Raw genomic sequence first — 60,948 nt, 5'->3', positions numbered from 1 at the left:
CAAGCTAACAGCACCAATAGGGAGAAATAGATCCCATTAATAAAAAAAAAATTGTGGTCAGTTTCATTAATCTCAGGTATTCCTTGTCATGGAGGTGATGAAATGTGTTTGGTGCAGTAACTTGATGTCACTCTAACTACACCTCCAAAGTTATATTGAGTGTCACTAGGGAGAACAAAGGCCCAGTCTGGAAGTGATATCGAACGACTGATGGCTTTGACAGTGTGGCTGGAAGGGGACATGGCTTATTGCCGCGGCCTAATGGGGGCTTTGAACAAGGACAAATGTGCAGGCGAATACAATGGAGAGAAAGGGCCCTTGGCTGAGGCTAAACAGGCAATGAATGGCTCAGGTGGACAGTAAGGTTGGTATGTTTAATAACACTCTGGACCCTGTACTGTGCAGCATCCCGCATGTAACAACACACAGAGATGGCTGTAGTGCCTTGCGCACATTTAAATTCAGCTTGCTGGTTGACTTCCCTCTCATCTGCAAATACCTCCATTTTCCCTGTTATACAAAGCTGGCTTCCTTCCTCTGCGTCCTTTGATCAGTTCTCAGGAAAGGATTTCAGCAACACCAACACCCCTTACCGCAGCGCCCTTTGGGATAATCAGACCAAAGCCTGACTCTGATCTCCCAATGTATATTGGGAGCGGCTCCGTTTCCACCAGTGTGTACAATCAGAGTGAGTTGACAGGCCCCAAGGCCTGGTACTTATGGCATGCTATGGTACTTATACAGTCTCAGTTACCAGAATTTCTGCGCACCTCACAATTGTTAATGGATTTATCCTCAACACCCAGCAGGTAGGACATCCCCATTTCATAGATGGGGAACTGAGGGCCAAAGAAACAACGTGATTTGCCCAAGGTCCAGCAGGGAATTGAACCTAGGCCTCCCAAACCCCTGGCTAGTTCCCCAACCACTAGGCTTTCCTTCCTCCCCTTATCAGCCTGTTGATTTTGAATTCAGATGACCTGGTTCCCCTGGGGTTTTTTGTGCATTACTTTTTCCCCATGAGTCCCTGATTCATGGATATCATCTTGTCTTCCTCAGCTGGCCAAAGCATAGATAGCGATGCATGTGGACGGTCTCCTGGGGCAACTTGAGAGGACGCTGGGTTGTTAAAAATCCAAGACTCTGCAGGAGGCCAGATCTAAAGCCCACGAGATCCAATGGACAGGCTCTGGCTGAGACCCTTGGACACGGCAGCTGATCCAGCCGCGTGCATCCTTAATCATAGTTCTGGCCTGAAGCGCACTGAATTAAGGAAGGCGTCTCAGCTCTGAATGGTGCAAAGAGAACTGTTTTAAGGCAACAGAATGGGAACGCCACCCCAGAGGTAGCGAGGCTGACTTACACAGCGTCGCTGGAGACGGTGATTTATAAAGCACAGGACAGAGGGTAATGTGCAAACATATGGGAATCATTTATGGATTATATTGATGGGTCTGGGATTAATGTATGAAAATATGTCACCCTGCTATATTTTGTTGGAAGGCTTGCAGGACTGTGAACATTTCTTGCTAAAGTATGCATTCTGCTGCCAAGTTATGGATGTATGTTTCTGTCATCTTGTTGCAGGGGCTGTGGGACTGACTGGTGTGGTTGTGATGTGTTGTGTAATTAGGGCTTAGTCAAGAACTGGGCTGTGAACGTGTTTGCAGAGACATGAAGAGTGTGTGTGTGAGTGTGTGTGCATACACACCACTGCCCTCTCCTGGAGGAATCAGAATTGCCCAGCTGTGTGTCAGAGGTACTCATACCCCCAGAGGGTACGCAGAGGTCTTCCAAGGGGTACATCAACTCATCTAGATATTTCCCTATTTTACAACAGGCTACACAAAAAGCACTAATGAAGTCAGTACAAATGAAAATTTCATACAGACGACTTGCTGATGCTGCTCTGTATACTGTACATGGAAACACAAGGACAATATTTATATTCCAATTGATTTTTTTGTTTATAATTATATGGTAAAAATAAAGAAGTCGGCAATTTTTCAGTAATGGTGTGCGGTGACACGTCTGTATTTCTATATCTGATTTTGTAAGCAAGTAGTTTTTAAGTGAAGTGAAACTTGGGGGGTACACAAGAGAAATCAGACTCCCAAAAGGGGTACAATAGTCTGGAAAGGTTGAGAGCCACTGTCCTATACTATTGAGAGAGATCCCTGGCTTCCCTTTAGCTCAAATGCACTGCTTCCTTGAAGCAGGAAGATCTGGGTCCTATCCCTACTGAGGCTATGAAGTTTTGAGTGGGGATGGTATGCAGCGTAGCAGTCCTGTGTTTAGTGTTAAACCTTTAATATAGGCTGGTGGTCACAATCTCATGCTGCTGCAGAATTAAATGTAAGAATTTAATGTAAGAAAAGAAATCCCAGATTGAAACCTGGCAATAAAACCCCGTGGGGGGGTGGGGGTGGGGGGAAGAGGAGAAACATTCATGGGCAGCTGGTCTGTCATATGCTTTCTGTCCTAGGACCTTGTTTGCACTTGCACTTGGACCTTAAAACACTTTAGAAATATCAGAGGATTAAACCTCTAACTACTGGACCAGTACGTCTCAACATTTTCCATACCTGCACCCTCTCCCCTCTTCCATACTGGGACTCCCCCCCGAATCACCCTCCAAATCTACCTGGGATATAACTCGGACCAATCTGAGAAGGGCAGGGTGGTTGTGACCCTCCCAGGTTCAGAACCCCTCCACTAAACATCTCAGCCTCCTTCCTTAAACAGACAGAAACCAAACCCAGGAGTTATTTGACCATGCCGGTCACTGGGAGGCCCGGGCTGGTTTTCGTATGGCGGAAGGGACTATGTGACCACTGCCCTCTAGTGGATTGAATCAGATCTGTGCAGAAGCTTGTGCTGCCCTCTATGGGAGGAGGCCTATGAAGAGGACCGAATCCAAAATCCAAATACAACTAAGAGCCAAGGCAGCTTCTCCTACCTCCTCAAAGGCTGGGATTTTGGAGGCAAAAGGTGCTAAACTCTGTTCCCCACACTGTGACTGTGGTGTAGACAGGGCCTTTGCTGCACGCCTTTTCAGAGAGGGCTCAACAAAGCCATCTGAAGGAGGAACGGGATAGGCCGAATACATCCACAGGACCAAGATTTCCAAGGCAAGGAGCCGTTGCCTCTTTCAGCACCTGCGAGGCTCTGGGGGAACCAGGATGTGAAATACCTGCAGCACGCTCAGTGAAACTGCAGATAGGGGATTTGTGAGCCAAAGGACTGGGACCGTTATCATGGGTCTTTTCCATGCAGCAGCACAGAAGATGGACAAAACCAAAGCTTGGTCACTGTTCGGCGTCCACGGAGAAAGAGGCACTGAGCAGAATGAGACCCTCCTGACATGCCTTCTGGGTGCTCGCAATGAGCTACTGTTATTACTGCAAAGGTACATAGAGCTTTTCTCATACGGAGGCGAGGTCTGCCTGCTGACAAATAGAGTAGAGGTGGCTGGATGGGTAATGGGGCGGGGATCCTTTCACCTCTCAGACAGGGATTTACAGCCAGTGCAGGGGTAACCCTAAGTCTTTCCCACCTGAAGCTGTTCAGTGTGAAATGGGTTTGGTGGATCTCAGATCAGCTCTTAGTGGACAGATGTGATGTTATTGACATGAACTGTAACCATATAGATCATTGTGGCAACCAAGTTCCTGTAGTGGCACCAAATCTTGTATAAAGGGGGTCAAATAAGGTGTCTAAGACAAGGTCATGGTTTGTTGGTTACGATTATGCTGTCTGTATGCATGGGTCATTTTTGTATTTAAAGTTATAAGTATTGGTTCTATACGGTCTGTATTTCAAACTTGTGCTATGCTCCTGGATTACACCCCAGACAAGTTGGTGTCAGCTCTGCCGAGCCTGCTTGATGGCCCATTAAGGACCATCAGCTATACGGTTGACCCTTTGAGAGGTGGCAGATACACCTTGTGACTCAGCAAGACACGCAGGGACATGCCTATAGACAAGACTCTGAGGTTTTTCCATGCCATGTGATGGACAGCTCGTCCTTGGGACAAAGAAAGCAGAGACCTCATGGCAAGAGATTATAACAAGCTGCTGCATCTCCTCCATCCTGTATTCAATCCTGCTTCTTACCTCTGGAGTGACTTTGTTACAAACGGAAGCTCTACACAAAGGACTGAGGAGCCATCCCAGCTGGGGATGTTCCAGAGACTTGAGTTGAACCTGCAGTTTATTCCATCACTGCTACAAGCCTGAACCAAGAACTTTGCCATTGCTGTATGTAATTGATTCCATTTAACCAATTCTAGCTCTCACCTCTATTTTTTTCCTTTTATGAATAAACCTTTAGATTTTAGATCCTAAAGGATTGGCAACAGCGTGATTTGTGGGTAAGATCTGATTTGTATATTGACCTAGGTCTGGGGCTTGATCCTTTGGGATCAAGAGAACCTTTTTTCTTTTACTGGGGCACTGGTTTTCATAACCATTCATCCCCATAATGAGTGACTCTGGTGGTGATATTAGCAAACTGGAGTGCCTAAGGGAATTGCTTGTGTGACTTGTGGTTAGCCAGTGGGGTGAGACCAAAGTCCTCTCCGTCTGGCTGGTTTGGTTTGCCTTAGAGGTGGAAAAACCCCAGCCTTGGGCTGTAACTGCCCTGTTTTAAGCAATTTGTCCTGAATTGGCACTCTCAGTTGGGTCCAACCAGAACCAGCATCGTTACAACAGGTGTCATATCCCAAAAAGCCATTAGCGGGGCAATACAAATGGCCCTTTCTTGGCGGTCTCAGTGGAGTGGCCAGGCGCAGATTCCCTGCGCTCTAGCCCCCAGTGATTTCCATGTGAAGGGTTGTGGCATGTTAGTGAGGTGCATTTGTGCCAAAGGGCTCATTTCCCGGATGGTGTCTCCTCCGTGGATGAACTTTGCTCTCCAGGCAGGGCACATCAGTTTCTTCATTTGATTTTGTTTTTCTCCATACCAGGCAGTTATGCAACCATATCGGGCTGGTTCTCAGAACTCTGTGCCCCTTCAGAGCTGCAGAGTTTCTTCTCTTCTTTCCTTTCCTGTCTTTGCGACAAGGAAATAGGTCACATTTCAAAGAAACCTAGAGGCGGGGGTTTGTGAATGTCAGTCAGCACAGGGGATGGGACGTGGCTCTCTCGCTCTCTTCTGAAGCCATCACGTTGCTTTTACGCCCAGGAACATTGTTCGCTTTCTTTCTGCGTATTTGATGTAAAGAAATCCAGCCGAGACCCTCGCCCCATCTGCAAAGCCAGGTAAGCTACGGTACGTGGTCCCTTCTCTTATATCTTTCTACATGTCCTCAGAGCACCGAGGGCCTGTTAAGTATCACTGCAAATGCACTGAGCCTCATTCACCGCTGCATGGCTCCAGTTTCACCCTGTTGATTTCAGGAGCGGTGCAGCAGAACAAAACTGGAGGAAGGTTAGAGTGTTTCAGGCCCCCTGGAGTTTTCTTTTAAAACAGAGGGAAGTTAGACAGCTTGGGGTAGTGATTAAAATGGCCTGACATCCTTTTACCCAGTGGCTCTCAAACTTTTCCATACCAGGACTCACCCCCAGAGCCTTTCCTCCGATCTAACTGGGATCTAGCCAGAACCCCTGGTCCCAGTTAGCAACACGGGAAGGAGAGCATGGCTGAGATTCCCAGACCCCTGTTCACAAACACCTTTAAATAAAGAGGGGGCCTTCGTAGGCTCTCCACCTACAAATATCGACATCAACTATACTCCACAAGACAGGCTGTTGGCAAATTTTCATCTATTTCCCTAAATTTCTTTGTCATCTTGTCTCTTCTTGCTCTGCACTTGTCTAGTGAAGACAGGCAACATTGCAAAATCCCATCAATTTGAGCTTGGTTATGGGAAAAAATGGAACAAAGGAAATTTGAGGTTAAGTTTCCAGAAATCTTTCTTAACAGTCAGATTTGTTAGACCATGGAATAAGCTCCCAAGGGAAGCAGTGGGAACCCCATCAACGTGGGTCAGTTATAAGTAGATCAGGACAAAGAGCTGGAGAAAAGATCACAGGGAATGTTCCTATGTTGGCAGGGGGATGGGATTAGGTGATCTAAGCGGATTTTTGTCAACCGTGTCTGATTTCTGTATTTTTTCCATTCATTATCCTTTCTCCACTGGTGTTGAGGAGTGGCAAAGCTTCCTGTATGCCATGCTGATATTCCTGTAAAATGCTTTGGCACCACAATTGAGGAATACACAATTTCATAAACAAATAGGCATGAAGCCACAATTGCATTAAGTGATAACTTGTAACGTGGATGGGCGGTTTTATAACTTTTTATAAAGGTTCTTTTCCACCATAATGAGGAGACAAAACATGACAAGGTCACTCCTGTCCTTGGGCACCTGTCTTTCAACCAACCAATGCCCTGGGCACATTTGTCCTTCAATTGGCCAATGCCTGGGAAATGAAGGAGTGGGCAGAGGGTTTTCTGGGGAGAACGTTAACCCTTGGTTACCTATCTCTGCTGCAGCCTCTGTGAAGCAGTAAAACAGGGCTGGGATCTGTTACGAGCAGATGTCCCACTGGGAAGTCAGCCTGTAAACATGACGTGGGTGGGACATGGGTTAAGGGCCATGTCACGTTTTGCACTGGGTCCCGGGTACGTCAGGCAGCACCGAAGTGGCAAAGGCTTGGGAAGATTGACTTGGCTCAAGAATGGCAATAAATATCTTAGCAAGGATGGGTCTTGACTAACACAAACCTTGGCCCCATGGGGCCAACAGCACAGGAAGCAAAGAGGTCAGGGACTGGCCAGGCCATTGGGACTGAACCATTTTTCACCCCTACTGATGGCCTTGTAGGTCAGAGTTGAACCATTTTAACGGGGGGGGGAGGAGGGAGGAGAAAGAGAGAGAAGCTTGTATTTGCTGATGTCCATCTAGGTGAAGACCTATATATGCGTTACAAGACACTGGTCTCAGGGCCACTGAGATGTGGCTTTCTAGACAGAATGTGGGGAATCAATATGAAATAACTTGAAATTCTACATATGTTGTAGAGCACCTGCTTTTCTATGAACCGTTGTTAATCCCAGTTACCATAACGAAGTATTAGACAGACTGCAACATACGGACTGTCAGCATTATGACTTCTGCTGCAGACTATATCATTTGTCTGGGATCGTTCCCTCTGCCTCCCCGTGGTTAATCTGTATTTTTAAATTTAGTTCATCCTGACTAATTATTATCAATGATTTCATTTCTATTGCAATACCACTCCCAGGCCCTGATCGAGGCCCCATTTGCGAGGCACCTTACATCCCTGGAAGGAAACGTTGGTCCCTGACCCAAAGAGATTGGTCCCTGACCCAAAGAGATTCCTAGTATTAGACTAGAAACAAGTACAGTTGAACCTCAGAGTTATGAACACAACGGGAATGGAGGCCTTTCAGAACTCTGAATTGTTCGTAACTGAACAAAAACGTATGGTTGTTCTTCAAAAAGTTTACGGTTGAACGCTGACTTAATTCAGCTTTGAAACATTACTACGTGGACGAAAAATGCCGCTTTCCCTTTATTTTGTTAGTAGTTTACATTCACACAGTACTGTACTGTATTTGCTTTTTTTGATCTCTGCTGCTGTCTAACTGTGCACTTCCGGTTCCAAATGAGGTGTGTGGTTGACCGGTCAGTTCGTAACTCTGGTGTTCATAACTCTGAGGTTCTACTGTAGCAGCCGGTATGGGGGCAGGGGAGGGGAGAACGAGGTTCATGTCACTTATTCATTAACTGCAGCGGGAGAAAAGAAGGAATGCTAGATGCTCTCCTGGAAAGGACAGGTCCTAAAGAAGAAGGATGGGATGGTGGTTAGAACATCAGCCTAGGTTTTGGGAGACCAGGGTCCAATTCCCTGCTCTACTCCAAACTTCCTGTGTGACCTTATATCAGACACTTGGTGCCTCGGCTCTCCTCTGAAAAAGGTGGAGAACAGCCCTGCTTTACCTCAGGGGGTGCTGTGAAAATAAACATATTAAAGATCGTGGGGGGCTTGGATACTGCAGTGATGGGGGCCAGCTAAGTCCCTAAGATAAATCTGCATTGTCTAATAAGACTGATCTTTCAATGCCTTTCATCTCACACACTGTACTGGGATTGCTACATCTACCAATGAAATGCAGCCCGCTCTGGGGTGAAACAGCAACCGTTCTTAACAGAGAACAAAAGTCAGCAAGTGAATGATGCCACGTGAAACTGCAGGGAGAGGCCGAAAAAATGTTCTTATCCAAGTGGATATTTTGCCACATAAACAGGGGTGTTTAACCACCGTGTATGTAAGAATCATCATGGAGCTTTGATGACCACACAGGATGGCCCAGGCTATGCGCCTTTTCTGAAAGTCCGCACCCCTAGAATCCCATGGCTTCACTGCTGATCCAAAGGGAACAGGGCCCTCACGTCCCTTAAAAATCTCCCAGTCCAGGGGGACGTAGCTTTGAGGTCTGACCACCATCACAGCCCACGCCCTCACTCTGTGCATGGGCCAACGAGATGCAACAGAAGCCCCCTCAATGTTAGGTCCTCGAAGCTCCCCGCCGTTTTTAATGTGTTGCCTCCAGTTAGCTGCTGGTGTGGAACTGGGTCGTAATCGGCTGTCATCTCTGGGCAGTACGACAACTCAGACAGGCTGGTTATTTGTCTGTCAGACCATCGACTATCACAAAGCATTTTACTATTTCAAAGTAGCCCCGAGATCAAGTAGGTAAGGTTGCTGCGATGACAGTTCTGCTGTGGCATTGTCGGCTGCTTGGGCATGGAGGGCTCCTCCTTGCTAGGGTATGGTTTGCAGCACAGGAGGTAGGATCTATGGGGGGGGATCTGAGATTCCTCTGGGATACCCCATCCCAGACCATAGTTAGCCCCTCCCGCTGCTTGCGAAGCTGTGGCTACACGCTGGTGCGATGAGAGCTAGGACCAGTAGGTCTCCTTGAGCTGCGAATCACTCCCCCAGCTCGGTGTGTAGACATACCCTGGGTATGTGCAGAACATGCAGCAAGAGGACTGCAGGACGGACTGGCAATGGGAATTTAGTCCGTGAGCAGCTGTGTCTATGAATGCCCAACGCGGACAGGAAAGCATCCCAATTCAAGGCAGCACGTAAGATTGGCTTCCTGGGGCATAAGCACCATGAAACTTAAGCACATGCTTAATGGTTTCCCTGAATCAGGGCTAAAAATGTTTCTCAGCCTTTGCCATGCAGCAGATGTTAAGGGCTGGATATTTCAAAATTCAGCATCCAAGCCACTTCCACAAACAATGCAAAAAATTACAAGTGCATTTGCACACTCAGAATGGACCCTTTCACACAAGAAACAGCAACTAGCGGACACCGACATCCGTTTTCACTGAGTCACCTGCTTTGCACAAATGCATGCTGGTCTCGTGCAAACATCCGCTTGCACTTCAGTGCCCATAACGTTTTACAAGTGCAGCAGAGCTGATGAAGTTTGAACCTTTTCCCCCTGGGGTCTTAATGCCACCCTTTAAAAAAGGGGAGAGCCCACGAACGTGTCTTTTAAGCACGTGCGTTAATGTGAGTTTTACCCACATCTTTGGAGATTAACAAGACAGGAAAAAAATCTTCTGCTGAGAAAACGGTGTTAGTGGCATGCTCTCCTCCAGGCTAATGATCTGGATGTGGGGAGTCAGCCCCGAGGAGCTACTGACCGGGCTCCCAGCCTGCATTTAAAGATCACTCGCTACGGGTGTGAATATTAGTCAGTTCTTGCACTGGCTGCCGATTAAGCTGTGCATCAACTATAAATTAAGCGTATGACTTAAGGGTCTTCAAGGAGCAGCACCGGTCGGCTCAACTGATCTGTTTTTGCTGGTCATCCCAGATGATGATTAGTTCTGCGCTGGCTTGCGATTTCATTTGCCCCGATTAGAACCTTAACCAAAATCAAAGCTTTTAGGTCTTTCCTCTGTGCACTACCCTGCCCCCACTGCTCTGTAACCAGCCTCAGTATTTCAAAGCAGACTAAGCACAGGAAGTTTGATTCTTATTTATATGAAGGCCCCTTGGTGTAAATGAAAGTCAGGCCCTACATTCGCTGCTGTCTTGAATTGTTCTTCATCTGGCATCACTGTTTGCAAACCCAGCCCACTAATGTTAGGCAACTAGCGTAGGATTTTTCAAGGGATCCGAAGGAACCAGCTCCCTCCCATTTAATTTCAGTAGGATTGAGTGCCTAACTCCCATAGGCTTTTTGAACATCCCATCCTTCCACATTTCGGCACCTAAATCCATGGCCTGATTTTCAAGGGTGCTGAGCATTCCCAGATAGACCCGGTTGGGCTTTTTTCAAACACAGTGAGTTTGGGGTCGACAAACGCCAATGAGTTGAATTGGAAACTTTGCGGAAAAGGGCCAGTTTTGACTAATTTTACGGCTAGAAAAAAAAAAGTAGAAAAAACTTTCCAAATGGTCAAAACAGAACATTTCAACATTTATAAACAAACATGTCCAGAGTTCCGTTTTAAAATGACTTTGCCTTTCAAAATTAAAAATTAGACTAACAATTTAAAAAATAAAAACTGTCAAAATTGAAATGACTTCTGTTTGCCAGAAGCTGGGAATGGGCGACGGGAGATGAATCACTTGATGATTCCCTGTTCTGTTCATTCCCTCTGGGGCACCTGGCATTGGCCACTGTCAGAAGACAGGACACTGGGCTAGATGGACATTTGGTTGACCCAGTATGGCCGCTCTTATGTTCTTAGGGGTAGCTGTAGCCATGTCAGTCCCAGGATATTAGACAGACAAGGTGCTTGAAGCAATATCTTTTATTAAACCAGCTTCTGTTGGTGAGACATTACCTTACCCACCTGTGTCTCTCAATCTGAAATGAAACATTTCAATTGACCTGAACATTCCCCCCCCTGATATTTTTGAGATTTGGCCTTTTTGTCCCAATTCAGGCTGGGAAAGTTTTTTGATATATTGAACATTTTCACAGGACAGGAAAACCATTTTTCATCCAGTTCTACTCACAACTCCCACATAGGCCGGGATGTCAAATGAGCTGAAGGGAATTAGGGGCCTATTGACTTTCAGTGGGATTCAGATGCCTAATTTCCTTACAGTACCTCAACAATGTGGGGAGGAGGGATAGCTCAGTGGTTTGAGCATTGGCCTACTAAACCCAGAGTTGTGAATTCAATCCTTGAGGGGGCCACTTGGGGATGTGGGGCAAAATCAGCACTTGGTCCTGCTAGTGAAGGCAGGGGGCTGGAGTCAATGACCTTTCAAGGTCCCTTCCAGTTCTAGGAGAGGGGATCTCTCCATACATTTAAAACTATCACAGTAGAGAGTCTTAGAGCCTGGGTTTCATAGTCCAGTCGCCAGCCCAAAATCAGGAATGTCTACACCATTATTTTTAACCCTGGAGTGCAAGCCCGAGTCAGTTGACCCGGGCTGTGAGACTCCCCACGGCAAGGTTTTCTTTGTAGCATAGACATACCCTTAGGTCCTTGGAAAATCTTCCTGTACATGCCTAAATGTGTACTTCTCCGGGGGGAGGCCTATCGTTCAAGTATCAGAGCAGGTGCAGGAGAGTTCTTTGGGTTTATAACTGATCAGGGTCACGTTCACCAGTACGCCTGGCTGCTTTACCGTGCTCTGCTGACACAAAGGAGCCATGGGCCCGGAGAATTGACCAGCTGAAGTGGATTTATAACTGCCGGGGCAGTGCAAAGCAGCTGGAGTGCAGGGGGGCTGGGACAATTTGCAGTGGGGGTGCTGAGAGCCATCGAACCAAACTGTAAACCCTGCATATGATGGAAACCACTTCAAGCCAGGAGGTACGGCAGCACCCCCAGTTCCAGCACCTCTGCGGGACTGCACTGGTGAATCTGGTCCTGCATCTTTATTCAACTTTTCTCGAGTTCCACAAGTGCATGAATAATACATGAATGAACAGGCACAAAATCAGTTTGGACGTTCAGTTACTGTCCTCCAGGAAAATGCATGGTTGGCTGGCGCTGGCTAAAAATCTTCCCTTGGATTTTTTTTAAAGATTTAATGCTCCTAGGCCAAATTCCACATGGGAATCTGATGGTCAAACATTACTTCGGTGATAGCTCATTTCAGGTTTGATATTGCTCCCATCAAAGGGCACGGCAAAATCCCCAGTGGCGTCAATGGAAAGCGGAGCCTGGTTAAACTGCCTTTGGTCGCAGGACCATACGACTTATTTTTCAAGAGCCGGCAGGAAGTGGCACATCTGCACTCTGGAGCAGAAACATTCAAACAAGCGCCGCCCACTTCACTGCAGTTGTGAACCCAGAATTTGTACGTTTGACCCTGGCCTTACAAGATTCTGGGCATTTCTTGCAAGGGGCTGAGCCCCCACCGACTTCCCCTGATCCTGCGGGAGTGCCACAGCTGGGCCTGCACATGCTACTCTGCCCACAGCCCAAGACGATCCAGAATCTCACTCCTGGGCCATGCAGCAGCAGGAGGCGGAGCAGGGGCCGTGCTTGCAGAGATGAGAAAGATAGCGGCAGGGGCACTGGAACAATTTCTATAGGGGGGGGGAGGGAGCGGGCTGAAAGCCATTGAACAAAACTGGAAACCACTTCAAGCCAGGAGGTGCGGCAGCACCCCCGGTTCCAGCACCTATGGAGCAGGTAACAGATTGTTGCTGGCAGCAACACACAGAGCTTTGAAAATGAGAGGCTTGTGTAACCCAGGCCTGCCGGATGTGGTGCTTTGTCCCCCTCTAGTGGCACCTAGAGCAGTAGCGCTGCACCTTTCCAGACTCCCGTACCCTTTTCAGGAGTCTGATGGGTCTTGCATGCCTCCACGTCTCACCTCACTTTAAAAACGACTTGCTTACAAAATCAGACGCAAAAATACACAAATGTCTCAGCACGCTCGTACTGAGAAATTGCTGACTCTCATCTCCCCTATCATTATAAAATAAATCAGCTGGAATAGAAATATTGTACTTACGTTTTAGTGTATTGTATACAGAGCGGTATAAACAAGTCACTGTCTGGATGAAATTTTTGTTTGCACGGACTTCGCTAGTGCTTTTTGTGTAGCCTGTTGTAAAACTAAGCAAATACCTAGATGAGTTGACGTACTGCCTGGAAGCCCTCTGCCTACCCCCGGGCGTACGTGTACCTCAGCTGAGAACCACTGAGCTAGAGATTAATGAGTCTGCTACGGCTTTGGCTAAGAGTTACCTGGCGTTTAGCTCATGCAGTAGAGACTAATGCACTAAGCTTCATAGGCCCCAGGTTCAAGCCCACCTGCCGCTGACTGGGGTCTGTCAGTGTTAGACATGGGCACTGACACCCGTGGGCAGCAGGGTTCAAATCCTTTACCAGGCAGTGCAATGCTGAAGGGACAGTTGCACTGTGGGATTGTTGTTGGAGGACTGCTTATCCTGGTACTTCTACGTCCACATTGGCACTCTGCTGGTAGAGGGTTGTACGTCGCTCGGGAGTAGGGGAATAGCTGTGTGAGCAGGACACAGAATTAAGTGCGGATGCATGCAAGGCTATGCCAACTGTAACACTACTTAGCGTAGACCAGACCTACACCCCTGGTCCTGCAATTGCTAGGATGTGGGTGGACCGCAGCTACGATGTTAACCTGGAGCTCAAGGGAAGCGGGGAGGGTTTACAGGCTTAGTAGAATTAGTTACAGGGTTAGTTTAGCAGGGGTAATTATGTATAAACAGTCCAGACCGGATGCAAGTAGGAGCAGCACCTTAGGGCAACGCCTGTCTTTTCTACCCCAGTACATTATTAATTATTATGATTATTAGTCTCTCTTGCTATATAAATAAAAGCACCTTTTATCCTGAAGGACCCCAAAGTGCTTTGGAGATTGAGAAATCACTTCACCTGCCTCTAAGGTAGTACACAGCCACATGACAGACATGTCAGGCAGCAAGTAAAGAAAAATACTGAGTGAATGTTTCTGAAATACAAATTTCCCGTTGTATCGGGTAAAATCGACCGTGAATTTGTCTGTCAATGGGAAAGGACCCCTGGCTCTCAAAGGCCCCTCTTCTCTAGCTCCTTCCAGGGCTCTCCAGCCGGGAGTGCTGAAATATAGTGAGATTTCACAAAGAGGCGGAGAGGAATTTTAACACTTCCCTTGACACACACTGAAAAATCCTTCAAATCGCAAGGGTTAAAACCAAAGCAGGACATTGCCCCTGCAGCGAGACTTGGCAGGGCTGCTTGCAGAATTCCACAAGGCCCAGTCGGGAGATGGATTCTACGGGATGTGCTGGATTCTTCCAGGGGCTCCTGGAATGATCCCAATTCAGACAGCATTCGGGGTAAGCAAACCTCTGCAGGACGCATAGTAAAACCACTGAGCCTGCAGATTCCTGGGGCTATATTATCCATTAGCCGCAAGTATCTGGACAGTTGCTGGGCATTAGTGAAAATGTTAACGAATGTCGACTTTTCAGGAGGATTAGCACCAAGGATTATTCAGCCAAAAATGTACCATCCCAAAGTGCTTAGAAATCTTTTGCGTGTGGCCAAATCATTGTGGAGGAAGAATGAGATGACAAAGAGCAGGAGAGGGGAGATGAACAGCTCACCAGGTGGGATACGGGGATGGTGCCCATCACCTATAGGGCATGGGTTCAAATCCCGCACTGGTCCAGAATGAATGTCTGGTGGCATGTGTGAAATGAATGTGGTGGGTCTTGATCTGATTCTACCCTCCCTGAAAGGTTTTGGCCTCTGTTAGACAGCAGGTGAGAGACTAGATGATCGTTGGGGTCCCATGAGACCGTAAAATTGATGAATGAATACGTTTATTTGGACTTTCCAAATGTTTTTGACAAAGTCCTTCAAGAGGCCATTAAGGCAACGTCTTGTAAGAGACTATCCAGACTGGTTCATCCACCCCTGCTTCGCATGACGCCAGTTGTGTCAATTTTAAAAAGACAAAGACAGATTCATCACATTCTCCCTGCCTTTCTGTTACTCCGTCAACCGCCTCCTCTCCCTCCCGTCGTTCTGCTTAAAGCGCCTCCGACGGCACGTTTCACCAACAGACCAGACTGGAGCCTCTTAGAGGTCACTAGGGCAAATGGAAAACCGAGAAGAATTTCTCATTTCAACATTGTGACACTTCACAGTGAAAGTCATTACACCCCCCTCCCCCCCAGATGTTTGTGTGGAAAAAGCTGACATGCTGAACATTTCATGTGTATAAATGCACATATATGGCCTGTTCCTTATCTGGAGAGATTGTGATCACACACAGAAAGCACGAAAGCAAAGGTGAGATGAGGGTGACCAGATCACAAGTGTAAAAAATCAGGACAGGGGGTGGAGGTGCCAATATAAAAAAAGCCCCCCAAAATCAGGACATCTGGTCACCCTAGGTGAGATGCCAGCATGGCCATATGATCATTATTAATTATTTAAAGCATGCTTTGGCATTGGACAAAGGTGCCAGCCTACTTGAACCCTGAGTTGGTGGGTGGAGCCTACCAAAATGACAACTGGCCCACCGCCCCTCAAATCAGGGAGGGGGCACAGAGTCCAAAAAGCAACAGATTATGGAGGACAAAGAACGTCAAAATAGGCATGGGGGTGCAGGTCACGGGATCAAGACAAGCAATGCAGAGGGGGGACACCGGGCAGAGAACAGGTCCAATGGACACGGCCCAGAGGAACTCTAGCCAGTCTTTCGTCCATTCATGTGCCCGGGCAAAGGCCCCATGGTCAGAGAGAACCGCATCTTCCCCACCCTCCCCCATCCAGCTTCCTCCTTCTGGACTGAGGGGTGCCAGAGACGGCTGGGGATTTTCAGACGTGCGCAATGCTGTATGCAGCTCTTGCTGAAGTCAGTGGGAGTTTTAACCTTGACTTCACTGGGCGCCGAGTGAAGCCAATGCTGAGTGCTTTTGAGAATCCTACCCTGAAGTCCTCAGTCTATGCACAAAACAGCCACCAACCGGGTTGCAGCAGGGCAAACTTCCACATGCCCTCCAACCAACACACTTCACTGTGACCTGGAAGGATTCCCTCAAAGAGCAAGTTCATCCCCTTAGTCAATTCAGTTCTTGGACTCTCTTCTGGGTGTGTGTTGGGGGGTGCCAACTAGATTGTTGTGTCAACCTAATCGTTGTGATGAGGATGCTAGTTCGCTATGAATCAGACCGAGGCAACAAACGCATTTCCCCTACGGGCTACCAAACAGCTGTCAGCCTGGAACAGCCAATCACGTCTCATCAGGACTGGTTTCAATCCAGTGATCTGGAGGTGAAAGGCTCTGTGGCAAAAACCCAGTTCCTTGAGCAATAATGTTCCCCCAGGAGAGTTTGTTTTCACGGGTTATTACCAGATGATCCAAGGAGCAGCCTGCACATTGATGAGATAACTGGACGTTGCTGGGCACTGCAGAAGGGTGTGGCTGGAGATGACAGAGGTCTGAGGGTTTTCTGGGGAGAACATTAACCCTTGGCTGCTGATTTTAGCTGCAGCCTCTGTGCGGCCATAGAAGGGGCTGGGACCGGTTATGAGCAGATGTCCCACTGGGAAGTTAGCCTCTAAACATGCGGTGCTAACGGCCCCGGTGAGTTTGCCTAGGGTGCCAAGTATGCGAGACAGCAAGGCCATGGGGAAGGCTTAGGAAGATTGACTCGGCTTCAGAACGGCAATAAATATGAGGGATAGCTCACTGGTTTGAGCATTGGCCTGCTAAACCCAGGGTTGGGAGTTCAATCCTTGAGGGGGCCACTTGGGGATCTGGGGCAAAATCAGTACTTGGTCCTGCTAGTGAAGGCAGGGGGCTGGACTTGATGACCTTTCAAGGTCCCTTCCAGTTCTAGGAGATGGGATATCTCCATTAATTAAATTATTAAAAATATCTTAGCAAAGAAGGGCTTGGAGTAACTCAAACCAGACACCCGGGACCAGCAGCACAGAGAACGCAAAGGCTAAGGACTGACCAGGCCATTGAGACTGAACTCAGTTTTTTCCGCTAGTGATGGGCTTGTAGGTCAGGGCTGAGCCACCTTCCAGGAAAGGGAGGAGCTCGTTCTTCAGGGCAGTCAGTTCAAGCCCTTTAACAGCCAGCAGAAAAGACGACAGCATTCCAACCCATGGAAGCAGAACATTTCTCCATGGAACCTTTTCCAGAGTTTTCTACAGAGCATTCGCTGAGCCTGACATTACACTCAGGCCAAGATTAGAAATCCGGAGAATCATTTTCCCCAAGTGGAACTCACAGAATTGCAGAAATTAGATATGGGAAAGTCCTATTAGCTCATCCCATCCATTACCTGCCAATGTGGGATTATTCCCTACAGTATGTTTTCTAGTCCAGTTTCAAATGACTCAAGTAATAGGACTTCCACCACTTCCCTCAGGGAGATGGTTCCATGCTCAAATGGAAATGTTTCCTGATAACCAGCCTACATTTTCCTTTCCTTAATACCAGGCCATTCCTACTAATAATATCCCCTTGGAACAGGTTAACAAACTGCCTCCTCTCTCTCCTTAGTGATCAAGCTCTTCAGACACTTGGAGTTGGCTATCACATTTTCCCCCCAGTCATGCTTGGCCAACACACCATGTGCATAGTCAGTTCATGAGAATTATACTCATAAATCAGTCCCGCCAGCCTTTCGGCAGTTTTAATGCTCCTCTCTGAATTTTTGCAAGTTTGTTGACATTTTTCTGATACTGAGATGCCAACTGAAATAAATCACAGCAAGATCAGGATGCCTGGCTCCCTCGTTTGCCAGGGGCAGCTGCATCGGGGGCCAGGTGTCCACTTCTTTTTAAAACAGCAACTTTTTAAAGCTTTATTCCATACAAAGCAGACTTCTCTTTGTTTGAGAACGGATGAATGCACCCCAGGCTCTACTGGCTTTTGCCCCGGCTGGCAATGGCTTCCATTCCAGGCACTCAACCATCTGTATTCATAAAAGTGAACAGCACCACTGCTTAGTGACAAACAAGCTATCTAAAAAGGGTATTGTCACGCCTGGATCTGCTGGCCCCACTAGACTGCCCTTTCAAATGAGATACAAAAGCCTTGTGACTCGTGATCTCTTGGCAGATGTTGCAAGAGTAGAGATGTTAACTGTGATGTCCTGGCCAAATTCCAACTTGGGTAATTATGTTTGCCTTCTCTAAATCCCCTCCTGCAGTTTTAACTGGAGAATGTATTCTTCTCTTCCCCAGACGCTTGTGTAAGGTCACAGCAGCGGAACGGCTGGGACGTCCCATCTCCGAGGGACATCCCAGCCGTTCTGCTCCACTAACTTTACGTTGCAGAGGTGGGTGAATGAGCCATATAAACAACTTGGGAAGTGCTCTGGGACCTTTCCTGACGAAAGATGCTATCTGCATGTCACATAATTATGATCACCAAAAAATGGACTTCTCCATCCAGCGGCTACACGCATTCGGATCGCCCTACGAGCAGAAAGGACCTGGGCCAGAAGTAGGTGTCCTAAAATGAGCTGCTCCTGGAAGTCAAACTGGTGAAATTGAGAGGACTAGCACACAAGCCTATTGTCTCACTAGTAAGGCATAGACCTCATGCTACCCTTTGCACAATGGTGGATTTCAGCCCGACCGAGCTGTGCTAGGGGCTGCACAAACAGATAGTCCTCGTCTCTGTGCACGTCTGAGTCAGTCTACTGCACTCTGTTTGGCAGCAGAATCTTGACAAACGCTGTGAATGGATTTAGAGGTGGAATATGAAACTGAACATCAGTGGAAAGTGATGCATTTGGAGAAGAAATCCAAGCTAAGTAGCTCTTAAATGGCAGTGACGCATAGGTGCTGGAACGAGGGGTGCTGCCGCACCCCCTGGCTTGAACTGGTTTCCATCAGATACAGGGTTTACAGTTTGGTTCAATGGCTCTCAGCACCCCCACTATACAAATTGTTCCAGCGCCCCTGCAGGGAAGTAGAGCAGTTAATGCAGTGAAGGACAGAGGAGGAACTCCAGTGTACTGACAAACCCAACTTTACATGTCCCAGGGGGACAGAAGGCTAGTAGATCGGTGGCTTCTATCGCACAGGGACACAAGACAGAAATACAAGGATATTGTGCGATCACCGAGTAAAGCTCTGCTCAGACTGCATTTGGGATGAAGTCTCCAACCCTGCCTATCTGAATTGAGGACAGATACAGGTAACCAAAGGGAATTCACCATAAGGTGATTAGCAAGATAACTAGAACGGAGGAGTTTGCTGACTTGGTGGTACGGTGGCATGGACTGACAAACAGATTGAGGTGATGATTAAGAAGTGACGTGATGAAAATACTGAAGCCAGCTCAGGGTTCTCATTCACGCTGGTCAAAAGTTTTCCGACAACAGTTTTCAGATGGAAAATGCTGACTCAGTGGAACTGAAACATTCTGCGCGACCGTGTCGATTCCGGTGAAACTTTCAATGGAAACTGTCAATGGACTTTCAATGGAAGTGGCAGGTAGACTGGCCAGCAGCCTGATTTCCTGCTAGCCCACCTGCCCACTGGCCAACCAGCCAGCAGGTGGGCAGGGTCCCAGACTCCGTGGGCGGCCAGCTTCCCAGCCCACTTACCAGCCTGGAGTTTTTCAAGATATTTCCATTCTGTGAAAAAAAAATTCATTTCCAGCTTTTCAGTCCAACTTGGAACAATTTTTTTTTCTGGAACTGCATAATTTTCCACTGTTCTCGCACAGCTCTAGTTATCATACGTTTTAAGCTTGATGATCTATTGGCCTTTGCTGAACTGACTAGAATTAGAAAACTTAGGGTTAAGGAGGCATCATTTTGCCGAGTGATTGGTGAAGACGTGGGTGATGCGAGCCAAGGTAGAGCCGAGTATCGCTCACGTATTTAAGCACAACGCGGGATGATATATAATGCAATTAACAAAAGGGGCATTAGTATTATTTTTTCTTATTTGCACTGCAGGACAACTTGAGATCAGAGTCCCACGGTGAGAGGCAGAGTGTGCTAGTAGCTGGGCCGGCAGACTAGGCATCAGGGACCCATGAGTCAATTGGCAGCTCTGCCACTGACCACCTGTGACCTCCTTGGCGAGTCCCTCGGCCTTCTCTGTTTTGACTGTAAGCTCTTCAGGGCAGGGACCGCTCCCTGCTGTGTGTTTGTACAGCACCTAGCACCTGGATCTTGGTTGGAGCCTCTAGGTCAGGGGTGGGCAAACTTTTTGGCCTGAGGGCCACATTGGGTTTCGTAAATTGTATGGAGGGCTGGTTAGGGAAGGGGGTCGTGGCCCGGCCCCCACCTCCTGACCCATCCAATCCCCTCTGTTCCCTGACGGCCCCTCTGGGACCCCTGACCATCCACACACCCCCACTCCCTGTCCCCTGACCGCCCCCGGACTCCCGCCACCCCATCCAACCCCTCCTCTCATTCCTGATGCTCCCCCCCCCAGGACCCCTGCCCCATCCAACCACCCTTCTTCCTGTCCCCTGACTGCCCCCGGAACCCCTGCCCCAACTGCCCCCCATCTAACCCCCCTCCTTCCTGACTGCCTCCCCAGAACCCCTGCCCCCATTCAACCTCCTGTTCCCCCCCCCAACCCCTATCCACACCCTCACCCCCTGACCACTACCCTGAACTCCCCTGCCCTCTATCCAACCCCCCCTGCTCCCTGCCCCCTTACCGCGCTGCCTGGAGCACCGGTGGCTGGCGGGGAGCCGGGCCACGCCACTGCCACCACCATGCAGCACAGACCGGGTCAGGCCGGGCTCTGCAGCTGCGCTGCCCCAGGAGCTCACAGCCCCGCCGCCCAGAGCATTGCGCCGGCAGCAGGGTGAGCTGAGGCTGAGGGGGGAGGGAAGACAGCAGGGGAGGGGCTGGGGGCTAGCCTCCTGGGCCAGGAGCTCAGGGGCCGGGCAGGATGGTCCCGCCGGCTGGATATGGTTCGTGGGCCATAGTTTGCCCACCTCTGATCTAGGAGCTACAATACAAACAGTAAAAAGATGAGCTAAACTATAAGATTAAACATCAAAGCCAAGCTATCCGGGGGGAGGGATAGCTCAGTGGTTTGAGCACTGGCCTACTAAACCCAGGGTTGTGAGTTCAATCCTTGAGGGGGCCACTTGGGGATCTGGGGCAAAATCAGTACTTGCTAATTAAAATTAAAACAAGAAAAACATAATCCAAACGTGCAGAGGATTAGGTCTCTGGTGGGGTCATTTTGTGGTTGGAAACAAGTATTTCTGACAGTTGCTTAAGCACGAGGCATATAGTGTGGGTGAGAGGCCGAGGTGCAAAGTGTCTCCCTGTAAGACGGCTGCCTCTGCAGCACGCAGTGATGCTTTCAGTCATGCATGAGAAGGTGCTTGTTAAATGCACGGTCACAACAACTGCGGCCAGTGCCGGAGATGAAAGATAGTTCTCATTTCTCTCATTCTCCTACATGGCCCCCATTACCAGGGTACCCGAGTGCCTTGTGGTGCTGCTGTGAGTAAGAAGCACAGTTCATAGAATCATAGAAGATTAGGGTTGGAAGAGACCTCAGGGGGTCATCTAGTCCAACCCCTGCTCAAAGCAGGACCCATCCCCAACTAAATCATCCCAGCCAGGGCTTTGTCAAGCCTGACCTTAAAAACCTCTAAGGAAGGAGATTCCACCACCTCCCTAGGGAACCCATTCCAGTGCTTCACCACCCTCCTAGTGAAATAGTGTTTCCTAATATCCAACCTAGACCTCCCCCACTGCAACTTGAGACCATTGCTCCTTGTTCTGTCATCTGCCACCACTGAGAACAGCCGAGCTCCATCCTCTTTGGAACCCCCCTTCAGGTAGTTGAAAGCTGCTCTCAAATCCCCCCTCACTGTTCTCTTCTGGAGACTAAACAAGCCAAGTTCCCTCAGTCTCTCCTCGTAAGTCATATGCCCCAGCCCCCTAATCATTTTCAATGCCCTCCGCTGGACTCTCTCCAATTTGTCCACATCCCTTCTGTAGTGGGGGGGACCAAAACTGGACACTACTCCAGATGTGGCCTCCCCAGTGCTGAATAGAGGGGAATAATCACTTCCCTCTATCTGCTGGCAATGCTCCTACTAATGCAGCCCAATGTGCCGTTAGCCTTCTTGGCAACAAGGGCACACTGCTGACTCGTATCCAGCGTCTTGTCCACTGTAATCCCCAGGTCCTTTTCTGCAAAACTGCTGCTTAGCCAGTCGGTCCCCAGCCTGTAGCGGTGCATGGGATTCTTCCTTCCTAAGTGCAGGACTCTGCATTTGTCCTTGTTGAACCTCAGATTTCTTTTGGCCCAATCCTCCCATTTGTTATCCTCCTTTATCCAAAGAGGCTCAGTGACTTGCCAAAGGTCACACAGGAAGTCTGTGGCAGAGCCGGGAATTGCACCCCAGCCTCCCCTCTCCCAGACTAGCACCTTAACCATTGACACATCCTTCCACCTCATTTCTGCTCTGTCAGGCCTCTCTCCTTTGCACAGTATGTGCCATCGCCTGGGAGCCCATTGCTCTGTACCGCAGACGGCCATGGAGATGGAGGGCTGGAGCCCTTATGCTGAGACAATCTGGGGGCCCGACGAAGGCACCAACTCCTCTCTCTGGTTCATTACTCGGTCCCAGGAAAATGGTCAAGCCTTGACACTACATTGTGGCTGCTGTCCTCAAGGGCTCGGCCTGAGTGGTAGGCATGGGGCACCGAGGTAGATTGAAACCAAGTTTGAAAGACTTGGCGTTCCCTATCCAGAGACAGTGCCCCCCTGGCAGAGCGAGCAGAACCACGCACACTGCTGGGAGCGCCAGGCTGGGATCTGTCCGATGCACCTTCAGAGTTACTGACTGCTAGTCAAACGCGGCACTGGACCTGTGGGATCAGAGCCATCGGTTCTCTGTAGTGCGTGTGCGTGTGCGTGCCTGTCCTCCAGCCTCTGAATCAAATCCACATGCTGCAGACACAAGCAGTTGTGTGTTCTTCACAGACAGGCAGCAGAGACTAGACCCCCTCCTCGTCTTTCAGCTCCAACCACACACCACTCCGCTGCATGAGCGAATGGAGAAACTTGGCTTCAGAGAGTGGCAGCTAGTCCCCTATCCTTTGTCGGCTTAACCACGGGGGAGGGGGAGGGATAGCTTAGTGGTTTGAGCATTGAGCCTGCTAAACCCAGGGTTGGGAGTTCAATCCTTGAGGGGGCCATTTAGGGATCTGGGGCAAAAATCTGTCTGGAGATTGGCCCTGCTTTGAGCGGGGGGCGGGACTAGATGACCTCCTGAGATTCTATGATTCCATCACTCACAGAGCCAGGATGTTATGGTTGCATTGCATGCATAAAGTGCCAGCTTTATCCAGAGCATCCCGTCACAAGGCAGATGTCATCCTGCCACTTCAGGGAAAAAGCTGCTCTAGAAATGCAATGGCCTCCTGCTATCATATGCCAAAGGCCAGGCCCTGTGACATGATGCCAAGGAATCCCAACCCTCCATCCAACGACTTTGCCCCAGAAGGAAAACCCTGGGGAATGACTATCTTGGTCATACGGGAGATGATACTAAGAACTGATTTCATGGGCAGGTCTGGGCCTGGCTGTGACAGCCTCCCTGAAACTCAGCAGGCTTCTTGCTGACAACCTGATCCAGCATCCTGTGAGGTCAATGGCAGAGCTCCCGTTAACTTCAGGGGTGCAAGTTTTGATTGTGGCTTAAGTCGGTCAAGCTCAGACATTTCTGAAATATTTTGAAGATCAAACACGATATGAAATGTAGACCAAGTGCCACAACCAGTAAAATCCTATGCCCTGCATTGCTCTCGTGCATTGCTTTCAGGAGACAGATGGATCATGCTTCTTAATGTTGCAAAGAGATCCCCTAGGTTACCGTTGCTACATGAGATAAAGGGTCCATCGCCTGGAGATCCTGCTGTAGGACAGGGACCTTATATGGCTACTCCAGGGCAGTATTTTGCAATGGCAACTTTAGCGGAGCCAAGACACTTTCGGTAATTGCCAGAATTAGATTGAAAAAGTTTGCGTCCGCTCTGTGGTCAGTCACTGACTACTGCAAAGAGCGACTGCCCGAAAGCAGCCAGGTTATGTAAGTTATCCTGTTTCACGCAATGCTGCTTAGCCCCTTAGAGTGTGATGTCTGGACTCTGCTGTCCTTTCCCCCCCGCCCCAACAGGGAATAATTAGCTAGTGACCATTTGCGAAAAGGAGGGTGCGACTGAGTGGGGTCTCCCATACGACATGGATGGGGGCATGAGTACCTGAATAGGCAGAGAGATAAGGAAAAGCATAAGTAGATATATATTGAAATCTGCTTAGCCAGCAGCCCTCACCAATCAGGGGTGTTCATGATGGGTCAGCACAAGTCAGTAGATGCCCACTGTCCCGCTGCTTCTCAGACAGTCCTGACCACTGCTGGGTCTTTCAAGACCCCACTGCACTGTTTGCAGTAGAACACTGACCAGACTCCAGCTCGGGTGACTTCACACCGCCCTCCCGATTTACCTGGCTGTACAACTGTTCTTAGGCTCCCACAGATCGGAGCGTTGCTCCGCACTGCCAATCAGCGGCCACATTCCACCCCAGAGGTGGCTGCATTCCACTCATTCCTGTGGTGTACAATTTGCCCATCCATTTGTGGAATGAAAGGCACTCTATAAATGGAAGACAACTTTCGTGTAACAAAGAGATCCTCACCGTTAAAGCCTCAACCCCTGCACACACACAAAAAAATCAACTCAGATACGAAGCCTTCTTGGCTGAGAATTGTGCTTTCAAACTGCCGACTGAGCCATGCCCACCAGGCCCACTCCTCCCCCCCATGCAGGTGGCCTGCCTCCCTCCCCACACAGCCATGGGATCTAATTGCTTCTGCTCATTAGCATTTGACAAATAACCACAGAGAGAGAAAAAGGCCCCAGCAGGATATGAACAAGCTTAGGCTTTCACTGCCATCTGACTGCACCGATCGAATGTGTCATTATTTTTCCATTCTTTATCACCCCATCTCGCCTTCCCCTTCGAGCGGAATCAGCGTGCTGCTCTTTCGGGGGGCTCTTGCCAGCTCAGCATGGCTGTGCCGAAGCACGGGCAGAGACTGAAAGGGCCGGACGGGACTGAAGTGTGTAGGTGGCAATTCCTGAGCCGGGGGGAGCAGATGTAGAGGGGAGTGTGCGTGGGTGGGGGGCACTCTGCATCAAGGTTCATGAGTTTCCTCCCCGCCCAAATGTGATGAGCTTCCCCTCAGTCACCAACTACCCCATCCCGCTGCAAGTAAACTCAACAGCTGCTGGGGTGGGGGAAGGGGGTCAGCCCAGGACCAAGACAGAGCCTTGCTAGCCAGTGCTACCAGATCACAAGCGGTCAGCGAGTTGGGCACAAGTTCCATTTATTTAAGCAATAAAATCTTGGTAATTTAGGGTTCCGGGCACCATGATCAAGGATTGAGTTGGGGGCTTGTGGTTTGGCTTAGCTGCTCATAGCCCGATTGATATAGGCCCCTCAGGGCTCTTCAGTGAGATCTTGCCGCTGCTTTGGAGCCTGTCTACACTGCAGCTGGAAGGGAACCTCCCAGCCCGGGCAGACAGGGCCGGCTCCAGGCACCAGGTGCCTGGGGCGGCCAATGAAAAGGGGGGCGGCACATCCGGCACTTCAGCGGCGGGTCCCTCACTCCCTCTCGGAGCGAGGGGCCTGCCGCCATAGAACGAAGCAGCGGTAGAGCTGCTGCCGCTTGTGATTGCGGGTTTTTTTTTTTGGCTGCTTGGGGCGGCAAAAACGCTAGAGCCGGCCCTGAGTGTTGACATCCGCTAAGTGGAACGTGGGCGATACAGACAGGGACACAGAAGCAGCTGCCTGCCATAGACCCTTACCCGTATCCAGAAGCGTGATCCTCTTTCAGTGACAGCTGAGAAGCAGAGAGGATATTTATTGAACTCTGATTTCTCCTCATTTTCCTGCCTGGGGCAGTATTTTCCTAACCTCCCTCCCATGGTATCAGAGAAATTATTCTACACTTTGCTTCCTAAAAATGGTGCGTTTTTACTAGGGCAAAATGGTCCCCATGTTCCACACCAGAAGTGGCTGCATTTCAGTGGTGGATGAAAGATCTCAACATGCACAGTCTGGGATCCATAGGGATGAAAGAGACCTCAGACGTCTAGTTATTATTGACCCTTTTAAACACACAGCCAAGTACTTGCCTTCAAGTTAATAGCCTTACCTGCTCACTTCCTTAGACGAGAGAAGACCAGGTCCCAGGTGAAGCCCCAGTGGTGCAGGTTTCCAAAAGAAAAGCTTCAGAACAGATTATGAGGGGGTTTGTTCTCCAGGGTTTCTGTAAACATGAACACAGTCATTTCACTTAATAAAACCCTCTTCCAGGGAGAAATGACTCTTCTTAGCAATATCTATTCGCCTGTATTTGACTTGTGAGCACAAAAAGCAGAAGCAAAATGTGAATGGGCCTAAGTTATCCAAGTGATTCCGTTCCAAGGCCTGACAATAGCTGACAACAGCAACGCCCCTATTGGCGCAAAACCCTGCAAGGCCAGGGCTCCGGCAGAGCCGTGCACGAGGCCGCGGGGGCCAGGCAGGTCCCCGCGGGAAGGTTCCATGGCAGTTGGAAGCCGCCAAGCGGGAGGAAGCAGCGGCCGTCGGTTGGGAGTCTGGTGAGCAGGGGAGAGTTTCTACCCCGGAACTAGCCAGCCCTACCCCCCCGTCACAGCAAGTCCGGTATGCGGCCATTTAGGGCTCCCAAGGGCACAGCCTCCTGGTAAGCAGACGCAGGCGTAGAGAGAAGGGGTGGAGGGAAGTGGTCTGGACGTGGATAAAAATCTCCCCTCAGAGCACCTCAGACTAGCGCCTCGTGCCTTATTACTGGGCCCCATGTAACCCGCATCCCTGCTCTCGCTCCCCCTTCTCCATCCACCTCCCTCCCCTGCTCTCAGCTCCGGCCGGGGTCGGTCTCACTGCTCTGCCACCTTGTCTCTCCGCCTTAAGCACCTGCCCCTTCAAACAGCCCCCCTCCCCGGTTCTCAATTGTGATCACACCTCATTCGCACCATTGCCTCAAGCCCACAGCCAGGCTGGGGCTTGTTTGCCTTCCCCAGGGCCAGGTGCCATTGTAGCCACTGAAGTCTTACCACTGCCACTCCCTTCATGGTATCATCCCCACTAGGGCTCTGTAGAAATTAGGGTGACCAGATATCCCAATTTTATAGGGACAGTCCTGATATTTGGGGATTTTTCTTATCTAGGTGCCTATTACCCCCCACATTCTGTCTCAATTTTTCATACTTGCTATCTGGTCACCCTAGTAGTAATGTTCCAGTAGGGAGGGTAGGAAAATCAAAAGCAACGGGGCAAGAAAATGGCTCACCCACCTCAAGCATTACTGGCTTTCCAGAGAGACGCAGCCGAGCTCGGGGGAAGGCAGGCGTCATCTTCACCAATACCACCCTTGTCCCTGCTGTGTTTCCTGGGATGGGAATAGACCCTTGCAGCGGTTCTGAAGGGCCAGGCCCAGCTAGAAGTGCTAACAAGAGAACAGCCAAAGGGATTATTTCTCTCCCCCCGTCGTGGTCACTGCCTTTCATTAAGGCAACCCAAGCCCTGGAGCCACTGCAGCAGGGCTTTCCCACGTGGCTTCAGGTACTGCCGCTGCCTCCGTTCTCCACCACCCTTTTGCTGGTGTTTTCTGAACATGCCTCCTCTTTTCAGGAGTCTGGTTTATTAAGGTAATATTCAAACACCCACAAATCTCCCCCTCCAAACCCACCTTCCATCCAAGCTAGCTCAGACCCTTGGTGGAGGGTTCTTCATGCTGGCTTCACTGATCTTCCTCCTAGCAGACTCCTATCCCTGCAGCTTCTGCTCAAGCACACCAGAGGCCTTATATTTCTCAGCAGGCCTAGTGCTCAGTCACACGCTCCCATCACATTGCCCCCGCCCCTCTTCATTCCCTTCACCTGGGGAGGCAGGCTACACCTGGCACAGGTGATGCTGAACCTCATCCATCTTAAAGGGCCAGCTCACACTGTGAGAGCTGCATGGCTGGCGTTTGTTGTGACCAGGTTAATAATAAATAATAATAATAATAATATCGCCAGCAATAATCATAGGAAGACATAAACAGCCGTCATAACAGGCTCCATGTTTCTCCCTGCTTCACTGATCCAACCCCACTGACTTTGATTGATTTGCACCAGTGTCACAGAGAGCAGAATTTGGCCCAGCCTGTTGTGTTTAGATGACATGAAGCGATACACTGTTGCTGTCAGTTTTCTCCCATGCCGAGGTCTGTGGCAGGCTATAGATAGCTGTAAATGACAGATATCTTAGAGATCTTTCTGTTTGTCTTACCCAACTAAATGTGGTTGCAGTGTTGATCAGACCTAATTAAGTTGGGGAGAGGCCTTTCTCACTGCGACTTTGCACACGAAGACCAACGTGTTCTAAAGTGGCCACTGATTTTGGGTGCTTCTGTTTTTTGGATGCTCAACTTGAGACACTTCCGGCATGTGGGGATTCTCAGCACCTCCAGAAAATCAGGCCCAAACTGCAACCCAACATTTAGAGGCTGCTTGAAAAACCAGGGTCTGATTTTAGCAGTCAGGGGGAGTTGAAGGTACCTAGCACCATACAGGTGCTTGCCTGGCATGAAGGGTTATAAATAAAGCCTCACAACACTGCTGCAAGATGGGGACAAAAATGCTGTACCTATTTCACAAAGAGGGAAACTGAGGTACGGGACAGCTAAGAGAGTTGCTCAGGGTCACATGGTGAGGCAAGTGGCAGTGTTAGGAATAGAACTCAGTACCACAAAATATCTTTGAGGCCAAGTGCTTAGCAGGGTTGAGAAAAGGACCAGACATGTATATAGATAACAAACATTTCCCATATTCTGGGGCCAACACGGCTACCACACCACTACATACAACAATTTCCATAGTTATATTATAATAGTAAAGATTAAACACAAACTTTGGAAGGGATATGAACCCACATGCATCAGGGCCTAAACCACTCCCTAACTATCAGTGGTCAGGAGGTAAATTTAACTAGGGACTAGTTACTCCATAATTGTTTCCTGCAGAGTTTCTTGCACTTTCCTCTGATGCAACTAGTATTATCCACTGTTGGTAACAGTATACTGGACTAGTTGGACCCTGGTCAGAACCAGTCCGGCAATTCCTATGTTCCGAACTCAAGTCTCCTGCCCCCCCGATCCTGCTCGCTGGCCCATTTGGTCCCTGTATCCTCCCATTTCATGCATTTGATTAAAGGGGCTTCACGACGCAGGCTGAATTTTGCTGAGCCTGACAGAGTTTAATTTACGGCTTGTACCCAAGTTGCAAACCTCCCTGACTGTTTCCTGCTGCGGTTTCCTGCAATAGTAAAACGCCTCCGCTGTTCAGCCTGCTTTCCCCTTCGGTTGTCTGATGGCCCTTTCTGGGCTTCAGGCAGATCAAAAACAAATAGGTCAAAAAAAGCTGGTGGCCATAAATCCAGCTCCTGGTGCAGGCATCTCCTTGCCTTGCTCCTGAGCAAAGCAGGAGAGCTCTGGCAAGATGGCATCTCTCCAGCAATCCCCGTCCATCCCCATTCCACATACACTAGGCCAGTGGCTTTCAAACTTTTTTTCTGGTGACCCAGTTGAAGAAAATTGTTAATGCCTGCGACCCACGGGAGCTGGGGATGAGGGGTTTGGGTTGTGGGAGGGGCTCAGGGCTGGGGCAGCGGGTTGGGGCATGGGGGTGAGGGCTGCGGGGTAGGGCCGGGAATGAAGGGTTCAGGGTGCGGGAGGGGGCTCTGGTCTGGGGCAGGGGGTTGGGATGCAGGAGGGGGCTCCAGGTTTGGGGGTAGCTCAGTGCTGGGGCAGAGAATTGGGGCTCTGGCTTACCTCAGGCGGCTCCCAGTCAGTGGCACAGCGGGGGTGCTAAGCCAGGCTCCCTGCCTGTCCTGTCACTGTGGACCGCGCTGCGCTCCGGAAGCGGCCAGCAGCAGGTCCGGCTCCTAGGCGGAGGCTCACAAGCGGCTCTGCATGGCTCTGACCCGCAGGCACCGCCCCCCTCAGCTCCCATTGGCCAGAAACCGGACAATGGGAGTGCAGCCAGTGCTCAGGGTGGGGGCAGCATGTGGAGCCCGGTGGCCCCCCCGCCTAGGAGCCGGACCTGCTGCCCGGGGCGCAGCGTGGTGTCAGAACAGGTAGGGACTAGCCTGCCTTAGCCAGGTAGCATCGCCGATGGGTCTTTTAACAGTAATGACCAGAGCCGCCGCGACCCAGTGCCTTCCATTCCACGACCCAGCACTGGGTCTCAAACCGCACTTTGAAAACCACTGCACTAATGTATATCATTTATAAAGTCAACACTTATTATTATGATTGATTATTTGTATTACGGTAGCACGTAAGAGCCCCAGTTTGTACTGTGCTAGGCACTGTACAAACACAGAACAAAAAGACAGTCCCTGCCTAGCCCACACACTACCAGGGTGTGGCCAGCCCAACTCAGAATGCCATATGACTGTCTAAGGCCTGGTCCTTTCTGTGCTAGCCTTTAGTGTGCAATAGGTCCGTCCCTCAATCGACCAAGAGGCCTGGCCATTGGGACAATCTTGTTGGTCTGTTTTTATCTATCGTTTGTCTGATAGACTGTGAGCTCTGTCAGGCAGGGACTGTCTTTTTGTTCTGGGTTTGTACAGCCCCTAGCACCATTGGGGCCTGGTTTCTGACTGGGGCTCCTGGGCACTATGCTACTAGGACTCCTACTAATAATTAATAAAGAATGTGTGCAGAAGCGCAGAAACCAGACACAACAACCCAAGGAGTCGGGTTGACAGTATTCTGAACGTGACCGGCACATCTGTGGAAAGGAGATGCCAACTCAGCTCTTCGCACGTCACGCTACATCCCCATCAAAGGTCAGCTCCCAGGGAGCCAATGCGCCCCCTGGAGTTCACTGGTGTTTCCATTAATTAATGGAAACTGGCCTTGGTCTGTGGGTGGGATTTAGATAACTTGATACCAAAACCAATAGCGCAGATAACAGCTCATTGGTGGAGGAGACTTGTCAAAGGCTCAGCCAGCAGTGTGACATGATGCATTGGGTTCCTATTGAGAGCTGGCTCTACCGGGATAGGTGGTAAGTCCCTTTCTGGTATTACTTTGCCATGAGTCTAGGGGCCTCTGGTGACATCTGCCGATTCCAGTATGAAAAGGGTGGGAGAATTGTACTGAATCCAATCTGCAATGATGGATTGTCACACTGGAATCACAGCTTTCTCTGGGTTGATAAGCACAGAGGACCAGCCAAACTGGCCCAGACCATTGGTCCGTCTAATGGACAATCTTTGACAGGGGCCACTGCCAGATACTCCGGTGGAAGATGCAAAAAATTCAGCAACAGATAGGGAAAGGTTCTTCTTTACCCTTGTCACTTGGCGGTTGGATTATACCTAGAAGTATCAGGGTTTTATATCCTTTATAAACTTGTATCCTGTCTAGTGGAACTGTCAATGTTCTGATTACCCATAGAACTGTCTAGTCCTTTTTTAGAGGCCTGCTAATCTCTTGGCAGTATCAGTAGGTTGAGGTAGTGAGTTCCAAAGGTTAATTATGCATTGCAAAAAACCAGTATTTCTTTTTATCATGATCTACACGAACCTCTCCGCAGAGAAGATTTGGGGTAGTAGGGGGCTTTTTAATGTAGACGATAATGGCATAACTAGATCCAATGACAATTTCGGGCTGCAATTTTTTAACAGTGAGGATAATTAACCATTGGAACAGCTCACTAGAGGATGCAGTGGATTCTCCATCACCTGAAATCTCTAACTCCAGACCAGATGTCTTTCTAAAAACCACACTCTGGCTCAGTCAGCAGTTAGGAGGGTGGTAAATGAATCACAGGGTGGAATTATCTAGCCTGTTACGCAGGAAAGGAGATTAGATGATCAGAATAGTCCCTTCTGGCCTTAGATTCTCTTCATTGACCCTGCGGTAATGGCTTGTGGGCAGATGGATGGAGATGGCGACGCGGGCTCTGCACTCCCAAGGGGTCCTCTGCTAACAGCTTCCCTTTGTCCGTGGCCGTATTGCAATGCAATGTCTCAATGAGGAATTCTGCTTCCATTCCCTAGGTCCAGCACACGGAGTGTTTGAGCAGGTCCAAGGAGCCCCGGTCAGCGCACGAGATGCCGGATGCAGCCAGCAACCTGCCCTTCTTCTACGGCAGCATTTCTCGGTCGGAGGCCGAGGAGTACCTCAAACTGGCGGGCATGTCGGACGGCCTCTTCCTGCTGCGCCAGTGCCTGCGGAGCCTGGGGGGCTACGTCCTCTCCATGGTGCACAACCTGCAGTTCTACCACTACCCCATCGAGCGCCAGCTGAACGGCACCTACGCCATCGCGGGGGGCAAGGCGCACTGCGGGCCGGAGGAGCTCTGCGAATTCTACTCCAAGGACGCCGACGGGCTCTGCTGCACCCTCCGCAAGCCCTGCAACCGCCCCAGCAGCGTGGAGCTCCAGCCCGGCGTCTTCGACAGCATGCGGGACAACATGGTGCGCGAGTACGTGCGGCAGACGTGGAAATTGGAGGTACTGGCTGGTCCCAAGGCAAACGCTGTATTCGGACCCCTCCGGGGACTCCCTCAACTCCTCCTCCCTCCATTCATCCCACACCGACTCTTCTCTATCCCTTTCCACACGTTCAGCACAAGTGGGGCTCCTGCCGTTTGGCAAAGCCTCCCTGAATCTTCCTCCCTTTTCCAGTTCCCTCTGCAGCCATAGCTCTGATCCTTTGCCTATGCCTTCAAATTCCTCTCTCCCTCTGCTCCAGCTTAACGAGACGGGTCCTGTCTGTCTTGCGTGGCCATTGCAGAGCTCACAGCATAAGAGGGGGGCTACCCCCAGTGTCCTTAGCCTGGCTACAGCGTGGGAGGTGCTACTGTGCACTCAGCTCAAGCTAGCTGCGCTTCAGGGGGGCTGTACGGGACGTGTACAGAGCCAGATCCGGAGATGCTTATTCCGCTTTTCCTCAGTTCTTTCCTCACTGAAGTCACGGGGAGTTTTGCTGGTGGACGCAGGAACCGGTGTATCGAATCCGAGCTCGCTACGTATCTATTATCCCCATTACGAAATAACTAGAAGGACGCCTGTCCAAGGCTCTGGGCAACGGACCGCACAACAGTGCATGCAATTTAGAACTTAGCAGCATTAATCTGAGCAGGTCAGCAGGGACTCCTTTCCGCCCTTCCTCCTCCAGGAAGCACACCGCCAGCCTTCTCCCCAAGCCCTCGCAAACAGGCGGCGTTTGCAGCATGCCAACAAGGTCACCAAGTTCAGGCTAGTTCAGACCAAAGGGGGAAGCAAGTTCTAAAATCTCTAGGCCCCCTCTGTCAGGCACCTCCTCTCTTTTGCAACGAGGGATATTCAGCTCGCAGGCCACTGCTGACTGCAGCTACGGCACTGGGAGAGAGGAGATCCCTTAGGCAGGCTGGTCCTAGGCCATTTAGGGCTTTATAGGTCATAAGACCTATCTGTGAGAGAGGCAGTGTGGCCTCGTGGACAGAGCCCCAGACTGGGATCTGGCCACTTGGGTTCTAGTTCCTGCTACGCTGCCAGCTGCTTGCTGTGGGCAAGTCACGTCCCAGCTCTGTGCCTCAGTTTCCCATGTGTAAAATGGAATAATGCTACTGCCCTCCTTTGTAAAGTGCTTTGAGCTGTATGGATGAAAAGTGCTAGCTAAGAAGTATTATATTAATTATTAGTATGACTCATCTGCTCCAGTGTCCCATCTTCTAACAGTGACTGGTACCAGATCCTTCACAAGAGCAGATGCAGTAAACTCCATAATGGATAGTTATAAAATAACCTGCTCACATGGGAAATTTCTCCTAGCCCCCAGGCAGACTGACTGGCTTATGCCTTATAACATATGTCCCTTACAGAATTTTACCCTCTGTCTAATGTAACTGTGGATGTACTTGTTATCCATAGACATTTCCAATCCTTTTTTGAAATCTGCTATGCTCTGGGCCACAGTGAGATCTTGTGGCAGAAGGTTCCGCAGGCTAATTATAATTGTGTGAAGACATCCTGCCTTTTATCCGTTTTAAATTTGACACTTTTGTTTCATTGAACATCCCCTTGTTCTTGTATATCAAGAGCGGATGATTAGAAGTTTCCTCTCTACCTTCTGTTTATTAACCAATACTTTGTGTACGTTATTACGGCCCATCTTATTCACCTCCTCTCTATGGAAAATAGTCCCAGACTTTACAATCTCTCTTCATATTAGACTATTTCATGCCCCTAAACATGTTGCCCATTTCCAAACCTCCACTAATTCAGCAATATCTTATTTTTAGATGGGGTGTGTGACGGGTTCCCTGGGGTGAGGCCTGGGACTGTGGGACGGCTGTGCCCCCTGGATTCACTCCAGCCTGGGCTGTCTCCCACAATGCCTTGCTAGTGACCCTCCAAGTGCAATCATCACTCAGCACAACCACATGTGAAGCCCCAACACTCAGCTAGATTGCATGAATGCTCCCAGAGCCACTCATGAATCACACAGAGCCAGGGCCGCCCAGAGGATTCAGGGGGCCTGGGGTTCGGCGGCAGGGGGTCCCCGCCTCCGAATTGCCGCCGAAGACCTGGCACTTCGGCGGCGGGTCCCAGGGCGGAAGGACCCCCCACCGCGGGTCTTCAGGGCACTTCAGCGGCGGGTCCCGGAGCAGAAGGACCCCGCGCTGCCAAACTGCCGCCGAAGACCCAGAACGGAAGAAGCTTCGGGGGCCCGGGCCCCACGAGAGTTTTCCGGGGCCCCCGGAGTGAAGGACCCCATTCCAGAGGCCCCCAAAAACTCTCATGGGGGCCCCTGCGGGGTCCGGGGCCTGGGGAAATTGTCCCACTTGCCCCCCCCCCCCCTCTGGGCGGCCCTGCACAGAGCCAAATCCCCCAGCTCCCAGCACTGCACCTCAGGAATATACCATCTTGCACTGCTCCAGATGGACAGTGCAGATTTATTAATTGATTCACTACTTCATCAGTGGAAAGTGGACATATACTAGCCTTTGTCAAACCTGAGCAGATTTGCCCCACACTTCATACAAACTCACTGGTAAAGTTAAACAAATGTATTGACTATAACAGGTAGATTTTAAGTGATTTTAAGTGATAGGCAAAAAGTCAGAGATAGTTACCAAAAGAAATAAAATACAAGCACTCAGTCTAAACTCTCAACCCTGTTAGACCGGGCAGCAACTAGATGAAGGAGTTTTTCTCACCCCACTGGATATTGCAGTCCTTAATATACTGGTTTGTTCCTTAAACCTGGGCCTATCTCCTGTGCTGGAGTCTTGTCTTGGAAAACACAAGTCCAGACATGTCTGGGTGGGTCTTGCTAAGTCTCTAGGCAAGGCTGAGCAATTCCCCTGCTGTGGCCTCATGCAGGTGAATCATTGCATCGTAACTCCCTTGCTGGACAATGGTTGTTGATGGGTTGATAGATACCCCACCTGGGCCTTGGTTACTTTCCTTGCTGTTGCCTCTCCGGAGCTAATGTCTGGCTGATTCCCCAACGTACAGCATGTTTTCGTGACCACCATACAACACAATTCTCATAACTTCCTATGCATTAATGATATACACATATGGATGGAGAAATGACTTTCAGCAGGTCATAATCTTTCTCCTGATACCTCACAAGGCGTGCTTTATATGTAAAATCACAATCACATATAAATGAGGAATATGGGGGTTACATGGTGCTCCCACAAGGTACAGAATGTCACCTGGTGACCAGAACTGCACACACTAGTTCAGAGGCAGATGCACCACCGATTTGTATAATAGCATTACAGTAATTTCAATGTCATGCTCCGTCCCCTTCTTTTTGCATCCTACAAATTTTGCTTTTTTCAACCTCTGGTCCACATTGAGCGAAGGTCTTCACTGAACTGTCCATAGCGATGCCGGGGTCTTTTCTCTTAGCTGATACAGTCAATTTAGAACCCAGTTCATATTATTCCCTCCAGTGTCCATTACCTCGCCTTTGTAACAATGAATTTCATCTGCTATTGTGTTTCCCATTTCCCTAGCTTGGTTAGGTCCCTCTGAAGTTCCTTGCCAGTTTCCACTGGTGTAAGTGTATAGACTTCAAAGCAGTAATTCCATGATTGACAGCGGTGTGAGAGCAAACTAAGGCCTCAAAGGGTTAATATGGTCCTACCCACAGTTCTAACAGAAATAAGCCCTTGTAATAGGGTTGCCAACCTTCTAGGATTGTCCTGGAGTCTCCAGGAATTAAAGATTAACCTTTAATTAAAGATTATGTCATGTGATGAAACCTCCAGCAATACGTCCAACCAAAATTGGCAACCCTGCCTTGCAACAGAAAGGCATCATCAACTCAATGGCTTGTCTATGTTATTATTATTAATAATAATATCATAGCACCTAGGAGCCTGGTCCCCAGTCCTGGACCAGGACCCCGTTGTGCTAAGAATGAAAAGACAGTCTTTGAGGGTGGGGTGGCAAAATCGCCTAGGAGATTTGGGTACCCCTTGCCCATCAGAAATCAATAAATCCCGAAGGTGGCTGGGAAAGATTCCCAGCTTTACAGCTGCAGTGCTCCCCAGGTTCTTACCTCGTGCTCTGGTAGCCACCAGGTGCAATCCACGAGGGGTCATAGAGGGGTTTGGCAGGATGGGCATTATGCATATGCTGGGGCCTGTTTGGGTTGGCCTACACTACGGGTGGGATCGATCTAAGTTACACAACTAAGTATGTCAAGAAGTTGACATACTTAGATCTACTCACCGCGGTGTCTTCACTGCAGTGTGTCGACGGGAGACGCTCTTTTCATTGTGGTGGAGTACCGGAGTCGACGCTAGAGCGATCGGTGGTCGATTTGTCGTGTCTATTCTAGACACAATAAATCAACCCCTGCTGGATCGATCGCTACCATCGATCCGGCCAGTGGTGTAGACAAATCCTCAGACACAGGAGATATAGGTGCTGCCATGCGAGTACAGGTCGTTAATATAAAGTGTGCCATCTACAGGCGAATAAGACAATGTAATTGTCCATACATTTGTGGGAGCCATAAACTTGCCATGCACTTGAATGGCTTCAAGATTACATTGCTCTTAACAGGGACTAGGGAGCAAAGTAAAGGGAGACAGAGCAGCCAGGAGAGAGTTTAAAAGGGCTCTGGATTGACAGTGGAAGACAGACCCCAAGGCTTGTGACCAGCTCTAACAATAGTCCTCTTCTAAAGGCCACCATGACCTTCCACTTCTCTCACCTGCAAGTCGGTGAGCTCTCTTCCCTTCCCCACAATGGGTGGTGAGGGGGAGGAGGGACAGTGACGCCTTTGGACGATGGAGTCACTCTGGATTTAGACGGGAGCAGAATTCAGCCCAGTATCGCTCCAGTGCTGCCGACAGCCAGAGCTTTATCGGCGACCAAGAGAGGGATTCTGAGGTCTCCTGAGAGGTCACTATCACCTGCCCAAGAGGATGCAATAAAAACCAGTGCTGCCCTGCAGCAGCTGGCCCGGTGCCTAGCAGTAGCTGGATAGAATGATCTCCCTTCTCACTTCCTTGCAGGGTGATGCCCTCGAACAGGCCATCATAAGCCAGGCCCCTCAGGTCGAGAAACTCATTGCCACCACTGCCCACGAGAAGATGCCCTGGTACCACGGCAACATCTCCCGGGAGGAGGCTGAACGCAGGCTCTATTCCGGAGCACAGCCTGATGGGAAATTTCTGTGAGTATCCAAAGCACTGGGAGATACCTGCTCCTGTTACCGTGACCCCCCCCACCCCATTATGCCCCGTCTGCTTGTTTCCGAGGCGATGCAGAGCCGGGTGTCGTCAGGGCTGGGCCAGCAGCTGAGCCCATGTCACAGTTCCCCACGTTTCCCCACGTGGGGGGCGGAGGAATGAGCCCCATGGAGCTCCACAGGGGAGTTCTGGAGGCCCAGGAGCAGCTCCAATTGCCACTCGGGCGCGGGCTTGGAAAGGACCAGAACCATGCTGCTGTGAAGTGCATGCTGGGAGATCGGCGAGGACGGGACCAGTGTGGCGCGCCGGGTCTCTGCCGTGAGATTAGTACCCGTCCAGGAGATGTGAGCGCCCCAGGATTTGGAAACCAGGCTTCTGGCCTGTTCCATGGGGAGCAAATCCCATCCCCCCATGGAAGGATGTGACCCGCGTGGGAGGGGGTGACCTTTCCCGGAGCTCTGGTACAGGCGCCTAGTGAGGGCGCCCGGTGATTTCACTGGGCGAGCCCCAAAGCCAGCCACTCTGACCCCCTCCTCCTTCCCACCCAGACTGCGAGAAAGGAAGGAAAATGGCACCTATGCGCTGTCCCTCGTCTATGGGAAAACAGTGTATCACTACCGCATCGACCAGGACAAGTCCGGCAAGTACTCCATCCCCGAGGGAACCAAGTTCGACACGCTGTGGCAGGTATGATGCGGCGGGACGCTCTCCCCAGGCCCCCCTCTCCCCAGTCAGGAGAAGGAGAGTTCTCTTGTCTCGGTCTTGGGGGATAGAAAGGTTTAACCTGAGCTTCAGAAGCCTCCTGAGGCCCTACCAGGAGAGAAGAGCTCTTTCCAGAGGCGGCGTTAACCCTTTAGACCTCAGTTTCCTGTATCCACTCCCCAGTCAGTTCTGTGCAATAATACTAGCACTCTCTGCTGTAGATCTGAACATGGCCTCGAACTGAGAGGAAGAGTGCCCATTATTTCTAGCCCTCTGGCCACTACACTTTCATGGTCAGGAACCTTGAGGTGGCCTTGTTAACTAAGCCTGTACTCGGTGGGTATACATCACGTACCTAGCCATAGGATCACCCCACATAATGCTAGAGATTCCTGCCTACAACGAGTCCTGACTCACCTGCCTTTCCCCTATCCTTCCCTCCTACTGTGAGCTGCCTCCTGCTGAGATGTGTCCGTAGCCAGGAAACTCAGATGCCTTTTGTCTTCTGTGAACGCCACCTTTATTTTTCAAAGAGTTCTCTCCTGCAGACTTTCCTTTTCACAGAATCACAGGGCTGGAAGGGACCTCAGAAGGTCATCTCGTCAACCCCCCCTGCTCAAAGCAGGACCAATCCCCAGACAGATTTTTACCCTCTGTGAACGCCACCTTTATTTTTCAAAGAGTTCTCTCCTGCAGACTTTCCTTTTCACAGAATCACAGGGCTGGAAGGGACCTCAGAAGGTCATCTCGTCAAACCCCCCTGCTCAAAGCAGGACCAATCCCCAGACAGATTTTTACCCCACTTCCCTAAATGGCCCCCTCAAGGATTGAACTCACAACCCTGCGTTTAGCAGACCAATGCTCAAGCTATCCCTTCTTTTGTCCTTGTTTGCTTTCCCTTTGTGTAGTAACAACCCAAATCCCTCTCCCCAGCCAGCAGGGTTTGTAAATACAGAGCAAAGAGGGTCCCGAGTACATAGACAGATGAGAGGAACTAATGGGCTAATGGGGGCCTGTCCGCCACAGACCTAAGAGAAATAGTTCCCATAAACCACAAACGTTGCCTGTAAAACAAAGCGGTGATTTTCCTCCCTCTCCTTTTCCCGATTCCTCCCCCAGCTGGTGGAGTACTTGAAACTCAAGCCAGACGGACTGATATATTTCCTGAAGGAAAGCTGCCATAATCCCAATATGCCGGCAGGTGAGTTAAATTTTAAGGGCAGGACCAGCTGCGAACATCAAACCCCGTCTTCATCCTGGGGATCTACTGTAGCCCCAGGGTTCGTTCGGTTTTCTGGTGGATCTGCCCCACTGTTCTCTTGCTTCCTGCCATATTAGATCAGATCACTGGGACCAGCACAGTTAGCATCCCGCCCCCCTGCCCGAACGGTCTCTATCTGGGATTTTTGCACATCTCTCTCTGAAGAATCAGGCGATGGCCAGTGTTGGACGGCGGATACTGGGCGAAAGGCCCTGGATCTGCTCGGGGACAGCAATTGCGACATGTGCGTGTTTCATAGCAGGCTCCGGCGTTGGCCTATCCTGGCTCTTGCTAAACTGCAGCGCAGCGTCATCCCCGTCTTGGCCAGGGGCTACGATGAGGGCTAACAGAGGGTAGGAGCTCAGCTCTCACACCTCCCCTCCTCTCCCGTGGCTGGGGGGAGAGCTCCCCCGACGGTTTCACTCCACATTAAGCACTGCTCTCCTCTGCTATCCAACTCCTGCCTTAGCAAACCAGCCCCCGCATCATTCTAGGGCGGTGTCTGGCCTGCTGCTGAAAGGGGGGTGATATTTCAGATGAAGGCAAAACAGGCCCCTCCCTATGGGAGCCCATTGCGCAAAGCTGTGCATGGTGGAAATAAACAAAGACAGGGAAGACAGCGATGATGAAACCAGATCCAGAGATAAGACAGAGGGGGTCAAAACCTCAGCTGGCCTATATTGGTTTAGCACCATTGAACCCAGCCACTGGTTTTCATTTCCACACTGAGGTATCAGTCACCCGGTGCCCTCGTTCAAGCAGGAAGGCCAAGGGGCTCTGTTTGCCCCATGCCTGCTGATCCACCGCCAAGTGTGTGGAATGGTTCTGGCTGTGTGTCCAGGGGAAGGGAAGGGGTTTATTCTGTATTTGTTCGTTTCTGTCGCTCCCTGGCTGTCTTAGTCCCGTTTTTGTTGAGGCAGAGTGTATCTCCTGCTGGGGAGCGGTGCCAGACTGACAGCCCTGGAGTCTTAAGGCCTTTTATCCCCCCAGCAGGGTCAGTCTGAGCAGCAACAGGACAAGCTCCCCCGCACCAGACCCAACCAATATGTCTCCATTCTGGTCGGGAGGGACACACAATGTGGGCGCTCAGCACCTCGGACAAGCAGGGCCACAATGTTCCAAGTGGGGCAAGAATTAGTGGCCACTTAGGCCAACGTTAGCCTCCGGAGCTTGCCTAAGGTCACTGCGAGACAGTGGCAGAGCTGAGAAGAAAGCCCAGGTTTTCCAAAATGACTCATGATTTTGGGTGCCCCACTTGAGACACCTTGAAGGGGCCTGATTTTCCCTGGAAATCAGGCCCCCTTTAAGGTGTCTTAAGCTGGACCCCCCAAATCAGGACCATGTCTAGTCAATCTCAGATCAGTGCCCTGTTCTCTGGACTGCAGTATTTCTCCTGGGGCAGGGGCAGAACTGCAGCCCCTGCTGCTAGCCACGGGGTTCCCTGCACCCGTCACCTCCTACCCACACCAGACTCTGGGGTCCTCCTCCTCATTGAACCCCCTTTGGGCAGGGCAGCGAGCTAACGTCTCTTTCCTGATTTTCAGCAACCGTGGCACCCCTCCCGCCGGCCCACCCCTCCGGAAGCGTAAGTTTTGGGGCGGTATCTTCTCTCCGTCCCTCCAGAGCTTCTCACGTCCTTGCCTTTTACCTGGGGAGAAAATCCTGCCTTTCTCTGAAAGGCAGAGACTTGACTGGAATGTAACACGGGTAGCTTAACCCTGTGGCCATTACAGCTGGAGATGGAAGCAAGCTTCTGCCATGCAACATGTGGGCCTGTAATTTGGGGAGTCCAGCTTAGCCCCAGGCCGACCTGCCTGGCAGAGACTGGGAACACTCAGGCAGACCTGCCTAACCACTGGCTTTTAGCCCGATCTTCGTGCCCCTGCTTCTCTGCCTTTCTGAGTGCAAAGTGCTGCAGGCACCGCAGGACTCTGGGGAGGTAGACACACAAAGGGGGGCTGAGGGACTCCCAGCTCTATTGGGCATTCGTGTACATGAGTCTCGGTGCCTGGCTAATAAAGGACAATGCATCACAGAAGGGTGCACTCGACTCTCCAGACAGCCTGCCCCTTCTTCCAGTTTTTGTGCCTAAGAATCCACCTAGGAATATCCACTTCCCCCAGCACTAGGAGCGGGATCTATAGAGTTATTGGGGCAGAGCTGGACTCCAGATTGGCAGCAGAGTATCTCACAGCAGACAGATCCCAGACTGGCTCCAGCCCATCTGCCCTGGGGGTGCACTCAAGCCATGGCTGCAGAAGAAAGAGAAGCTCCTTACCAGTGTTGAGATGGTGGCCTGGATCCCTCCTCCCCACCCCCTTCCTTCTACAGATTGTGTGTGGGGTGGAAGGGACAGCGTGGTGGATGGAGCTGCCCTCTCTCTGTTTCCTTGGGGCATAGGCAGGGTGCATGTGCTGCCCCAGTAGATGTTGCTAGCCAGAGAGTGGGCACACAAAGGCAGTGATCTCATAGAGCCATAGGGATTATGGGAAGGCACTGGTTCTGGAGGGTCCCAGTCCCCCACCCCAATTGTTTCCCCCATAGGCACTGAGTTTTTCTTTTCCCCGGGGGTGCGCCACTCCTGCTTTGCCCCAGGGCCCCAACTCCCACTGCAGCCCTCCCCAAGGCCCCCACTCGCTCGCTGCTTTCTGCCCCGCCAAGCCCCTCCCCCAGCTACCAATCAGCTGTTTGGCGGCACCTTTATCAGCTAATCAGGGGTGCCACCAAACAGCTGTGGCCGGTATTTTTTTCCAGGGGTGCTCCAGACCTGGAGCACCCACAGAGTCGATGCCTATGGTTTCCTTCATCTTATATTAAATGCATCATTTACTTTATCACTGTTTCTCTCCCAGGCCCAGAGACACCTGGGGGCTCTTAACGCAGACGGCTACACCCCGGAGCCCATAGGTGAGTATCGCTGCAGAGGCCTCCCTTCCTGTCAATACAGATCCGGGAGAGGGCACCCTAGGCCAGCCAAGCTGTGGGACGCGAGCTAATGGTGCCGCATGTACCTACAGCTACAATGCAACCGAGCTTTTTCGCAATGCCTGGCACATGAGCACCACCTTCTGGCTAAGAGAGGTGCTACAAGGCTTTCATCGCACTAGGGCACCCGAGGACAATCCAAAGGTCCCATTTGTTTTCCAGTGCCCCAAACCACTTGCATGAATGCTATAAAACGGTCGCTCCCAGGAATAAACCAAGCCCAGCTCAGTCCTGTCCCCCCTTCCCCCGCCTCACTACTATCGGTGGGCTCGAAGCCACAAACACTGAAACACGTGCGTAATGAGGCTTCAGTGGCACTGCTCATGTGTGAGAAGCCGTGCACACAGTAGGCGTGTTTAGGACCAGGGCTCACCAGGTCTCGGGGTAGTGGGAGCACTGACAGCTCCAACTCCACCCCGTAGTAGGGGTGGGAGGGGCCAGCACAGGCTGGAAAGCCAAGGGAGGTGACCGAGAGGGAGGCTGGAAGGTCAGCGCAGGGAGGACAGTGGCCAGAGGGAATGGGGAGGCTCTGGGTTCTGGCAGGGGGCGTGTGACAGATCCCTGGCCTTGTTCTCCTGTGGAAGGCCCAGGGAAATCGCGCCTCCTGCCCATGGACACCAGCGTCTACGAGAGCCCCTACAGTGACCCGGAGGAGCTGAAGGACAAGAAGCTCTTCCTGAAAAGGGACCACCTGATGATTGACGAGGTGGAACTGGGGTCAGGGAACTTCGGCTGCGTCAGGAAAGGTGTCTACAAGATGCGGAAGTAAGCGCTGTCCAAAAGGGATGAAGGGGGGAGCATGGTTCAGACTGAGCCTAGGATAGAGATGGGTCAAACCCATCCCAGGTCAGGGGAGTTTGGGTCCAGGGCTTTGGTTCAGACCCATCGCTAGAGTAGACTCTGTAACAAGGGTGGAGACAGGAGTGTCTGTGCTGATGGATGGGGGGGCGTGCATGGGAAAGCTACAGGTGAAAGGTGCCACAGCGATTTCATGTGCACTGGGGAATGTGGGGCGCATTGGAGTGGCCAGCGATGGGAACTTGCACATTGACAGCCAGTACCGGAGGTGTCTGCTGGCCAGATGTGCATTCAGAGGGGGAGCTCATGGTTTTAAGGAAGGCGCCTTGATCCACTAGATGGGGTATGGGATTGAGAAGGAGGAGACGGGCTCTATTCCTGGCTCTGCTACTGACTCCCCATGTGACCCTGGAAACGGTCCCACCCCTCTCTGTGCCTCAGTTTCCCCACCTGTGAAATGGCAGCAATAATACTAATCTTACTTTGTAAGGTGCCTTTAGAAAGGGGGCGGGAAGAGACTAACTGCCCCCGATTGCACAGTATGAGACAGAATTTTTCTCTCAGTTGCTGTCATTATTTCTTTAGCTATCGTTTCCTGTCCTTGCGTACTCGAAGAGGGTTCCCCAGGGGCTCTGCTGCAGGGGCACCTCACCCAGAGTTAATCTGCGATAGCCTGGCTTCACAGACCTGGAGCCCATGACCATAACTGGGAACGAGATGCCCTAATAATATCCTGATTACTCCAGGCATTGTAGATACAGCCTAGGGAGCCACCAGCTTTAAACAGTACCACTGATCGCTGGTTCGCGTTACTGGCTGCGATACACTCCATCATCTGCAGCTTAACCCACCCCCTGTGCGGTTCTCCTCTCGCCCCCGGCTAGGAAGCAGATCGATGTGGCCATCAAGGTGCTGAAGAGCAACAACGAGAAGGCCGTGAAGGATGAAATGATGAAGGAGGCACAGATCATGCACCAGTTGGACAACCCCTACATCGTCCGCATGATCGGGGTTTGCGAGGCAGAGTCTCTGATGCTGGTCATGGAGATGGCCTCGGGCGGGCCGCTCAATAAGTTCTTGGCTTCCAAGAGGTGAGTTTCTTTGGGGTACTGAATAGCCATGGCTGGCTGATTCCTCTCCGCTTCTGGGCACTGTCCCGTCAGACTCACAGTAACGGCGGACGACTTGCTTTGAAGATGGAGGGATATGGAAAATAGTCCGAATAAAACACTAGGGAGCTCTCTGAAACATTCCTAGAATAGTCTGGCTGTGGCACTTGTAGGACAGGTGTGGGGAGATAAATGAGTTCTTGGCACACATTTGGGGTGACCCACAGAATTCGCTCAAGCCTTTGCCTCTCAAGTGATGAGCCGACATCTCAGACTCCTGAGACCTTTATATCACACGCAGAGGTATCATCTGCCTGCCTGCCATCTCCCCTGATCTAATCTATCACAATGCAAATAATAAGGAAGAATGAAAATGCTTAAAATGTTCTGTTGGGCCTTTCAATCAACAGCTAACATCCTGTCCAGCCAACCAGCTTTCTCGGTTTCCCAGCACGGTGATAGCACTACTTGGTGATATGGCCTTGTTTCACAAGAGGCTGGGAGTGCCATCAAGTTCTAGCAACAATATGTTGCTTGGGCGGGGAGGGATAGCTCAGTGGTTTGAACATTGACCTGCTAAACCCAGGGTTGTGAGCCCAATCCTTGAGGGGGCCACTTGGGGATCTGGTGCAAAATCAATACTTGGTCCTGCTAGTGAAGGCAGGGGGCTGAACTCAATGACCTTTCAAGGTCCCTTCCAGTTCTAGGAGATGGGATATCTCCATTAATTATATATTATTATTTATGTCAGCAAGCTGGTGGTAGAGGATGTATTGGCTGGCTAGTGGAACTGCCCAATAAAGTATTGTACTTGCTAGTGTGTGCATATCGTGGTCTTCTATTGTGTGTAACCAGAACTATGCAGCTGTGTGTCACAGGCCCTGTACTGCTAATAGCTAAGGGAGATTTTCTTTTACTTTGGTTAGTAAGGGCTGATGCTTCCGGAGTAGGAGAGTCCGAATTCGCTGCTCACTGTGGCTGTGAAGCTCCGAGGGCCACGGTAATGACAGTTTCCTACTTGTCCAGGGATTTCTTGCTGTATTGTCCTCTCTTTCCTTTGCCCCAGAGAGGAGATTCCAGTGAGCAATGTTGTAGAGCTGATGCACCAGGTGGCTATCGGGATGAAGTACTTGGAGGAGAAAAACTTCGTCCACAGAGACCTGGCTGCCAGAAATGTCCTGCTAGTCAACCAGCATTATGCTAAGATCAGTGACTTTGGACTCTCCAAGGCTCTTGCAGCTGATGACAGCTATTACAAGGTGAGTGGAAGCACAGCAGAGGAATCACGGGCCAGGGCATATCTACAGAGTCAGCCCCGATGGAGTCCGTGCCCTTCGCTCCACCTGTTAACGGAAGCCAGGCACGCATCTCACATGCGTGCCATTGGGACGCTCACCCAGAACACCCTGTGACCTGAACCTTTCTGGCTTGCTGCTGAGACCTAGAGTCATTCCCAGGAACTCTGCCTTGTGATCACCCCAAGTTCTTATCATGCCTACTGTTTATATAATGCCATAGCTGTACAAGGGGCTTTGCAAACATTCAGTAAGCCGGTCTCTGCCCCAAGGAACGTACAATTCGACACAGACGGGTACAATGGAAGGCTAAGGATCAGGGGTAAGAATGAAGATGCATAATGCTGGAGAGGAAAGACACACAGCAGAGGAGAGGTCTGTGAAGGGATCTGAAAGAGGTGTGTGGGGGGGTGCTAGGTATGTAGAGGAGAGGCTGGGGGAGGGTGAAGTAAGAAACAAGAGCGGAGATGCTGGCAGCCGGGAGCTCTGCTGAGCCTTGAGGGTGACAAGAGGCTCGAAATACTCATGGACAAAGGGAGGAGGCAACCGAAGGGGGGGCAGGGATGGTGGGAGATGGGGTGGAGTTGTGGGAGAAGGTTATTTTCACTGCAGCCATGTGGAGCTGCTGGAGAAGGGAGGAGCAAAGCAGAGAAGCCAGAGAGCGAGCGGAAGAAGGAGCGATGCTGAGTAGATGGAAGCTCGTCAGGGCAGGGACCAACTTTCTGTTCGGTGTCTCTGTAGTGCCCAGCACAAGGAGCCCCATTCCCCAAGGGGGGCCCCCAGGTGATCCCACACTAGAGATAGTAAATAACAATTGCCAACGTAGCCAGGTGTGGCTGCCACACGGTGGCACCATTCGCTCAGTTATCGCTCCAGACACCGCTCAGGTCCCAGTTTCATTTCCCAGCCTGGCTGTGTTGTGTCGTGTTTTTAACCTAGTGGCACAGGCATCTGCCAGGTGACACCACAGAATCTGGAGGGCGTCCAAGAGGCCGCGCAGGAGACCCTGTGCTCTGAATGAGCTGTTGTTCCGCCCGCCCTGAGATGGGCGTTATGGATCAAGAACAGGCATAGCTCCTGGCTGGAACACTGCCTCCAGAGCGTGCCTTCTGGGGGAAATACAGATCTGGATTGGATTCTGCATTCAGGGGCCCCAGAGGACACCTCGGGGCTCTGTAAACAGCTCATTAGTCACATGGAGGATGGGCTGATCCCAGGCTCCGTTTCAGACAGGGACAGAACTTCCTGTTACTTTCATTCTCCAGCCATTCTGGCAAACGGGGCCATCTCCCCATATGACACTGGGGCAGACTTACCCCCTGGAGAGCCAGAAAGGAGGTTGCTCGAAGGACCCTGCTCCGATAGTTCAGCTTTGAATTAGCGATGGACTCAGTGCACCATTTGGACTCCGATCCGGATTCAAACAGCTCAAAGTGCAGGGGTTTTCAGACGTGGGCTTTTGGTTCATCCCGGTATAGTGATAGGGGCCAGCTCATAAATTGATAGCAGCCTTCAACTACCTGAAGGGGGGTTCCAAAGAGGATGGAGCTCGGCTGTTCTCAGTGGTGGCAGATGACAGAACAAGGAGCAATGGTCTCAAGTTGCCATGGGGGAGGTCTAGGTTGGATATTAGGAAACACTATTTCACTAGGAGGGTGGTGAAGCACTGGAATGCGTTACCTAGGGAGTTGGTGGAATCTCCTTCCTTAGAGGTTTTTAAGGCCTGGCTTGACAAAGCCCTGGCTGGGATGATTTAGTTGGGGTTGGTCCTGCTTTGTGCAGGGGATTGGATTAGATGACCTCCTTGAGCTCCCTTCCAACCCTGATATTCTATTCTATAAATTGGATATTGGTTCCGGTCGTGACCCACTGCTTCCCTGACCTGTTGGGGTTGCTTGGATCCAGGGTTTGGAGTTAGGCCCTTTGAATCTGCCTTTGGCAGTGAACTCTCACTCGAGAGGTCTTGAGCTCATTGGACCGACCGATACGGCAAGGAAGACCCAGGACAAGGGGCTCCAGCTCAGGGCATGGAAGTGTGTCAGACTCTTGCTGGGTAAGCTACCCCCTTCTTTCCATCTCTTTGCTTCAGGCCAGGACGGCTGGAAAGTGGCCCCTGAAATGGTACGCGCCAGAGTGTATCCTGTACCACAAGTTCTCCAGCAAGAGTGATGTGTGGAGTTATGGTGTGACCATGTGGGAGGCCTTCACCTACGGGCAGAAACCGTACAAGGTGAGCAGCGCGAGGGCGCTCTGCCGGATCAGAGTCCGCTTTACTCACCAAGGGCGGCTCCTCGGCCGTCCCAGTGGAGTTTGTGCTCCCATCCCAGCCCCGCTGTCTCAATGCATCCCGCAAAGAGCCGGAGAGCAGTCCCATAGTAGAGAGAGCACCCAGAGGGCAGGCGGACAGAGCTGTACGCGGGGCAATGAACTCTGGGGTGTCTTTCCTCCCAGGGCAGGGAGAAGGAGGCCAGCCAAACTTATCACCCAGTCATGGTGAGGGGGTCCCCCCTACACTGCCGAAAAGCAGTGTGCTGGCCTGGTTACGAGGTCAGACCTGCACCAGGGCAGGTGTGAGATACTAATGCAAGGTGCTGTGATTACCGACAGCATCATCCCAGGAGGTGGGCCACGCCCAGTGCCATTAGCTCCTTACAGACTCAGTGCAAAGGGCCCCCCGGGCGGGGGCGTGTCTTACCTGCCCTCTCTCAGCTGTCCCATCAGCTCCCGTGCTTGGTGGGGAGGGCAGGGTCATTAACACACTTCCCTACTCACCCTAGAAAATGAAAGGCCCCGAGGTGATCAGTTTCATAGAGCAAGGGAAGCGCATGGAGTGCCCAGCAGACTGCCCGGCAGAGATGTACAAGCTGATGCTGCAGTGTTGGACCTACAAGTAAGGCTTTCCCCAGCTAATCTCTGGAGCAGGCCCCCTTGGGACTGGGCACATTGTCGGCATGAGGGTGGCGGGTGTGTGTGTGGGGGGGTGTCTCCCTCTGGCTTAGGCTGCAGGGTCTGTGATGAGTGACGTGCTTATTTCTTTTTCTTCCTTCCCCTCCCCTGGCCTGCAGTTCCCCTGGAGGAGGTCAGAGCCCCTCTGTCTTGGAAAGTGTCTCAGCCTCTCCAAGGAGGCCACCCTGCCAGGCTGCAGCATCTGTGGTCAGCAGGTGCATGGGGATGACCCTAAATGAAACTGACAAGAGCCGGAGGGTTGTGACAGGGATTTAGGTGATCAGTCATTAGGTACCACAACGCAAAGCAAAACAGGCTTGGGCGACTCTAGATTTAACATAGCAGCTCCTCAGGGCGAGCCCCTCTGGGTGACTCACCTCTCTGCTCCCCCTGGGGTTTCCGAGCAATTGGAAGGGCTCCTCCCTTTGCCACTGACATGTGAAGGAGGGTCCCTTCGCTCAGCTCTGCCTGGGCTGTTCAGTTACTGGCCTTGTTGGTCTTTCTTACAGGGGTGCTAAGCAGCAGGGGTGGTAACTCCCAGGGCGGGCACCCCTACCCCTGAGGGTCCCTTTCCCAGTAGCCTGGCAACGTTGCAGAATCAATGCTCACAGCCAAAGCGGTCAGTGCCTTCCCACAGTCCAGCAGTGTCTTTCCCACTCAGCCAACTTCTGCAGCTTGGGCCCATTCCTAGGTTCTTCTTGGGGTGCTGCTGGATGGCTCCTGGCACGGGACACAGAGCCTGTCGCTGAGCTGAGTCCAGCCCAGGTCAGAAGTGACAGGCATCTGCCTGCTCAGTGCAGGGTCCACATCCCAGACCCGTTAGCACAACTGGTTTCCTTACCTGCAGACTCAGGAGAGAGGCCAACGATGAATAGACCACGGTGGCCGAACTCTCCTCTCAAGCCCCGGTGCAAACATGGTGCCAGGAAATCTTCCCACATCCCCCGCTCCCTCTGCCCCACTGTCAGCGGACTGGGTCAGACTCGTAGGCAGTCAGGCCTAGTGGTCGGAGTCTGAATGCCAGAGCCCAGGGGTGAGACAGTCAGAGCCGAATGCCAGCACCAAGGGTTGACACAGAACCGAGGGTCGGAGCTGGATTACCAGCGTCAGGGAACTTAGGAGCAGGGCTGGTTCTGAGGCAGGAGCGAGGCTGGAACAGGACGGGAACAAGGCAGGGTGCAGGACAGGGTCTGGGCTGGAGCTGTGGAGGAGCAGAGCAGGAGCAGGGCTTGCAGCGACGAGCACAGGGAGGCAGAGTCCGTGGGCGTTGAGCAGCCAGCGAGCTGCTGCTAGGTTTAAGAACCGGCCTGCTGGCTTCCCCAGCCAATCAGGCAGGGCAGGCCGTGAGGCAGCCTGGCTGGCTGGTTAGGGCGTCAGGCGTCCTGAGCAGGTGCAGCTGAGGGTCTTACTCCTGACACCGACACTGTGGATCCTCGGGGCGCGCCCGGGCTGTCCCCCCATCCTAGCCCGTTTGCTTTGGTCAACCCGTTCTGGTCCTTCTTGCTGATCCTTCTTCAGTGCCTCCCTTCTCTTCCAGGTGGGAAGATCGCCCAGGGTTTGCAGCGGTGGAAACCATCATCCGTTCCTATTACTACAGTATCGCCGCCAAGACAGAAAAGGGGCCAGAGGAGCCGGAGGAGGAGGACAATGCGAAAGCAGCTTGCCCCTGAGTCTTCCTCTCTGGGCCCAGAGGAGTCCTCGGCCCGGGCGCGCTCTAGTCTTGGTCTTTCGGGAAGGGTGCTGGAGATGCCCCGGCTAGTTTGGGTTTGGTTTCTCCTGCTGGTGCTTCTTGGGGAGTCACAGAACTGAGCCCTTTGGAAAGAACGGCGTTGGCGGGACTGGCGCGGCAGGGGAGGCTCCCAAGGGAACTCAGCCATAGTTCAATCTCTCGGCCGTGATTTGCAGTCTTTGCTTGTCCCGCCTGGGGGACTGGGCAGAACAGTACGGCAGCCCCCTCCTGCACACCTCCAAAGCACCGTCCCCGACTCTCGGCACTCATGCCGGGGTTCCCCACCTTGGCTCCCGCCTCCAGCAGCACACGGCATGTCCCCTAACTCCCCCGATTTGCCAGTGGGCTGATTATGGCCGTTCCAGTGAAGGGGTGGGGGGCAGAGGACAGGGAACCACAGCTGGGCAGGAGGCAGCTAGCATATTGCACTCCTAGAGCACCGAATGAGCTGCTGTCTGCCCCAAAGGAGCCTGGCTGGGCAGGGTGGGGGATGAGCTGCTGGCCACTTTCACACCTGCTCCTTCCACACCTGCTAGCAGCACTGGGAGTTGGGCGCCGGGGAAATGTTCCCTTTCAGTGGGAGGGGCGGGAACTGTCCGGGAGCCCACTCCCCCGTGCCTGCCACCGCCTCTGCAGGGCGAGCACCTCCACCAGGGCTGGCCAGAGCATCTGCGGCCAGGCCTGGGAAACCTTTTCCCACCAGCTAAACCCTTAGCTCCCCGTGCTCACCTCCGGCCCCTGCCCTGGACGCTCCCCACCATGACCAGCGTTGCTCTTTCTCAGCTTGGAGATCCGCTGACCCTATAAATAAACTAGGCTCGTTTTTACTCTGGGACCCATCTCAGACTATTCAACTCCTGCAAACCTTGGCAGCTGTTCTCACCTTGCTACTGGCCTTGCCTTCGGATCCTTCCAGCAGCCTGTCAGGCGCGAGGCGTCCGGCCAGCCCCCATTCAGCCGGTAGCATCACAGAGCTCTAGAGCCTTGCTGACTCATTCAGACCTCAAGGAGGCCTGGCGAAGTTTAAAGTTCAGGGAGCGCTAGTCTGCTCGTCATAATAAAATGGGCTTCTAGCGGGGTGGCTGGTTTCCTCTGTGTCATTTCAGCCCCATGTCTTCGCACCTCCTTTGACAATCCCTCACCATCAAAGGCCGACTGATTATTTAGTGTTAGGGTTACTGTGGGTATGTCTGTACTGGAATCACAGGGTGAGATTGTCGTTTGAGTAGACATCCCCTGAGCTTGCTGTCATGTAGCGAGCTCAGGTCCTGCAACTGCAGCAGGGTGCACTTCAGCGCGAGCTAACCCCCAGGGTCCCAGGATAGCCTGTACTGAAGCATCTGCAGCCATTAGGGTGACCAGAGAGTGTGAAAAATCGGGACGGGAGGTGGTGGTGTAACAGGAGCCTGTATAAGACAAAGACCCGAATACTGGGACTGGCCCTATAAAATCAGGACATCTGGTCACCCCACCTGCCATGACTTCAGTGCTCCGGTTCTGGAGCTAGCTAGCCTCTGGCTCTAATCACACCCATCAAGGGCACCACATCAGAGCCAGCAGTTTCGGCTGGGGGAGCTGCCCAGTGCTTTTGTACCATCCACCAGCCATAGCGGAGTTGCGTGGCCAGCGGCGGCTCCAGGCACCAGCGCTCCAAGTGCGTGCCTGGGGCGGCAAGCCGTGGGGGGCAGCCTGCCGGTCCCTGCGAGGGCGGCAGTCAGGCAGCCTTCGGCGGCGCGCCTGCGGGAGGTCTGCTGGTCCCACGGATTCAGCAGCAATTCGGCGGCGGGTACGCCGAAGCCGCGGGACCGGCGGACCTCCCGCAGACATGCCGCCGAAGGCAGCCTGCCTGCCGTGCTTGGGGTGGCAAAAAAGCTAGAGCCGCCCCTGTGCGTGGCGCCATTGGGCAGAGGGCCAGCCGTGAGGGAGACAGGGGACTCGGAGGAGGGTCAGCTGTTCAGTGGCGCAAGAAGGAACTTTCAGGCGCAATCCCGTGCAGGGCCGGGGGCGGGGAGCGTTGGAAATGGAGCTGGAGAAAGAGCTCGCTTGAAACAATTGTTTTTTAAAAAATCGAAAAAACCGCCCTACGCTAAGGCAGGCTTCCCCCGTCGCCTCCCCGCACACTCTCCCTGCTACTCCTTGGCAGCAGCCCAGCCTGCCCTGGGGCTGGGTTAAATCAAGGCGCTGAATCTCCCTCGCGGGTGGCAGCACAGGCTGCGGTGTCAGAGACGGGCAGGGCGGCTCCGCAGGGCCTGATGGAGCACCGGGCCCAAAGGCCTGCGTTTCCAGAAAGGGGTAGTGGTTTGGGGTGCCAGAGGGTGGCCATTCAGTCAGCACCTTGTGAAAAATCAGGCAACATTCGCGTCTCAGCTTGGCTGCCCCAAATCACTCGCCGCTTTGGGACGTATGGAGGCGGAAGGCCAGCATTGGTGGGGCCCGCCGTCAGGAGCAGTTAAGCCTTTGAGTCTGACATGAAAACAATGAAACAGGAAAAAATAAATGGCCTTGCCTCCCCCAGCATCTGTCTGAGCCGCCCCCAGGCAGCAGACGCAGTTAAAGTCTCCCAGCTGGAGAGGCCAGTCTACGTGAGAAATGCTGCACTAACCACAAGCATCCCACCAACCCCTCTCCAGGACAGGACAGGAAATGGCTGAAACTCTGTCAGTAACCTCACAGGTACCGTGGCCGCTTCCCCTGCGGGGGAGGAGAGAACGCAATGCTGGGGAAGGCAGGCAGACAGGAGACACGAGAGGGAAAGGGTGGTTAGAGCACAGACCTAAGGCGGTAGGGACCTGGAGCCTCTCCCCAGTTCTGTCCCTGACTCAGGGAGTCACTTGACCGGTCTGGGCCTCAGTTTCCCCATCTGTCAAATGCAGGCAGTGATATCGCCTCACCAGTGGAGCACGTATGTGTATTTTGTGACATGCACCAGGCGCTTTGAGATCTTCAGGTGTGTGGGGGAGTGTTAAGGGCCAAGTATTTATGACTGAATTATCACTGCCTCGGTTTCTCATGGACTCTGCAGAGAACAATCTACTCCCAGGCCTGCCCACATGAGACCCGTGCAGTCAGGGATGCCACTGGTGTGTGTGTGTCCCCAGTCTTGCAGCAGGGTCCACAGCCTTGTCCTTCCTTGTCAAGAGACAGCCAAGAGACTGCGGTGTGCGCAGGGTGGGCGTGGGGAGCAGAGGAAACAGAAGCTCAGAGCTGTACCAGGCAGGGAGATGGGAAGCTTATCTCTCACCATCTCCTGGCCCGGCCCAGCCGTAGCCCAGCCAGGGTGCTCTGTCCAAGAGGTGAAAGCGACAGCTAGAGCCCAGGGCAGGGCAGAGCTGTTGTCTGGGTAGGCTGGGGTCTGACGGGAAGGCCACACAACCCCTGGAACGGAGCCAGCCATAGCTCTGGCTCTCCCGCCCAGCATGCCCCATATGGTTACCTGGGCAGGGGTCAGTGGATTGAACTGAACGTGTAATGAGCGGCCCGCTCGCCTGACTCAGAAGCAGCCTCAGGAAATTTACGGGGGCTGGAGTGACGCCAGGTGCGTAGGCAGCTTAGCTCCTTCTGCCTCCGAGTGCAGGAATGAGCTAGGCCTGAGGGCATTCTGCGCCAAAAACTTAAAAATTCTGCGCACAATATTTTAAAATGCTGCAAATTTTATTTGTCAAATAAATGTGGAGGCCCCAGCATGGCAGTGGGGAGCACAGGCCATTGGCTGCACAGAGGTGGGAGATCACTGTGCAGCTCCCCCTCTGGGATATGGGCTCAGCGGTGAGGCTGCACCCAACCCAGACACAGCTCAAGAACTGGGCCTGCCCCAGAAACACCCCAGGGCCCTGCTCCTCCGTGCCAGGTGCACCAGGTGTGGGCAGGCAGGCTCAGCAAGGCAGGATCCAAGTGTGGAGGGGTCCAGGTGTGGGTTGAGAGGGTTCTGTGTGGGGCAATCTGGGTGCGGGTGGCTCAGTGGGGGATCCAGGTGTGGGGGGATCTGGATGCACAGGGGCTTGTTGGGGGTTTCTGGGTGCAATGGTAATAGGACTCTGCAGGGGTCCAGGTGAAGGTGGTTGGGGCTCAGCGGTGGGGTGTCTGGGTGTGGGGGGATCAGTGGGGGGGTCTAGATGCTGGGGGAGTGGGGCTCAGTGGGGTGGGGATCCAGGTGCAGGTCCAGGTGGGGTTCCCCGGGAACCCCAAGCAAAGGGCATGGCCAAGGTGACAGAAGGCAGGGCCCTTCTGAAAAATCGGCCGAGGGCTTCACAGAAACGTCAGCAGTCGCTATGGGGGAAGGGGGAAACTCGACACTGGGGGGATGATGTCATGGGGCCTCCCTTGTGAGTTAGGAATGAGGCAGTCTCCAGGATGGTTTGTCATTTGTCACCTCCACCCGCTCTGGCTGGAGTCACGCCGCCGAAGCAGAAGCTATTGTTGTGGGTAGAGGCCTGTTGGAACCCCTGCCATGTCTCTGTCCCTGTTGGGGTCAGGAACTTGGAGACATTAGTGCAGCCAAACCACTGGCTGATCTACTAGATCAGGTGTGTTTAGCACAAACCCTCTCCTCCCAACCCATCTTGCTAGGACGGTCCCGGGAGATATATAGTCACACAGTGCTTTGTCCTCTAGCACCATCCATCTTACCACACCAGGGCTCTTTGAACCTCACACCCTGCTCACTGAGGTAGGTCAGTATTATTTTTGTCTCCATTTACATATGGAGAAACTGAGGCACAGAGACAGTCATAAAGTGTAAGGCCAGAAGGGACCAGCCAGTCTGACCTCCTATATATCCCAGGCCATCAGCACCACCCAGTGGCAGGGCTGGGAAGAGCACCCGGGTCTGCCATTGTCCAGTCTTGTGCTTTGACCACTAGATAACGTCTCTTCCCCATAGTTCAGAGAAGCTGAATGAGACAGCTGGGGAACTTTACCCCCAGCCTCCAGCACATAGAAGGAGAAGGACCACGGTCTGCTAGATACCCATCATTCACCAACTGGCTTAGAGAGAATTATGTACAGTTCTAGGTGCCGGGGTTCCTCCTTTTATAACCAGCCATCCCTCCTGTCCCCAATGGGCTTGCCATGGGAACACGAGTAACTCAAGGGCATTGAAGGGGAAGTAAATTTAGAAGACAGAAAAGGAAACACATCCCTTCACATAGCAGAAAGTTGATCTGTGGAACTCACCGACACAGGAAACCATTAGATCTATCTATCTAGATATCCAGGCTCCTTTATAGTACCCATCACCACAGCATGAGCATTGAGTATTTAAGCCCTAAGGTGCAGCTTTCTTCCTATCACTGAAGCAATGGGATACCTATTATTTCTTCCCAGGTCCAAAGTGTGAGTGATCCTCCAGGGCCACCGAGATTTCAAGGGGTCAGGAGATTGCATTTTGTTTTTGTACATCACTGTGGCTTTGCTTCTTGAGTAGCAATCTGCACGCTGGCAGGGTGAGCCGGGCTGGCCCGGATGTGTTCACAAGTGGTTTGCAGATCCGTATGGCAAGCCTCTGCGTGATAGGGAGGTGTCGGTGCTAAACCCATGGGGGTGAAATGAAACTTAGCAGCATCGACCGCTTCTGGCATTCCATGTGACCCGCTCCCAGGCTAGCAGTGCACCCGGGGGGTGAGCCCCCTTGGGCAGAGAATTTAGGCTTTAACGCTGCTTTGAAGTTGGTTCCTGAACCGCCTCCTTTATGGAAGCATCCAAAAGGTAAGTCCCGTTGTGTCTGTGTTGTGCGTTTCCCTGACAAGCTGGAGCAGCATCTGCCTTGCAGTAAGGTCCATTTTGTTGTGCTTACAGGGTTGGCCTCGGCACAAGCGGGGTGAGTGGCTCACTGGAGGTTGAAAAGGGAGCCCCAGTGGCTCTGCGAGGATTTGGAACCCAGAACCTCTTCAACTGCGTGAAAATCCCTGTGAACTCTTATAACACTTTGCATTCACAAAGCACTGCTAGATTCCAAAGCAGTTTACAACAGTGAGTATCATGCTACAGATGGGGAAACCGAGGCACGGCACGAGGCAGTGACCTGCCCAACATCAGTGGCAGAGGCAGGAATAGAACCCAGGAGTCCTCCCTGCTCAGTCCACTGGCCCCTGTAGATTGCATCGTACCATTAATCTGATACCGCATGAGTGGCGGTGCAGTTACAGAGCAAGACAGACAGGTTCACACCTCCTGTCTGTCCTGGACTGGTGGCTATTTTTGTCTCCAGCAGCCAGCTCTCAGGGTGAGCCGTGGTGGTTTCAGCACAGCTTTTACTCTTCACACGCTGTCTGAAGTCTGTGGCCTCCCGGGCTCAGCTCCTGTCAGTTTAACACATTGCTCTAAGCAGGGCCGCCCTGGGTGGGGGGAAGTTTGTCCCCAGTCCCCTGCTTGAGAGGGCCCCCGAACCTGTTAAAATTGGAGTGAGTGGTGTTAAGCTCTGGTTCACGGGGTCACAGCGCCCCTCAGGTTTGGGCCCAGCTGCTGAGGGGGCTGGGACCCCATGCACCAGGTCACAACGCCACTCACTCAAATTTGGCCTGGCCACCCCTCCATCGTGACAGAGGGGCGGTATGACCCTATGGCAGATAGCAGAGCCTGGAGCGAAGAGCTGGGCCCAGCCCCACGGGACAGGCACAGCCACTGCGAGATGACTGTGGGGCGGTCTTGCTTTCCAACCTCGGCCCCTCCCGCTGGGGCCTCAATGTGCAGCACTGGCCCTATATCAGGGATTCTCAAACTGGGGGTCAATCAGGGGGTCGCAAGGTGATTCCGTGGGGGGTTGCGAGCTGACAGCCTCTGCCCCAAACCCCACTTTGCCTCCAGCATTTATAAGAGTGTTAAATATTAAAAAATGTTTTTAATTTATAAAGGGGGGGGGACTCATAGGTTTGCTGTGTGACAGGGGTCACCCGTGCAAAAATTTGAGAACCAAGGCCCCAGATTATCTTTCTATGGAAAACGAGCTCCGAATGGTTCGTGTTTCTTCTGGGAGCACGTGCTGGGACTGGCCTGTAAAGGGCAAGGGGGCTCTGGGAAGGGGCTTGTTTTCCTTCCCTCATGACTAAACGCATCTGTTTGGCCCTTAAAGGGGCAGGGATTAAACTAAAAGTCCCCCCCTCCCCTGCGTGTTCCCCCCAAGGGGTTTACACTCCAGTTAGGTCTGCCGATTCCCTGGGCTATCTGCAGCTTGTTCAATAAAGCCTGCAGCTGCTTCTGCAGAACGAAACTCAGCGACACTCACTTCTCCCCCAGCTGCTGAGCTGATATCGGTATTACTCACAGGTTGCTTCTAAGGAAATTCTCAGGAAGGTTGTCAGAGTCCCCTAGTATCCCTAATGTGGGGCTTCCGAAAGGACAAACATACCCATGTTCTACTCAAGGCACATCTTAATTCGCCCCGTCCCAGATACGGTGAAGCACAGGGTCTCAGAGAGAATAAAACCCCCAGGGCCGTCACCCCGCGCTGTGTTCTTTCCCCAGAGTCCGGGCGCACCTAGCATGGGGCTAAGAGGCTGAGGACGTGAGCGGCTGGGCTGTTTTGCATCAGTGAGCATTTCCAGCCCAAAAATAGCATAGCATTGGGGATCCTGACTGCGTGCCTGGTTGGAGGTGAGCCCTTCCACCATGGCTAGAGGAGAAAGGCCAGGCTGTAGGGCCTCGGGAAAGCCAGTGGCTAGGTTGCTCATAAGGAGTTGGATTTGGTCTAGCACCTTGCTATTACAACCAGTTCCACACGGGCAAACAGAATTCTGTTACCGGGAGGGAAACATTTGCTAGAATTGTATTAATCCTCAAAGAGAAAAACAATTCATTGTTTACTTAATGACTAATGGATTTACATTGAATACCCCCGTGTCTCCCCTGTAGGGCTTCACTGATCCATAGATACCTATAGACACATGTGGAAGCGGCATAGGCTTGGGCACTAGACTGGGAATCAGGTCCCCAAATCTTCACTGACCAGCTGTGTGACCGTGGGCAAATCAATGCCCCGCACCCTGCATTTCCCCTCCCACCCTGTGTCTGCATTGTCTATTTAGAGTGTCCGTTCTTTGGGGCAGGGACCAGCTCTTCCTGTTCGAACAGCCCCTAGCATAATGTGCTCCTAGGCATTGCCGTATTACAAATAATAACAATATCCCCAAATATATTCTCTGCACCAATAAATAGGCACCTTAAAGACTCAGAACTCAGGTGATTGGTCAAGGAAGGGGGTGGGGGAATCAGTTTGTTTAAGATGCGTGCTTGGGGGTGTTTAGCTTGTTTTGTGAACCAAGAGCCCACCATTTGGTGGCAGAGGGGGGGGGGTTGACTTTTAGGTAGAAGGGTAGGAAATTTCTTCTCGCCCCCCTGTTATTAATATGAGTGTCGTGTTAACAGGGACACAGCGACATGAAATACAGCGGCAGTGCAAACCACAGAGGCAGCACTTGTTTCCCAAACATCCTTTCTCATTGGCTGCGGCCCCTTTTTCCCTACATGGGCTGGCAGGGGGGCGATTTTTTTTTAAACACACACAGTGGTTCATTTCAACTTTACACCAAGGGGCTGAAAAACCCCTTTCACCTGCTCAACCGAGACTCATCCTGGCATTGCAGGTAAAGAAAACAATCCATTTCATCCTCCCTTGTTACAGCTTTTAGGATTTTTCTTTGAATTGTGTTTTAAAAAAAACCCACCAAATGTGGCTGTGCCGTTAATCTATTTGCCGATGGTGTTGGAGAAACGCTCCCTTGGAGTGTGGCTATTTCACTTTGGGTCCTGCATTCGCTGCTCTCCCCGAGCATGCATTCAGTGGGCGCACGGGGGTCCTGATTCGCACAGGTGATGAACACCAGCAGTTGTAGGCATCCCCAGTGGCTCAGAGGCAGGCCTCGGGAAGGCAAAGAATGCAGGATCCGGCTCCCTGTTTGGAGCGTTTGGGAAGATGTGTAGACAGATAGAAATAAAGACCTGAGGGCAGATCCTTAGCTGCTGTAAATGGTCATAGACCATTTGTGGACCTATGGCCATTTCTGCTACATAAGAGCTAGGTATTAAAGGAAAGTGACCCAGTCACTTTCCCCCCCCCTGTGCCTCAGTTTCCCCATGTGCAAAATGGGGTTAATGATGCTGACCCACCTTTGTAAAGGGCTTTGAGATCTATGGAAGAAAAGTGCTAGCTAAGAGCTAGGTGGTGGTGTCATTCGTTCTGCCTCTGGGGAATGACTCCTGGGTTCTCGTCCCCACTCGGCCACTGACTCATTGCATAACCTTGAGCAAGTCACTTCAACGCCGGTTCTCCATTTGGGAAAGGGGCATAATAACACGTAGCTCCCTCGCAGTCGGTAGCCAGCTAGCCAGGGGGGTTACCAGGCTGCCTTCCTGTTGATAACATGCTTTGAGGTTGTCAGACATGAGTCACTAGGGAAAGTCAACGTGCTATTGTCCCAATGTTTGTCTTCTTCCAGTGCACATGCGGCACGGCTAGCTTTACGGTCCAGACTGTCCGTATGTCGCTTGTCATGTGACTAAGGGCTCTGGCAGAGGGAGGCGATAGTTGTCTGTAAGCATTTAAAGCGTAGATGCACGAAGGAGGGAGAGGAATAGGCTGGGGGAGAGGGGGTGCTTGGGGTAACAAACATTACTGGCAAATGGCGAAATGTGGACCAGCAAGAAACCCCGACAGAACGTTTTGGCTGAGTTCCCGGCCTAGTTTTGGAATGGGGAGATGTGTGAGCCTGGGGGAAGGGACGGGAGCATCCATGCTTGAACCGTTTAAAACTAGACTTGGCGTTAAGAAACGGGTTGCAGGGAGCGGCCTTCAACCGGCAGGGAGTGGGCAACCTCGCTGGTCTTTTCAGAGCTTGATTCTCCACTGCCCTGTGGCACCGGCAGAGCGGGGCGGGAACCGGAGTTTCCCTCCTGCGAAGAATTTCACATTTTCATTCTGAATCAGTCGGCGGGAGGGTCGATTTCAAACCATTAAGTTTTGGGGGAAGAGAAATGGAATGTTTAAAAAAAAAAATGTCAGAGCCCTGCTGCCCCTCTGGAAGGTAGCTGGAGAGATGGACAGCCCCAGGGACCTGGCTAGCTGGGGAACTGTTTTGCATGGGTGCGAAGACAGGCTGCTTAACTCCCCTCCTGGCTTTCTTCTTGGCCCCTGAGAACTGGACAGCCTGGGAGGCTGGATCAGAGGAGGCGTGGGAGGCCACGGAGCTGGGGAACCCTGATGACCCACCAGGGGGGCTGCCCAAGAGTCAAGGACGGGGGCAGGCAGATGGGCAGGTTTCCATCAAACGTTTTGCGGCAACTGACACATGCCCGCAGCAGAACATTTCAATTCCCTCAGGCCACATTTCCTGACGGAAAACTCAGAAAATTCCCAACAAGCTGCCGTCGCCACGGACACC

At 51.8% G+C, this 60,948-nt stretch overlaps 1 protein-coding gene across 2 annotated transcripts; it reads left to right on the top strand.

Annotated features, from left to right (window-relative positions):
- The first annotated feature begins 5,035 nt into the window (after positions 1-5,035).
- LOC128828749 (tyrosine-protein kinase ZAP-70) lies at positions 5,036-51,615 on the top strand. 2 transcript variants are annotated; one of them, XM_054013674.1, is made up of 13 exons: positions 5,036-5,262; positions 32,106-32,561; positions 37,577-37,737; positions 38,302-38,440; positions 39,575-39,656; positions 41,261-41,301; positions 42,569-42,623; positions 43,286-43,466; positions 44,384-44,590; positions 45,675-45,867; positions 47,993-48,133; positions 48,681-48,793; positions 50,387-51,615. In XM_054013674.1, the coding sequence occupies exons 2-13, from the start codon at positions 32,160-32,162 to the stop codon at positions 50,517-50,519; spliced, it is 1,848 nt and encodes a 615-aa protein (XP_053869649.1). In that variant the 5' UTR covers positions 5,036-5,262; positions 32,106-32,159; the 3' UTR covers positions 50,520-51,615. The 2 variants fall into 2 exon arrangements, with proteins under 2 accessions (XP_053869649.1, XP_053869650.1); XM_054013675.1 differs by having other exon boundaries at positions 5,036-5,272.
- The last annotated feature ends 9,333 nt before the right edge of the window (positions 51,616-60,948 follow it).

This window comes from Malaclemys terrapin, chromosome 24 (genome assembly GCF_027887155.1).
Source record: "Malaclemys terrapin pileata isolate rMalTer1 chromosome 24, rMalTer1.hap1, whole genome shotgun sequence".
NCBI lineage: Eukaryota > Metazoa > Chordata > Testudines > Emydidae > Malaclemys > Malaclemys terrapin.
This window is presented reverse-complemented; position numbering and strand designations above follow the sequence as displayed.

Bases quoted from the DNA above. Each gene is read 5' to 3' on its own strand.
- LOC128828749 (XM_054013674.1), top strand. From the start codon at position 32,160: ATGCCGGATGCAGCCAGCAACCTGCCCTTCTTCTACGGCAGCATTTCT. The intron at 45,868-47,992 runs GTGAGTGGAAGC...TCTTTGCTTCAG, and splicing joins CTGATGACAGCTATTACAAG to GCCAGGACGGCTGGAAAGTG. The intron at 48,134-48,680 runs GTGAGCAGCGCG...TACTCACCCTAG, and splicing joins ACGGGCAGAAACCGTACAAG to AAAATGAAAGGCCCCGAGGT.